The sequence below is a fragment of the Procambarus clarkii genome, chromosome 4 (genome assembly GCF_040958095.1).
Source record: "Procambarus clarkii isolate CNS0578487 chromosome 4, FALCON_Pclarkii_2.0, whole genome shotgun sequence".
NCBI lineage: Eukaryota > Metazoa > Arthropoda > Malacostraca > Decapoda > Cambaridae > Procambarus > Procambarus clarkii.
Window position 1 is genome coordinate 48,960,476 of NC_091153.1, and position 72,089 is coordinate 49,032,564.

The 72,089-nt window shown below is 43.4% G+C and overlaps 1 protein-coding gene across 1 annotated transcript; it reads right to left on the reverse strand.

The window, feature by feature from the left end:
• Window positions 1-4,149: 4,149 nt before the first annotated feature.
• Window positions 4,150-51,685, reverse strand: LOC138371600 (uncharacterized). Its single transcript, XM_069336513.1, has 6 exons — window positions 51,607-51,685; window positions 50,150-50,349; window positions 49,224-49,778; window positions 25,923-26,268; window positions 25,552-25,694; window positions 4,150-4,278 (listed from the first exon to the last, which is right to left on the reverse strand). Exons 1-6 carry the CDS (start codon window positions 51,683-51,685, stop codon window positions 4,150-4,152), a joined length of 1,452 nt encoding a protein of 483 aa, XP_069192614.1.
• Between the last annotated feature and the right edge of the window lie 20,404 nt (window positions 51,686-72,089).

Here is a 72,089-nt window from a genome sequence, read left to right on the forward strand (position 1 = left end):
GGACAAAACCTTAAGGAGGTTAAGGGCCTTAGAGCATTCAACTCGGAGGTAAGAGATATGGGGCGACCAGGACAAACGAGTGTCAAAAAAATAACCCCAAAAGCTTTGTGGAATCTTTGTACACACGGGGATGACCATAAAGCAACAAAGAGGGGCGAAGAACGACCCGCTTCCGAGTAAAAGTCATAGCACAAGTTATGGTTGTAGAGAACTTGAAGCCATGATTGGTGGCTCAAGATGACACGGCATCAATCGCAAGTTGAAACCGCCGTTGAAGGAGAGGTGAATCATCACCTCGACAGTAAAGAGTAAGATCATCAACATAAAGAGTGGAGAAGATGCCAGAAAAGAGGGAGAAAAGAAGACCATTGAGGGCAACCAGAAAAAGAGTAGTGATGAGTATAGTACCTTGGGGCACACCTTCGTACTGCCGAAAAGAGGTAGAGAGAGTGGCACCAAGCCTGAATTAGAATGGAACGACGAGAGAGAAAGCTTTTGAAGGAAGAGAGGGACATTACCACGAAGGCTAAAAGAACGAAGTTGGGACAGAATATGGTATCTCCAAGCCGTGTAATAAGACTTTTCCAGGTCAAAAAGGACAGCAACAACGGTGGTCTTCGTAGCAAAAGCAGTTCGAATATAGACTTCCAAGTTCACCAGAACATCAGTTGTGCTGCATCATTTGCGAAAATCAAATTGAGAAGGAGAGAGGTGGTGATGGTGTTCCAAGAACCACATCAGACGGACATTTACCATACGCTCAAAGAGTTTGCAGACACAACTCGTGAGGGCAATAGAGCAGAAGTCCGCAAGGGAAGTACCGAGAGATCCTGGTTTTCGAATAGGGAGTACAACGATATCGAGCCATTCCTCAGGGATGATGACGACTCCCAGACTTAGTTATACAGACTCGGTAAAGACTGAGACATGCACGGAGGGAGATGGCGAAGCACCTCACAATGAACGTCATCCGAGCCCGCTGCCGTAGATCAGCAGAGGGCCAGGGCAGACTGAAGTTGAGAAAGAGAGAAAGGATCGTTATAGGGAAGACGGAGATGAGTGTGGAAATCTAAGGGATGAGATTCAAGAACAGGCTTTCGAAGAAGGAAGGATTGAGGAAGATGAGAACCAGAGCTAACAGTAGAAAAGTGGGAACCCAGTTTGGTCGTGACCTGCACTGGGTCCGCCACAAGATTGCCATGGAGGTGGATAACCGGCGAGACATTAAAACGAACTGACCGGCAATCTTCCATATTTTCTTCCAGATCTGCGGCAAAGGAGTATCGAACGTAATGGTGGAAACGTAAGATTTCCAACTCTGACGTTTAGCGGTACGGATGATCCTACTGGCCACCTCACTAGCCTCCTGAAACAAAACAAAAGAATCAGCCGTCTGCCGGCATCAGTGTTTCTTCCAGGCTGCACGCTTACAGCGGACAGCCCGAGCACAGTCCGCATTCCAACAGGGAATGCACTTCCGCGTGCCTCGGGAGGTAGAGCGAGGAATAGAGCGGAGGGCAGCGTCGATGACAGTGTCATGAAAAAGGAGGAGGGCGCGAGGAAGAGGTAGAGAGGAGAGGTCAGAGAGAGAGCACGGAGGGTGAATAAGTTGCAGTCAGCCTTGGCAAACTGCAACCTAAGGAAGGAGAGGGAAGGGTGGAAAAAGAAAAAGGAAACGAGGATGGGGAAATGATCACTATTATAGAGGTCATCAAGAACCTGCCACGTGAAATCTAAGTAAAGGGACGACGAGCAGAGAGAACGATCAAGACAGGAAAGGGTGCGAGTCCGAGAGTCCACATGAGTGGGCCCACCAGAATTCAGAAGAGATAGAGAAGAAGCGAGGACGAACGGTTCGAGAAGGCGGCCTCGGGTGTTTGTCAGAACATCACCCCAGAGGAAATGTCGACAGTTGAAATCACCCAAAAGGAGTACCGGCTCTGGCAAGGAGTCCAGGAGGTGCTTAAGATCAGGAAAGGAAAGCAGGACATTTGGGGGAAGATAAATGAAACAGACTGTATACCATTTACCCACAAAAACACGGGCAGCAGAACAATGGATAGGTGACGAAAGAAGTAGGGGGACGAAAAGAATATCAGAACGAATTAAGAGAGCACTAGAGTTATGGGCCTCAGCAAAAGCTGGGGGGGGGGGGGGGGAGAAAGAAAGGAATAACCAGGAAAGTGACCAGGACGAGCACCAAGCATTGGTTCCTGGAGACAAACACAAAGTGGTGTAAACTGTGTAATTAGAAGTTGGAGATCATGGAAGTTGGCATAAAATCCACGAATATTCCACTGAAGAATAGACATTATCAAAGAGAAAGGACAGTAACAGAGAGCAATAAAGAAACAAAGGTAAGGATGAACACAGTTTATTAAAGAATCTCATGATCAGGGTCAGGATCAGGAGCAGGGTCAGCAAAATCAGGGTTAGGGGGCATGGGTAAACTTAGTAAGCATGGAGGGAAGGGAGCGGGAGGACAGACCAGAGGCAGACTGACGGGTCTGGAGGAGAAGGAGACAACTGAGAGGGGCAGTCAAGGACAGCAGGAGGAGGGGGTTAGAAATCAGGGAGTGCACCTCAGCAAGGGTAGCAACCGAGAGGGAATCGGGTGCGAAAGAAACTTTCATATCTGGGATTGGGGGACCAACCACTGAAATGGGAGGGAACGTAGTGATAAAGTCAGAGGGAGGGGGCGAGGGAGAAAGCGATGCCTTCTTACCTGCTGGAGAGGAAGAAGGAGAGGAGCCAGGCTTACGTTTCTGACTCGAAGAGACAGGCATTCCAGTAACAATGTACCGGGCGACAGACTCAATGGTCTCAGCAGGAGAAGAGGACAAGGAGCGAACAACAAGAAGATTGCTGGGAGGATGATGGACATCAGCCTGAACAGATAGGCAGCGTGGAGGGTCAAGAGACTGGGGGGAGGGTTGGGAAGAAAGAGTGGGGGGAGATGGGAAAGAAGACATAGGAGACATGGTGGACAGGGTAGGAAGGGGGAAACGCCAGATGGAGAACCGGGAGGGAGACCTTTCGGGACATGACGCAAAGGAATAGGGGAGGAGGTGGAGTGTGTATTCGGGTCTAAAGCCCGGAAACGGTTGTGAGACTGAGGAAGGAGGGAAAGACGAGGAGAGGTAGAATGCAACACGCAAGCGTTTTATACACCCGCGAAAGGGGTGAGACGATGAACTTGGCATTTCGCTTCAGGAAAAGTCAGACGATCACGGTGTTTCAAGTTGAGGACGGCTTCCTCGAGTTTGTAGTGTATACACGAGCGTGAGAAGGTAGGGTGGGTCTCACCGTAATTGAGGCAGCGAGCCTGGGGAGAAGTGCACTCAGACTTAGAATGATCATCGTCCCCACACATGGGGCATAGATACACATTACTCGTGCACTTGAGGGCACTGTGCCCAAACTTCCAACACTTATTGCAAAGTCTAGGAGAGAGAATGTACTCCTGAATGGAGCATCTGGCACCGGCAAGAATAATAGAGGGCAGAAGGGCCCAACTATCAAAGGTGATTTTTACAAGTCGAAGGAGCTAACGGCGGGTCGAGAAAACGTGTCCACCTGGAGGACAGAATGGCCTTGGGCTTCGAGGATATGTTTAATATCCTCAAGGCAGTCTTTGAGGTCCCTAACACCAGTTGCAACATGGTGTGGGAGGAGAACAGTACCAACACTGGCATTTAACTGAGCGTTTTTGGAGACCCGAACAAGGGTCTCCCCAATGCAGGACAAAGCGACTAAGTGAGTAGCTGCATCCTGAGAAAGACAGCGACGACACCCGTACCGTAACTGGTAGGGGTTAAAAGTAACAGAGGCATCTACTGAATCAACAAGGTGTTTATGGAGGGAGAAATCGTCTGAGGAGTAGAATCCAGATGGTTGAGATCAAAGTATTTAGCCCATGTAGCGGGACCAAACAAGGCGTTGTAAATATTAGTATGGGAAGGGATCGTGCGAGTGTAGCTGTGGTGGGGACGACGTTGAGAACCGCCAGAGTGAGAGGGAATAAAAGGCGAAGTAGTCACAATGAGAGACGGAGCTGTGCCAGGGGACAAGGTGGTCACCACTGGGGGCTGGGAACTCGACCCTACCTCAGAGGAGGGAGGGGAGCTGAGGGGGAGTAGTCAAGAGGGTCTAAGGAAGAGCAAGGTCGGGATCCAATGCAGCGGGGGCTACAGAGCCTGGTCTTCCAACACAGTTCGAGTCGGGGACTTTGTCTGCCACCCACCCCACAAGCCTGAGAAGGTACAAGGGAAACATTATCTGACATAAAAAGAGGAAAGACTTTCATTCACGAATGTGCGCTCAAACCCACCATGGAGCCACAATTAGAGGCAGGACACCCAACAAGAGACATGTTGCCGATCATGTCGGGGCCCTTGAGGGGTGTGTCGTGAGTATACGCCCCACAAACGCCACCTTAAGAACTGTCAGTCCGTCGAGATCGGGTTCAGTGACGAAAAGAGGATTGACAATAAAAGGGTCCCCTCGTTCGAGACGTTGGGTACTACAGCTCTACGGGTGCAAGAGTATGCCTCCCCAAACACCCGAGCGTCAAAATAAAAGAAGGCCAAAAGAAGAATCAAAACAGGCAAAAGGTCGGCAGGGAATGACAATGAGAAAGGAGAAGTGGGGAGAAAAAAGAAACAGAAGGAAAAGGAAAAGTTGTCCAGCACAATTAGAGAAGACAGCAGCAGGAGCACAAGGCTACAAAAGGACAGAGGACCGTCCCAAATAACATCACACTCCCGCAGCCGCCCACCATGCCCCCTCACGGCAGCAACGAGCTGGACAGGGAGGGGGCGCCCCAAGTTGAGTAATGAAATAGGACACGGATTCACCGTGGATTTAACTGCGGGGAAACATCACGCGGGAACACAAGGGCTCGGATATGATGGGTATGTGATGATAGGTAAGCATGAGGATACTTATACACACACCATTATTTTATCTTGAGATTATTTCGGGGCTTAACGACCCTGCGGCCCGGTCCTTGACCAGGCTTCGTTTGTGTTACATGTTCAAGTTCAAGTATGTTTATTGAGATAAGCAATAAATACATCTCAAAGGGATAAAGTAGCTTAGGCTATTTCTACCCCCCCTTTGTGCTACACACCCCCAGGAAGCAGCCCGAAGCAGCTGTCTAACTACCAGGCTCTGCCCATTTGTTTTCGCCTCCACCGGGGGATCGACCCCGGAACCTCAGGACTGCGAATCCGAAGCGCTGTGCACTCAGCTGTCAGGCACTATGTACCATTCCGACCAAGTCAGCACCCAGCAAGACAGCCACCCGATACCACCCAGCTAACCACCTACTGAATACACATTAGTATGTGAACAAATCCAAAAGGGCCGTGACGAGGATTCGAACCTACGTCCGAGAACATCCCTGACGCCGCCTTTATCGACTGAGCTACGACATTGTAAAAAGAATTGAAACCAGAAGTTCTACTGAACTTATTTGGATCCTGCAGTCACATTAGTATGTACTGTAGGTGCTGCCCTGACCGGCACTTGAGTGGTACCAGTCTGGCTCGACCGGGCCAAGCCTGGCTCGACCGGGCCAAGCCGCGGTCGAGCCCACATCCTGCTGATATTATTGGACATGCATGACACACAGCCCACCTGCACCCCGAGCAGATGACACCGTCCCTCACCACCCCCAGGAACACCGGGTGTCAGCACCTCTCCACAATTCCCAGAGTACATGGTCTCAGGTACATATGTGCGTACTCACATGTGCTCGCGAATGTGCACCTCACTTGAACCACCTGAGTTGAGTTGTATTAATTAAGCAAAATTATTAGAGCATACGTAACCTCCTATACAAAACTTAAATTCCTAGAGTATACATAACTTCCTAGATTCCCAGAGTATACATAACTTCCTAAATTCCCAGAGTATACATAACTTCATAAATTCCCAGCATATACAAAACTTCCTAAATTATCAGAGTATACATAACCAAAATTCCCAGAGTATATATAAGTGACCCACGTACAAGAGACAGTTACATGTATTAACGCATAATACATAGTCGACTGCGTTCTCTGAGCACTTTTCCCCCCTTGTGAGAACACCAACAACCGTATAAAGTGCCAGGACCCATACACAAAGCTGTTTACCAGTTGATTGATAGTTGAGAGGCGGGACCAAAGAGCCAAAGTTCAACCCCCACAAGCACAACTAGGCGAGTACAACTAGGTAAGTAAAGGCAGATCAATAAGGCAGATTAATAAGGAAGATCAATAAGGAAGATCAATAAAGCAGATCAATAAGGAAGATCAATAAGACAGATTAATAAGGCAGATCAATAAGGCAGATCAATAAGGCAGATCAATAAGGCAGATCAACAAGGAAGAACAATAAAGCAGATCAATAAGGAAGATCAATAAGGCAGATCAATGAGGAAGATCAATAAAGCAGGTCAATAAGGCAGATTAATAAAGCAGATCAACAAGGAAGAACAATAAAGCAGATCAATAAGGAAGATCAATAAGGCAGATCAATGAGGAAGATCAATAAGGCAGGTCAATAAGGCAGATTAATAAAGCAGATCAATTAGGCAGATCAATAAGAAGATTAGTAAAACAAATCAATAAGGTAGATCAGTAAGGCAAGTCAATAAAACAGGTCAGTAAGGAAGATCAATATGGCAGATTAATAAGGCAGATCAATAAGGCAGATCAATGAGGCAGATCAATAAGACAGATCAATACGGAATCCATCAATACAATGGAAACCTGGAGAAGGTGACCTACTAACCACACGGGGGAGAAAAAGACAAGGTGGAAAAATGGGCAAAGAACAAGACATTGGGAAGAGATTAAAAAAAACAGAAACCATGTAGTAATAAATATGAGAGCCAAAACACAAGCAGATGACACGCAATACCTGCGTCCCGGACAAGCAAAACTGCGTCCAGGACCAGTAAAACTGCGTCCCGGACAAGCAAAACTGCGTCCAGGACCAGTAAAACTGCGTCCCGGACAAGCAAAACTGCGTCCCGGACAAGCAAAACTGCGTCCCGGACAAGCAAAACTGCATCCCGGACAAGCAAAACTGCGTCCAGGACCAGTAAAACTGCGTCCCGGACAAGCAAAACTGCGTCCAGGGCAAGCAAAACTGCGTCCAGGACCAGTAAAACTGCGTCCCGGACAAGCAAAACTGCGTCCCGGACAAGCAAAACTGCCTCCCGGACAAGCAAAACTGCGTCCCGGACAAGCAAAACTGCGTCCAGGGCAAGCAAAACTGCGTTCCGGACAAGCAAAACTGCGTCTCGGACAAGCAAAACTGCGTCTCGGACAAGCAAATCTGAGTACATGAAAAGACACGTCATTTTTCCCCACCATTCGCCACCCAAGGCCACTATTCCCCCTCGCCCTCCCTCCCTACCAGGAGGAAGGTCACGTGTACGTCCGAGGCCAATCACGTCAAAAGGTGACGAATACAACAACAAACACACTGGTGGCAGCCCCGACACCGCCGTCTTCTGCTGCTGCTTCCGGATACCTGAATACACGGGGACGGGAGAGGGATGAGAGAGGGAGGGAGGAACAGAGAGGGAGGGAGGGCTTTGGGAGGGAGGAAGGGAGGGAGGAAGGGAGGGAGAGAGGAGGAGGAGGGAGAGAGAAAGAGAAGTTCAGAACAAAGGATGTGCTACTTATCTGGAAAAAAGGAGGGAGGGAGAGAAAAGCCGAGGTGTTATGGGAGTGGGAAAGGAGGGGAGGAAAGGAAGGAGAGATGAGAGTGAGAGAAGGAGAAAATAGGAAAGACCCAGATAGGAATTTAAAAAAGAGGTAAATAGAGCAAGAGAGAGAGAGAGATAAAGCAAGAGCCAAAGTACAAGAAGAGAACAACAAGAGCTTCCCACGCCCCAAGACAACGTCCCCAAGATGTTCATTGTACTCCTGCAAGTACAACAACCCTCGACCTGTTAACGAGGTCATCCCTCAATGTATAATACCCATTCGAATATGTCTTCCACGGCGCTTTCAACCATCAGCAATAATCTGTCCAAGTCTTGATACATCTTAAAGTATTATGCCCTTAATGACCACGAGTCGTCCAGAACAGTATACACAATGATCCCTTTAATGAATAGGGATCTTAATCAATGCTTAAGATAGTGTTATAGTTACGTCTGTATGCAAATTATAAGATTAAAGGAAAAACGGAAACTATCATAATTATTTTGATGAACGACTGATGTCTTCGTGGATTATAAGGCCTCGTGCCTTGTTCTTTTCTTGTACAGCCGTTAGTGTTGGGGGTGTATAGTGTATTGTACATCAGGGGATATATATAGGCAAGAGGGCAGGTTGGACACACAGTGCAGGCTAACAAGGCCGGCAGGCAAGGCACGGGGTACGACAAGGCAGACAGGCTCAGTAAGGCACGGGGGCACGGCAAGGCTGACAGGCTCAGCAAGGCAGGGGGCACGACAAAGCAGGCAGGCAGGCAGGTCGACCGAACACAAAAACACAGCAGCAGCACATTAAATTCTTTAATGTACAAACACAAGAGCACACAAATTTCCTAAGTGTGTACTAAATAAATTATTAATTTGCGCCTGTACCTCCCCAGTGGTGGGCGACCTTCACTACACGTCAAGCCGGGGTCGGAGCGCTGTCACGCAGACCTCTCAGGAGCAAGCCATTCACATTAACAACAACAAACAATATTAAATTCTTTGGCCAGAATCTCAAACAATAATATTAAAATATTGTGGAAATATTAGCTAGCAATGGTGGTTATAAAGTCAGTTTAACATGAATAAATTTCACGATTTTATTTAAGCGTAGACAGTTTTCCTTTATTGTGATATTGGAATTTGCGTTCCCTATGCAAGAGGACACTGAATACGGTTTAATAATTAATACACCATACTTTTTTGATGACCAAACCACACATCAGACAATGGAGAAACGACAACGTTTCGGTCCGCCCTGGACCATTATCAGGTCGATTACATGACTTGATTCAGGACAGACCAAATTGTCATCGTTTCTCCATTGTCTGATGTGTAGTTTGGTCATTATATCTTCAGCCACGGTATTGTGACTCGTCATCTGCACCATATTTGTCTCTTCGAGTAAACTAGTACTGTGTGCGGTGAGTCTAGTCTACCGGGTACTTAATAGTGACTACGTGGAGTGAGCTCTACCTCTTTATGCTCCGCCTACTATCTCTTAGTTCAAGTACGTTTATTGAGACAATAAAATACACCTCAAAAGGATACAGTAGCTTAGGATATTTCTACGCTACTACTCCCTGTTCCCGTTGCGTTAAACTTTCACTATTCTAATGTTCAAAACTTTTTTCGAACCTGTCTTTAAATTGTGAATGTGGGTGGCTTCCACAACTTCTCTTAAGTTCATTCCTCTTATTGACAACTCGTATATAGAGTACGAGCATTTCCTTACATTTTCTCGACTCATTTGCGGTCATGGCTACCGGGGTGTGGCTATGTAGAGGTGTTGTCATGGGTACCTGGGTGTGACTATGGAGAGGTGTTGTCATGGGTACCGGGGTGTGGCTATGTAGAGGTGTTGTCATGGTTACTGGGGTGTGGCTATGTAGAGGTGTTGTCATGGGTACCGGGGTGTGGCTATGTAGAGGTGTTGTCATGGGTACCGGGGTGAGGCTATGTAGAGGTGTTGTCATGGGTACCCGAGTGTGGCTATGTAGAGGTGTTGTCATGGGTACCCGAGTGTGGCTATGTAGAGGTGTTGTCATGGGTACCAGAGTGTGTGTATGGCAGATGGAGTGGCCAAGGGTACTAGGGTGTGGCAGCGGCATGGTGTGGCAACAGGCGATACTCACCGTCCCAAGACTGATTCCCAACAGCTTTTTGGAAATGTTTGTCTCCCATCAAAACCAAAACTTTTGCCTCAATCCTCTCCATACGATCACGAAACAAATGCAACAAGTAAAAAGCATCATTTACGCGCCGTTAGGGCTGGACTGAAGCCAGGTGGCAATAATGTATAGCTGGAGGAATGACCAATTTAGACGAGGCGTCGTCGTGGCAGTCTCCAGCCGTGAAGATTGATTCATAATCGATAAGGGCCTCAACTTGACGAGAGTGCTGATGGCCTACACCGCCGCTATTGCCTGGTGCTAGTCTCCTTCCTCTAACCTCTCTCACGCTCTCTCTCTCACCCCCTTCCAAATCTCTTTTGCTTTATCCCAATCCCCTGGCTCTCCTTCAGTATCTCTCTTTCCCCTCCTTCCGGAACTTTTCCTCTGGCGCCTCCATAATGCACTGTCGTAGTGTCCCCAGTCTCTTATCGTGTGGCTGGGGACACATGTTAGCACTATCACCGGACACTGTCACGGCGCCTCCGTCTTCATATTGTAGCACTCTCATGGTGCCTCAGCCTCTGGCACCGTCGAGGCCCTGCTATGTTTTCTTCCCCCAAACTTAAGCTTTTCATCAGGGAGTTAGGCGAGTTAGTTTCATTTAAAGCTGTTTACACACATTGAAATACGTCTCGGCTACGTTTTGGTCTTATTCGTTTGGGCCCATAAAATTGCCGCCTTCTTCAGGAACATAACTTTCCTAGTGAATATATATATGTATATATATATATGTATATATATATATATATATATATATATATATATATATATATATATATATATATATATATATATATATATATATTATTAAATATGACCGAAAAAGTAAGATTAATAATTCTAACACGAATTTTCTCAATCTTTCGTACATTACGCTTCACTGTTGGAGGTAAATCAAAAATCACTTCTCCAAAATTCATTTTTATTTCTAGTCTAACGCGACACGGGCGCGTTTCGTAAAACTTATTACATTTTCAAAGACTTCACAAATACACAACTGATTAGAACTTACGTCTCTCTGATATTATATCTACATTTGAGTGAGGTGGAAAGGGTGATGTGGCATTAACACAAGACAGAACAGGATATTAATAGGGTATTAAAAGTATCAACACAAGACAGAACAGAAACAATGGGTATTGAATAGAAGTGTTTGTAGAAAGCCTATTGGTCCATATTTCTTGATGCTTCTATATTGGAGCGGAGTCTTGAGGTGGGTAGAATATAGTTGTGCAATAATTGGCTGTTGATTGCTGGTGTTGACTTCTTGATGTGTAGTGCCTCGCAAACGTTAAGCCGCCTGCTATCGCTGTATCTATCGATGATTTCTGTGTTGTTTACTAGGATTTCTCTGGCGATGGTTTGGTTATGGGAAGAGATTATATGTTCCTTAATGGAGCCCAGTTGCTTATGCATCGTTAAACGCCTAGAAAGAGATGTTGTTGTCTTGCCTATATACTGGGTTTTTTGGAGCTTACAGTCCCCAAGTGGGCATTTGAAGGCATAGACGACGTTAGTCTCTTTTAAAGCGTTCTGTTTTGTGTCTGGAGAGTTTCTCATGAGTAGGCTGGCCGTTTTTCTGGTTTTATAGTAAATCGTCAGTTGTATCCTCTGATTTTTGTCTGTAGGGATAACGTTTCTATTAACAATATCTTTCAGGACCCTTTCCTCCGTTTTATGAGCTGTGGAAAAGAAGTTCCTGTAAAATAGTCTAATAGGGGGTATAGGTGTTGTGTTAGTTGTCTCTTCAGAGGTTGCATGGCTTTTCACTTTCCTTCTTATGATGTCTTCGATGAAACCATTGGAGAAGCCAATGGTTTCAGAGAAGAGAAACTAACAACACCTATACCCCCTATTAGACTATTTTACAGGAACTTCTTTTCCACAGCTCATAAAACGGAGGAAAGGGTCCTGAAAGATATTGTTAATAGAAACGTTATCCCTACAGACAAAAATCAGAGGATACAACTGACAATTTACTATAAAACCAGAAAAACGGCCAGCCTACTCATGAGAAACTCTCCAGACACAAAACAGAACGCTTTAAAAGAGACTAACGTCGTCTATGCCTTCAAATGCCCACTTGGGGACTGTAAGCTCCAAAAAACCCAGTATATAGGCAAGACAATAACATCTCTTTCTAGGCGTTTAACGATGCATAAGCAACAGGGCTCCATTAAGGAACATATAATCTCTTCCCATAACCAAACCATCGCCAGAGAAATCCTAGTAAACAACACAGAAATCATCGATAGATACAGCGATAGCAGGCGGCTTGACGTTTGCGAGGCACTACACATCAAGAAGTCAACACCAGCAATCAACAGCCAATTATTGCACAACTATATTCTACCCACCTCAAGACTCCGCTCCAATATAGAAGCATCAAGAAATATGGACCAATAGGCTTTCTACAAACACTTCTATTCAATACCCATTGTTTCTGTTCTGTCTTGTGTTGATACTTTTAATACCCTATTAATATCCTGTTCTGTCTTGTGTTAATGCCACATCACCCTTTCCACCTCACTCAAATGTAGATATAATATCAGAGAGACGTAAGTTCTAATCAGTTGTGTATTTGTGAAGTCTTTGAAAATGTAATAAGTTTTACGAAACGCGCCCGTGTCGCGTCAGACTAGAAATAAAAATGAATTTTGGAGAAGTGATTTTTGATTTACCTCCAACAGTGAAGCGTAATGTACGAAAGATTGAGAAAATTCGTGTTAGAATTATTAATCTTACTTTTTCGGTCATATTTAATAATATATGTCTACAGGAAAGACTGCTACCAAAATATACTAATATATATATATATATATATATATATATATATATATATATATATATATATATGTATATATATATATATGTATGTCGTACCTAGTAGCCAGAACGCACATCTCAGCCTACTATGCAAGGCTCAATTTGCCTAATAAGCCAAGTTTTCATGAATTTATTGTTTTTCGACTACCTAACTAACCTAACCTAACTTTTTCGGCTACCTAACCGAACCTAACCTACAGAGATAGGTTAGGTTAGGTTAGGTAGGGTTGGTTAGGTTCGGTCATATATCAACGTTAATTTTAACTTCAATAAAAAAAAAATTACCTCATACACAATGAAATGCGTAGCTTTATCATTTCATAAGAAAAAAAATAGAGAAAATATAATAATTCAAGAAAACTTGGCTTATTAGGCAAATCGGGCCTTGCATAGTAGGTCCAGAAGTGCATTCTGGCTACTAGGTACGACTTATATATATATATATATATATATATATATATATATATATGTATATTTCTCTCCAAACGATTTCTCCAAACCCGTTATTGACAGTTTGAATTATATGATTGTAAATGCCTTTTCGCTCAAGTGTTAGCTTAGGAATATTTGATTGCACATACGACAACAGATCACTCATTTTATAAATTTGTTCACGGCGCAATTTTACATCGAACGAAGCAGCAGGAGATCGATTCGGTAATGTCATTTCCAATTGATTTAGAACTTTGCGATTTCTAAGCAAAAATCTTCAATCATTATCAACGCCTCGTTATAGATTTCTGCTGTGAAATCCATGTTCATACATAAATTTTCTTCGTATTCAACGGATAATATCATCAGCCATGTGCGATTTATATTTCTCCCATAAGTCTGTTGGAGATGAAGGAGATCCGGTGGTCAGTATGATTGCAAACAATACACGAATTTGATTTGGTTGTGACGTGTTGGACGCGTCATTAATGCATACATCCCAGTGTCGGTCGTTCTCCAATAAATTCCCAGCTTGACATGCACTACGGAAAGTGGCATGTGTTATGCCGTTGACAAATCTCAATGGCGGGAAAGACGTTGGACCGCGCACATTTACCACCAGCATGCGAAGAAAGAAGCATTCATCTTGATTGGGATGCACGGTGTATAGTCTGCCTATATTAGTTTATTTGAATATGCCAGGTTGTCCGTCGACTCGTTCTCCTCGTTTGCGTCGTTCAAATGATTTTCTACTGGCATTCCATGTGCAATACGTAGGCACTTCCGAATACAGCAGTGTTTTCGCAAACGCGTCATTTTGACATAATGTGAAGAAAGCAGTTAACGTTGTAGCCAGTGGAGTCATAGCTGTTTGTTGTATATTTGCAGCAGTGAAATAAACGTGTTGTTCATTTTCTTGTTTTCAAAACAAAACAAAAAATACTAACGAAATATTTCAATTCAAATGCAGATCAATCGACACAGCTCAATTTCACCACCAATTACACTGAAAAATAAGAAAAAGTTTCAAAAACGAAATGAAAAACAATGAGAAAAGAAAAATAAGCTATACCCACGAAATGAGCGGTATGGTAAACAACACACTGGAATTCCAGCACTAAGTCAAGCAAGGAAATTAAATCAAAATGAAAATAAATCAAAGTCTATGAAAATTCCATTTATCAATACATTGGAAACATTGAAATGGAATCATAACATATTTTGAACATCGGTTGTTGTTCTTACATGCAACAGATGGCGCTTTAAAAAAAAACGCATGTTTTTACCTGTCACAGGAGTGGCATCTAAATAGTAGGTATAAAACCATGCATGTATTCGAATGGAACGTTGTGTCAGAATTTCAAAGCAATCGGTGAAGAATTTTCAGAGCTTATAGCGTGTGTTGCTCTTACGTCCTACAGATTGCACTGTTTTTCAAGGAACGCATGTTTTTTTCCTGTCAGAGGTGAAGCATGTATATAGTAGGCAAATAGAAACACTCGCTTATTCCAATGGAATGTTGTCTCAAAATTTCAAAACAATCGGTAAAGAGGTTTTGAAGATTTCCCTCACACCCGAAAAAAACACAGCTTTAAAAACAAATCATGTTTTTTCCCGTCACAGACGTGATATCTATATAGTATGTATATATAAACCCGCTCGGATGTGAAGGGAACGTTGTGTGAGAATTTCAAGGCAATCGGTGGAGAACTTTCGGAGATTAGCGATTTTGAACAAACGAACATTTTCATTTTTATTTATATATTATTTATTTATATATTATTGCTGAAATTTCGATTCCCTCCTTGAAGTTGAGTACTTTGAAGGATCAGGTAAATGAGCTGGAGGACGGAGTGTTGAATCAGTTTGTCTCTTGACATAACAGAGTGAGAGTGAGGTGAGAGAGTGAGTTTTCAGTCGCATATAGTCCTGGGGACCATTTAGGCTTGTTCGCATTTGTGTTCCTCACGTGTGTCCCAAAGAATGAGGTTATATGATAAAATGCTATGCCCAAGATTACCATCCGAGTGCCGGCGGGGAAGTGGTTCATATAGCTTCGGCTATCACTTTCTTATGTCCAGGCGTGATGGTCAAGCGGATTAAGGCGTCCTGTAGATACCAGTTGCGTTGCTCCTGGGAGTATGGGTTCGAGTCACTTCTGGGGTGTGAGTTTTCAGTCATATATATATATATATATATATATATATATATATATATAGATAGACATATGTCGTACCTAGTAGCCAGAACGCACTTCTGAGCCTACTATGCAAGGCCCGATTTGCCTAATAAGCCAAATTTACCTGAATTAATATATTTTCTCTAATTTTTTTCTCATGAAATGATAAAGCTACCCATTTCATTATGTATGAGGTCAATTTTTTGTTATTGGAATTAATATTAACGTAGATATATGACCGAACCTAACCAACCCTACCTAACCTAACCTAACCTATCTCTATAGGTTAGGTTCGGTTAGGTAGCCGAAAAAGTTAGGTTAGGTAGGTTAGGTAGTCGAAAAACAATTATTTCATGAAAACTTGGTTTATTAGGCAAATCGGGCCTTGCATAGTATGCTGAGAAGTGCGTTCTGGCTACTAGGTACGACATTTTTATATATATATATATATATATATATATATATATATATATATATATATATATATATATATATATATATATATATATATATATATATATATATATATAATATATATATAGTCACGGTAAAATCTCTAGGAAGAGATTCGGCTTGCTCCATTAACACCTATTCTACTCATTACCACGTCTATATATTCAAGTACTGCAGCAACAACTACTACTTCCAGACGTCTAGACACTATACCAGTCTCCTCCCCATACACCACTGCCCGTCACCCCTTCTTCTCCTTCTTCTTCTTGAGAATATGTGCAGTTTGCATGAAGGGTTAACCCTCCCGATGACTGCACCAGGTCAGATGTAAGATGCGTTGACGGTTAGGAGGAGAAGAAAGTCAAAAGCGGTAGATGTGACGGGCCGTAGAGGAGTGGCGACGAAAACAGAGGCGGAAAAAGAGGAAGACAAGCAAAACAGAGGCGGACGTCAGAGGGAGACACCCCGCACCGGGGGGCGGGGCGTCGTTGTCACGGCGGCAGCTGATCCACGCACGCCGTAGCAGTGTGCGCAAGACAGGAACTAATACTTCTCCGGAAACTTGCGTATAGGAAAGCGCAAGCAGTACGCTTCCCAAATTACCCTCAGGTCGGCGGGCAGCCGGCCATCAGGCTGTGCCCTCGGCTGAGACATCCTATCCGGCACCCTATAAACAAACACCTTCTCCGACGATACCCAGATAGTGGACGAGCACCACGTGGTGCTCGTCCACTGTGTACACTGTGTGTACACCACTCGTGGTGTACACACAGTGGTGTGTGTACACCACTGTGTACACCACTCGTGGTGTACGGGATCGGAAGGACCCGGGCGTCCCGATAAGGGCCCAACTCCGGACGCTCACAGGGCACGACCCCAGCAGACGGGACTAGGCAAGCCCCAGACCGGAGCAAGGAAGGAGGGGGAACAGCAGGGGATGCAGGCGCGGCACCGACCCCACCACAGGGCACAGGAGCCGAGGCCCCCTGGCGCACATCTTTCCGCAACATCACGACGAGGTCCCGAGCATCAGGGACAACCCTCCACTGTGGAGATCCAACAGCAGGTGATGCAGGAGGGGGGGGACACAGGTAGCAACTTCAGAGCCCCGCACAGCACCATCATCCTCGGCGGGGGGCGCCAGAGCACCATACTCCCCTACCTCCTCCCAAGGCACACCACGAAGGGGAGACACACTCCGAGCCCGCCGCGAACGCTTCGAGACAGGCCGCATCACACCACGTCCAGCAGGCCCCTCTGCAGGCACAGTCACCATCTTCACATCCACACAGGCCACACCCGCACCGTCCGAAGAGTCCACAGAGGCCACATCACTCACACTTGTAATGATCTGGGGCTCAGATCATTGGTTCTCCCTTCTTCCCTCTTTTCCCTCTCTTTCTCCCCTCCTTTCCTTCTCCCTCTCCCCTCCTTCCTTCTCCCCTCCCCTTGGCCGTCATTCGTCTCCTCTCCTCTTCCCCCCCCCCCCTGTCGCCCATTTGTCAGGGTCAAGAGGTTGACCTGAGGGTAGGGTGGTCGTGGATACCTTGGCTTCTCCCACTCAACTTCCCCCACTCAGATATTTCCCTCTCCACTCAGTGTGTCTTGGGAGTGTATTAGGAACAGGGCCGCAAGCCCGTATCCTCGGGGCTGAGGGCAGCCATCAACATCGTGGTCGTAGTGCGGGTATTTAAGGTATAGTAGCACGTTGAGTTTCGTGCCCTCAATAAATATCCATTGTGCCTCTAGGGAAATAGAATAGGTGATGTGTTCAAATTGTCTTAATTTACATGTTTCATAAAATAAATTGTATAGCTTGTCCAGTGGTATTCACTTAACTCCCCTTTGATATATTTTGCTACTTTGTCATTTTTAGGTGTTGTATTGGAAGCCCCCAGGTTCTCCTAACAATTAATCGATACTAAAGTTGCCCTTGGATTCAAATAAGTAACGTAAATTACACAAACTAATTTTCCAAAATTTATTTCTGAAATTCATATTACCCGGAGTCCCATGGTTACTGATTCCTTGCCTTCCTGGGGGATCGGTGATTGACACATTCAGGTATGGTTGGTCGGGAAGGTGGTGGCAGTGTAAATGTGTTTTGTTATTGTTTTTTTTAACTAATAACCCTTGTCCTTGGTGTATCTTCCTCATTTAATATTCCTCTTACATACGTGGCAGTCCAGTGAGGGGTCATGCTGGACCGTAACAGTGTTAAGCTGGGGTATTGAGTGAAGAAAGACGGAGAATATCAATAGAGAGCGTATAGTACGATTATGAGAGATCACAAGATAACAGGATTAATACTGGGGAACATTGGGTTATTACAATAGAGGCCGCGGTTATTACGACAGGGTAAGCGGTCGTTACAATGACATTGTAACGACCGCTTACCCTATCGTAATAACCGCGGCCTCTATTGTAATAACCCAATGTTCCCCAGTATTAATCCTGTTATCTTGTGATCTCTCATAATCGTACTATACGCTCTCTATTGATATTCTCCGTCTTTCTTCACTCAATACCCCAGCTTAACACTGTTACGGTCCAGCATGACCCCTCACTGGACTGCCACGTATGTAAGAGGAATATTAAATGAGGAAGATACACCAAGGACAAGGGTTATTAGTTAAAAAAAACAATAACAAAACACATTTACACTGCCACCACCTTCCCGACCAACCATACCTGAATGTGTCAATCACCGATCCCCCAGGAAGGCAAGGAATCAGTAACCATGGGACTCCGGGTAATATGAATTTCAGAAATAAATTTTGGAAAATTAGTTTGTGTAATTTACGTTACTTATTTGAATCCAAGGGCAACTTTAGTATCGATTAATTGTTAGGAGAACCTGGGGGCTTCCAATACAACACCTAAAAATGACAAAGTAGCAAAATATATCAAAGGGGAGTTAAGTGAATACCACTGGACAAGCTATACAATTTATTTTATGAAACATGTAAATTAAGACAATTTGAACACATCACCTATTCTATTTCCCTAGAGGCACAATGGATATTTATTGAGGGCACGAAACTCAACGTGCTACTATACCTTAAATACCCGCACTACGACCACGATGTTGATGGCTGCCCTCAGCCCCGAGGATACGGGCTTGCGGCCCTGTTCCTAATACACTCCCAAGACACACTGAGTAGAGAGGGAAATATCTGAGTGGGGGAAGTTGAGTGGGAGAAGCCAAGGTATCCACGACCACCCTACCCTCAGGTCAACCTCTTGACCCTGACAAATGGGCGACAGGGGGGGGGGGGAAGAGGAGAGGAGACGAATGACGGCCAAGGGGAGGGGAGAAGGAAGGAGGGGAGAGGGAGAAGGAAAGGAGGGGAGAAAGAGAGGGAAAAGAGGGAAGAAGGGAGAACCAATGATCTGAGCCCCAGATCATTACACACTGTCTACATCATCCACGGAAACAGTCTCAGAACACCGACGCGCACGCTTCTGCAAAGGGATGGAAAGAACAGAACTACAGTCAACACACACAGACACGGCAGGCACCTCACCATGCTGAAGCACCCCCTCCAAAACAGCAGAACCCGCATCCCCGGGAGCCGGTACCACATCCACAGGCGGGGGCGGGACATGGACCTCAACCGGGACACCCCTCACTACACGCAGTGCAGGCGACGCCCCGTCACCTTCACACACCGGCTCAACAACCCCAGGGGCCACAGCAGTCACCTGACGTATAGCACGGGCCGTAGAATTCGCCTCAACAGGCGGAGCAGCAGACAGGCGCCTCAGGCACAGCACCCACACCGTCCTCAGAACCGTCAGAACGCAACAGGGGCGTAAAATCCTCCGCACGAAGAACATGCACCCGACCAGTTGCTCCCACGTCGCACGCTGCAGACAGATGACCCTCGTGATTACACCGGTCACAGGTGTGCGGCTGACCCCGGTACTGGCAGCGGAGCGTGTAACCCAACAGACATCGACGACGGTACACTACACTTCAACGACATCGTCAGGGTGCAGGAGCCGTCAAGCATACCAACACAGTGCCCGGCAACGACCTTGTTCCAACGAATATTTAACACTGTCCCAAATCGGTCGAAACAGGAGGTTAATAAGTCGTCCTGAAATTCGAAGGGGGCACCATGCACCGCCACAGACGTCAAGGTGACACTAAGATTCACCACCTTAACGGAGCCAGCAGTATCAGGGAGAGGGTAAACACGCCCCTCGGAGAGGGTAAACTCGCCCCTCACACCGCTCGAGAAACGCCTGAAAGGCAGCCTGGAGGCGGAACTTGACCACAGCGCGGTGGCCCTGAAGCAGCTGGATGCCCACCAGGTCCGACAGCTGCACATGCAGCACGTCCACCAGGGCGACACCAACCAATGGATGGTCCACCGGCACCGTAAACGCGAGACCAGCCGACAACGTCATCTTCATTGGGGGGCGAGACGACCCCATTGCGAAGCAAACGTCACCCTGTCAGTGGCTGGGTGACGTCTCGGTGTGATTTAGTCAGACTAGCTCACAGTATCCCTGCACCATATTTTACTTTGCACCTTAACGTAACATAAATTTTATTGTTCATCTTTTTGTTTTGCACACTTTGTATTCGAGGCAAGCCTTCGTATTTTTTGTAATTTGTTTAACTTTTTTTTCTATCAAAGTGAAGTATTTCTAAATGTTTTATCCCTCTGCTTTATCCTACAGTTTACCTCAAAGTGAAAACAACTTAAGAGTTTACTTTTCTTTCTTTAATTTTATTTGCTTTATGTGACTGACATTACAGAGACTGCACAACCACCAACTTTTCCCTTCACAATATATATATATATATATATATATATATATATATATATATATGTATATATATATATATATATATATATATATATATATATATATATATATATATATATATATGCAAACAAGCCTGAATGGTCCCCAGGCATATGTGCAACTGAAAACTCCACACCACAGAAGTGATTCGAACCCATATTGCCAGGAGCACTATGCAACTTGTGTACAGGAGACCTTAACCACTCAACCAACAGTGACCATACAAAAGATGATGGTAGTCGTGGCTATTTGCCCATCATCCCGACGGCAGTTTGATGATAATCTTGGGCAGAGTTATTTTATCAAATCACCTCACTTTCTGGGGACACGTGAGCAACACAAATGCTCTGTTCAGCCACTACGCCGTCACAAACGGGTGAACTGCCTCAGACGTCGCATACGTCACTGCACAGACTTCACTTCTTCTTGCACAGTACCTGTCCTGGAGCACTTGTTGCTCAATAACCGTCGATTCCCTCTCTGGTTCAACACATGAACGAAGGAAGACCTCACAGAGTACTGGCAGACTTCGGGTGACGCGTAAAATCCACGGGAGCGGGAAACAACTGTCAAACTGACCGGACCAATCTTCGCACGTCCAACCTCCTTGACATGTCGTGTCAGACTGATGGCGCCAACGCGGCGCGCTGACCGGACCCCACTTCCTTCGTGACGTCACATTCGCCACGGGAGGTTTTCATTGGCTCCCTGTGCCACATTGCTGTCGGTGACCAATCCGGTGTCACTGACGTCACACAGTTTTGGCGGGGAAACAGGAGAGCCAGCGCGATCTTGGCTTCCTAAAGGGCCTAAACCACAGGCCAGAATACTATTGTTTTATAAATTTCTCGGCACTCCGAGAACACTCCACTCTCCCACATATACCAAACTGATGCCTGCGACGTAGAGAACGCTTGGGTAAAGTGGACATGACTCTTACTGCAGGCGTGGGAGAAATATAAGGGGGGGGGGGGAACACCGTCACATACCCCTCCCCTTAAAATAAGAGTCATGTCTGGTTAGTGTATACGGGACAGGGCATCTGCAACCACGTTGTCCTTCCCCTTGATGTGCTTAATGTCCAGCCGGTACTCTTGCAGTAACAACGCCCACTTCGTCAGACGTTGGTTGGAGTTCTTCATTTTGTACAAAAAGGTGAGAGGGTTGTGATCTGTGAACACCAGAACAGGTCTCGCCCCTCCTCCCACGTACACATCAAAGTGCTTCAGGGCCATAACTAGCGCCAATGCCTCCTTCTCAACGGTACTATAGGCCCGCTGGTATTTCACAAACTTCTTCGAGTAGAACGCTACTGGCCTATGTACCTCACTCCTCTCTTGAGCCAACATGGCCCCTATCCCAACGTCGCTGGCGTCTACGTACAGGATGAATCCGGCTGAGAAATCTGGGGATATTAATACCGGGGCCTCCGTCAACAATTTCTTGGTCTTCTCAAAAGACTCTTGGCAGGCCTCTCCCCATCTCCATCGTACATTCTTGGAGAGTAGCTCGGTCAGGGGATGCGCTACCGTGGAAAAATTCCTGCAGAACCCACGATAGTACCCTATCATCCCGAGATACCTTAGCAACTCTTTACGCATTCTGGGCACGGGGTATTCCTTAATGGCTGATACTTTGTGATCTACAGGGGTGACTTCACCTTGGCCGATGACGAAACCAAGGTACTCTAAGTGGGCCTTCCCAAACTCGCTCTTGGCCAAATTTACAGTCAAGTTAGCCTCCTCTAGCCTTCTAAACAATTCCTTGAGTCTCACCAGGTGCGTCTTCCAATCGTCGGCGTACAAGACGATGTCATCGATGTATACTGTGCAGCCTGCGGCACCCCTCAACAACTCATTCATCATGCGCTGGAAACAGCTACCGCTGTTTTTCATTCCAAAGGGTAACACCTTGTATTGGTACAGCCCGTCAGGAGTTGCGAAAGCTGATATTTTCCTGGCCTCAGGAGTCAAAGAGATCTGGTAGTACCCCTTGAGCAGATCGACTTTGGATACGTACCTTGCACTGCCCACCTGGTCAATGTAATCGCTCACTCTGGGCATAGGGTGAGAATCTGCCACTGTGATGGAGTTCACCCTCCTGTAATCTGTACAAAAGCGGAAGGTACCGTCGCTTTTCCTCACCAACAAGCATGGGGAACTCCACTCACTTTTACTGGGCTCCGCAAGGTCGTTCTCAAGGAGATACCCCACCTCCTTTCTCATCAGCTCTCGCTTCTCCGAGCTCACCCTATATGCGCTCTGCTTGACGGGCCTGGCGTCCCTCACCTCTACTTCGTGCGTTACACTCTTGTGTCGTCGGGGCACGTCGGTAAAGAGGGAGGCATTCTCCCTCAGTAGGTTCGTCAGGTCCGCGCTCTGTTGCCCTTCCAGATGTAGTAGCTTGTCCTCGATCTTCGCCAGACTCTCAGTGTTTGTGAGACGGGTGCCGTCCGCCCTGGACCACTTTCCTTCCTCCTCCGGAAGTTCCTGGTCCACCTGCACGCACAGAACCGTCTTTTGCTGGGGGTCTCGGGTCACCGTTCCGTCCTGCTTGGCGGCTCCTCCTTCCACAGGGAAGAAAGGCTTCAGGCGGTCTACGTGACACACCTGTTTCTTGCGGGGTCTATCCGGCTTCCCGATTTCATACGACACAGGACCCAACCGCCGTAGCACCTGGTATGGTCCCTCAAACCGCGACTCGGTCACCCTACCTTTACCCGGCAGCAAAACCATCACCTGGGACCCGACCTGGAACTCCCTCGGCGTAGCTCTCTTGTCGTACCACTCCGACATCTTACGCTGCGCCTCCTTCAGATGTTTCCCAGCTAGTTCCTTTGCTAGAGTGAGACGCTCTTTGAACTTTTGGACATATTCATTGACCGTTCCCACGGTCACTCCCGGTGTCCATTGTTCCATCAACATGGACAGAGGACTTCGCACCTCATGTCCATACACCAGCTGGAAAGGTGAGAAACCTAACGATTCTACCACCGCGTTACGTATGGCAAATAACGCGGGGTATACTGCCTCATCCCACTCAGCCCCCTGTTCTGCGCAGAACACTCTCAGAACGGTCTTCAAGGTGGAGTGGAATCTTTCGATCGCCCCTTGCGACTGCGGTCGGTAGGGCGACGACCGAATCTGAGTCACTCCCCAACCTGTCACCGTCTGTCGGAACCACTTAGACTGGAATATACTTCCGCAGTCTGTCTGAATTTCTCTGGGCATCCTCACCCAAGAGAAAAATCGTTGTAGTTGCCCGGCTACTCCTTTCGACGTCAAACGTCGCATCGGGACGGCTTCTGGAAATCTGGTGGACGCACACATGATCGTCAGCAGGTATGTATTCCCTCGTCTCGTCCGCGGCAACGGACCCACCCCGTCGACCAACAGACGCTCGAATGCAGGCCCAAACGCCGGAACAGGGATCAATGGGGCCTTCGGTATCGCGGATTGGCTCTTCCCTGCCCTCTGGCACGGTAAGCACGTCTTACAATAACGCCTCACCTCGGCGTCCATACCTGGCCAGTAGAAATGATCCCTGATCCTTCGCAGCGTCTTGGTCACCCCCAGGTGACCTGCAGAGTCCACAGAGTGCGATAGGTCCAACACTGCCACTCTGCACTGGGCCGGCAACACTACCTGGTGCCTCGTACTTAGAGACTCTTCTCCGGCCTCCATCCTCACAGGCCTCCACTGTCTCATCAGCATGCCGTCCTGTATGTAAAAATGAGTAGCCTTCTACTGAGTAGTAGGATGAGTAGTAGGAGGACCAACACGTCCTCCTCTGGCCTCACGAATCAATTCGGGGAACTCCATCTGCTGCAACTCCCCAAGACGAGTGCGGTCTACCCCTAGAGAACTGGTGAGGGTCACCTGCAACTCACCATTCGGGCTGCCTTCGCCCTCCGCTCGTTCTCTGGGTCCCATGAAGAGGTGATCGATTCCCAGGCTGTCGGACGTCTCCTCAGCCCCATCAGATCTACAACCTCCTTGTTCTTCGCGCTGTCTCGGCATCACAGCACAAACTGGGAACGCCACCGGGGCGATTCCCTTCTCGTCCCCACAGGCGTCTAACACTCCGCCCGTCTCCTTATATTGCTCTAGGCACTCCTCGCCTTTCACGAGATTCGGGAAGACATATCCTCCACATGCGTCATTTCCCAAGATGACCTGTGCCTCCATCTTGGGCATTGATGCACAGTCTCCCACCACAAGGGTCTGGCAGCCATAATCAGAATTCAGAGTCACCTGGTGTAGGGGCATCCTCACTGGGCCTCCCACAGTGGTCACACTTGCCACCCCCACACTGGTACTCTCGTAACCCTCGGGGAACAGGGTTTTACTCACCAGGGTAAAATCGGCCCCAGTGTCTCTTAATATCTTCACCGGGATGGGGTCTGCGTCCCCCATCCTTACAGTTCCCTGACACACACATGGGTGAACTCTCTTCTCCCCACTCAGTACGGGTTCATCCCGCACCCTCTCGGCCATCTGGTCCTCGAACCTCACTAAAGCAACGTTCCCCCGCTGCTTAGGGCGTCTGCATTCCCGCGCGACATGTCCGAATATTCCGCACTTGTAGCAGCGGACCCTCGTCGGAGACCATCCGCCACCGCTCGCCTCAGCACTGCCTCCAGAGGCCGTCGCTCCGCGTGTCTTTCTCGCACCATTCGTCGACTCCTTTGTCGCAGCAACAGCTCCTGAGCTCTCAGCTTGGTACTTCTTTGTCGGCTCCACAGCACCCTTCGATCCTCTGTTGTCCCAACTCGAGAGGTGGGACTTGGGGGAACTTGCTCCTGTCCTCCATCTATCCATCCTTCTATAATTTCTACTGTTTCCGGAGTATACGGGTGGTCGGTGCTGTCCCTCTCGGCGTGGGCGTAAGGCTTCTTCCAGCATGTCGGCTCTGTCGGCTGCGGCCCTCAGGTCCTTTATGTCCGCCTCCTTTACTCTCACCCTGATCTCAGGAGAGAGCACGGACATAAACTTTTTCATGACCATTAGCCCCTTGACCTCTTCAACCGTCCTTGCTCCTTCAGAGTCCAGCCACTTAAGGAACTTTCTCTCCATGTCCCTCGCCGTCTCCGCATAAGATTTTCCTGGCGAACGGGTACATTCCCTAAACCTCTTCCTGTAACATTCCGGCGTGAGCTTGAAAGAATGGAGCACAGCTCTTTTTACCGCATCGTAGTTGGTGCATTCTTGGAAGTCGAGCATATTGTATGCTTCACGAGCTTCACCGGTGAGCCTACCTTGAACTAGCTCCGCCCACTCCGCCCTCGGCCACCTCTTCAAAGCAGCAACCCTCTCGAAGTGGTCGAAGAAACCTTCAGGTTCATTTGGTACAAAGACCGGCAGATCTCGCTCCCTCACTCGGCGGTCTTCCTGCTGTGGCGGAGCAGGGGGAGCTATCCCTAGTTCAGCTCGCCTCAGCTCCACATCCTTGTTAGCTTCTATCTCCTGCTGTCTCATTCTAGCTTCTAGCTCGTCTTTGCGCTGCCGTGCTTCTCGCTCTTGTTCTTCCCTGCGCAGCTGTGCTTCTCGCTCCTCACGCTTCATCTGTGCTTCTCGCTCTTCACGCTTCAACTGTGCTTCTCGCTCCTCACACTTCAGCTGTGTTTCTGCTTCTCGCTCTTCTTTGCGCTGCTGTGCCTCTCGCTCCTCACGCTTCAGCTGTGCTTCTCGCTCCTCACGCTTCAGCTGTGCTTCTTCTCTCCTCAGCTGTGCTTCTCGCTCTTCTCTGCGCTGCTGTGCTTCTAGCTGCAGCTTCATTATCTCCAGCTTAACGCTGTGCCTGCTGCCGCTGGATCCCCTGCTGCTCCCACCAATGCTCAGGTGTTCTCCCACACTGGAAGGTGTTTGCGGCCGTTCCTCCCCCAAAGCTTCGTCTCGTGCCCTGAGCTGTGCCATGATCTCCAGTCTTCTTTCTCCCACTCTGGCAGACCTCAGCTTTATCCCAAAATGGTCTGCTATTGCCTGTAACTGTGCCTTGGTGCACTCCTCCAGCACCTGCTCATCTCTAGTGTCAATGAACCTTGTTACTTTATCATCCTACATCTTGTGCTATGAGTGATAACCTGTACCTGATACCTAATACCACTGCCAACTACCACAACTGCAACCTTTATTTCGATCGTTATCCTGGCAAGGTCGCCAATGTCGGGGTTTGTTCCTCGGTGAGCAACCGTATCAGTACTTAATCCTGGCAAGGTCGCCAATGTTAGGGTTGTTCACTCTCTCTCGTGGTGAGCAACAGTTATACCCAAGGTCACTCACCGTAGCCCTGCGGGTCTTCACTCTATCCTCGCGGCGCCACTGTACGCCAGGAGAGTATCCCAGTCAATCCCAACCGGCCTCTGATCGAGAAGGAGTGGGAACACAACTCGTTCACTTAACTGTTATGTGCCCGCCCCAACAATAGGGCTCTACTATTAACCACAAGGTCGCCAACTGGTGTTTTCGGTGTCCAGTAACACGTCAGTGGATTTGTTGAATTGTGGTAACCGTGGCAAGGACACACTCAATAGATCAGGATATCAGGCAGGTATTTACTTCTATCACTCTCTGCTTCTAGGTATTATATAGCCACAAGAAATATGGAGGGGATGATATAAACACAAATGTATTTTGTATTTTACTTAAAATTCATTCAAAGACATCACAAGGTCATATCAATAAACAATCAGCTGATTCAGGCGGGAGTCGTTCGTTCCCACGTATAATATGAACTCACTAAACTGGCAACACTCCCCCTCTCGTCAATGTCATAATCAGCTGGGCAACTTCCCACGCGCGAATGTTTATTGCTTGTTTCTCTGGCGTCACGCGCTCTGTTTCTTTAAGTTCTCAAAGATCACTAGAAGTTCGAACACTCGATATTTGCGACAATAGCACGTATTACTTCGCTACACTGATCTTGGGCTCAAACAAACATTTCTATATTAAATGTGACAATAATTCACTGTCATGGTATTACACACTGCCCTTCGTTTAATGATAACTTACGAAGTATTTAACACTGGAGTTCTCAGTATTTCCTTTCGTGGGCACTAACACAATTAATCACTGCACACATGAATGATTATTCAATGCACGAGCATAGACATATATAATATATATAAATGAATCAGACATCAATAATTGTAATAACATAGTTACTGGGCACATAGCCTAACTCTCAACACTGGCATAATTATATATATTTTATCTCATTATATGATCACACTAAAGTCTCATGAAAGACATTCTCAACACAGTAAATCCATCAATTACTCTGGGCGCCTGTATACACCCATAATAAACATAAATATCGTGAGTACTCTTGATAGTACCACTCTGCACACTGGTGCCTTACTGTGACATAGGTGAGCCTTGCTCACGACATACAAAATCCTCAGGCTAAATAATATAGCTGACTAAAGGGGAATTGGGAGGGAAACTAGAATGACCTACTTCCACCTATCCTCCGATGAGAGTTGAGTTGTAGCTCCTGGTCCTGGCTCCTGCCTTGTGTCGGGAACGCCCCCACACACACACTGTCGTGTCCTCCAGGAACTCAATCAAAGTCCCACCATAAGCGCGTCGTCTCCGTGCCTTCTCCCAGCAGGTCCGTGCTCCTCCTCGTCTTCTTGTAGGGTTGGAGTCGGTTTCCCAGCCGTCGACTTCTCCCAGCTACGGCTGCCCGCCTACTTCTCGGCTGCAGTCGTTCGTATTCCCGAGTAGTTTCTTTCTTCCTCTGCTTCCCAGTGGCTCTGTTCAGCCACTACGCCGTCACAAACGGGTGAACTGCCTCAGACGTCGCATACGTCACTGCACAGACTTCACTTCTTCTTGCACAGTACCTGTCCTGGAGCACCTGTTGCTCAATAACCGTCGATTCCCTCTCTGGTTCAACACATGAACGAAGGAAGACCTCACAGAGTACTGGCAGACTTCGGGTGACGCGTAAAATCCACGGGAGCGGGAAACAACTGTAAAACTGACAGGACCAATCTTCGCACGTCCAACCTCCTTGACGTGTCGTGTCAGACTGATGGCGCCAACGCGGCGCGCTAACAGGAACCCCCTTCCTTCGTGACGTCACATTCGCCACGGGAGGTTTTTCATTGGCTCCCTGTGCCACATTGCTGTCGGTGACCAATCCGGTGTCACTGACGTCACACAGTTTTGGCGGGGAAACAGGAGAGCCAGCGCCATCTTGGCTTCCTAAAGGGCCTAAACCACAGGCCAGAATACTATTGTTTTATAAATTTCTCGGCACTCCGAGAACACTCCACTCTCCCACATATACCAAACTGATGCCTGCGACGTAGAGAACGCTTGGGTAAAGTGGACATGACTCTTACTGCAGGCGTGGCAGAAATATAAGGGGGGGAACACCGTCACAATATATATATATATATATATAATATATATATATATATATATATATATATAATATATATATATATATATATATATATATATATATGTCGTACCTAGTAGCCAGAACGCACTTCTCAGCCTACTATTCAAGTAGTAGGCCGATTTGCCTAATAAGCCAAGTTTTCCTGAATTAATATATTTTCTCTAATTTTTTTCTTATGGAATGATACAGCTACCCATTTCATTATATATGAGGTCAATTTTTTTTTATTGGAGTTAAAATTAACGTAGATATAAGACCGAACCTAACCAACCCTACCTAACCTAACCTAACCTATCTTTATAGGCTAGGTTAGATTAGGTAGCAGAAAAAGTTAGGTTAGGTTAGGTAGTCGACACACAATTAATTCATGAAAACTTGGCTTATTAGGCAAATCGGGCCTTGCATAGTAGGCTGAGAAGTGCGTTCTGGCTACTAGGTACGAACGACATATATATATATATATATATATATATATATATATATATATATATATATATATATATATATATATATATATGTATATAAGGCACAACTCTCCTAAACACGAGAGTGAAGTATACAACTTTAGAACACTTTCCCACCAGGAGACTCGAACCCTAGCCAGCACAGAAGCCTTCCATCAACCGGCATAACAGGTACGCCTTAACCCGCTCCACCACCTGCTCAGACCCTTAAAAGAGATGGTAATTTCAGAGTATTTATATACACCAAAGATCATCACCTCCCAAGAGCACTAGAGCAAGTGAGGGGTAATTTATACGTTTATTTCATCAAGTCCCTGTTAATATGGGAGAACACTGTGTCTATGAACTTAAGGCACAACTCTCCTAAGCACGAGAGTGAAGTATACAACTTTAGAACACTTTCCCACCAGGAGACTCGAACCCTAGCCAGCACAGAAACCTTCCAGCAACCGGCATAACAGGTACGCCTTAACCCGCTCCACCACCTGCTCAGACCGTGCGTGAGCAGGTGGTGGTAATTAAAAGCTTACCTAACTCTCCTAAACACGAGAGTGAAGTATACAACTTTAGAACACTTTCCCACCAGGAGACTCGAACCCTAGCCAGCACAGAAGCCTTCCAGCAACCGGCATAACAGGTACGCCTTAACCCGCTCCACCACCTGCTCAGACCCTTAAAAGAGATGGTAATTTCGGAGTATTTATATACACCAAAGATCATCACCTCCCAAGAGCACTAGAGCAAGTGAGGGGTAATTTATAGCAGGTGGTGGAGCGGGTTAAGGCGTACCTGTTATGCCGGTTGCTGGAAGGCTTCTGTGCTGGCTAGGGTTCGAGTCTCCTGGTGGGAAAGTGTTCTAAAGTTGTATACTTCACTCTCGTGTTTAGGAGAGTTGTGCCTTAAGTTCATAGACACAGTGTTCTCCCATATTAACAGGGACTTGATGAAATAAACGTATAAATTACCCCTCACTTGCTCTAGTGCTCTTGGGAGGTGATGATCTTTGGTGTATATAAATACTCCGAAATTACCATCTCTTTTAAGGGTCTGAGCAGGTGGTGAAGCGGGTTAAGGCGTACCTGCTATGCCGGTTGCTGGAAGGCTTCTGTGCTGGCTAGGGTTCGAGTCTCCTGGTGGGAAAGTGTTCTAAAGTTGTATACTTCACTCTCGTGTTTAGGAGAGTTGTGCCTTAAGTTCATAGACACAGTGTTCTCCCATATTAACAGGGACTTGATGAAATAAACGTATAAATTACCCCTCACTTGCTCTAGTGCTCTAGGGAGGTGATGATCTTTGGTGTATATAAATACTCCGAAATTACCATCTCTTTTAAGGGTCTGAGCAGGTGGTGGAGCGGGTTAAGGCGTACCTGTTATGCCGGTTGCTGGAAGGCTTCTGTGCTGGCTAGGGTTCGAGTCTCCTGGTGGGAAAGTGTTCTAAAGTTATATATATATATATATATTATATATATATATATATATATATATATATATATATATATATATATATATATATATATATATATATATATATATATATATATATATATATTCAAGAACACCACTTGTTCTTGAAAGTGTACCTTATGCGACATGGGGGAATTTGAGCCCAGCACCATAAAGAAGCATTTATTCAGTTCAAATATTAACAAATAACATGTGCCAATCACTATGTTTCCCTGTTGTTCTCCCGGGTACACAGTGTGTGTAAACAAATAAATTAAAATAAATGGAAAGGCCCTTAGCATATTTTTATATAATTTAACTATAATTAAAGTTTCAATCATGATTAGTCATACATATTCGCAATAAAAATAGAAATGTGTATGCTGTGTAATTCACTGTAATACTACTAAGAGGTTTCTGTTTTTTCCATTAAAGGTAAACAAACACTACACAGAGCTAATAAAAACAAAACGCGGAAAAGAAAATAGGTTTTTCTTGCCTCTTAGGACTTCATGTCCAGGTATTAAGGCTATTAAAATTAACAGTACAGATCTGGGCGATGTATTATATACTGTATTGTAAAACTGTATACAACAAAAAGCTGTCAACATGAAGAAATTTTTCAGTCCCTATAAACAAGTTTAATATGAACTGGCTTAGGCCTTAAAAATCACCTCAACAAATACATTTTAATTATGAAAATTAAAATGATAAACAGCGGTAAGTAATAAAATCTAGATCTTTGTCGAGAATGATAATTGTAAAACTAGGAAGGAAGGAAGGAAGGAAGGAAGGAAGGAAGGAAGGAAGGAAGGAAGGAAGGAAGGAAACTAGCAGGAGAAAGCGTCAAGCCATTATGACTATATAGCACTGGGAAGGGGTCAGGATAAGGATCTGGGATGGGACGTGGGGGAAGGAATGATGTCCAACCACTTGCACGGTCAGGGATTGAACGCCGACCTTCATGAAGCGAGACCGACGCTCTACCGTCCAGTCCAAGTGGTTGGTAACTGAAGCATATTCCAGCCCTTTTGAAGGCTAATATTTTATTAACGTTTGCGCTGATTTAAGATTTAAATTCTTCGAATATTAACGAATCAGTGAACATGTATGAAACAGAGGATTATGTCACCTAATTAGGCTACTTTTTGTTCGTTCGCCTACACGTGTAGAAACATTTTAATTTATCACGGCCTTCCAGACAATTAAAAATTTTAATGAGTGGTATATGATTAATCATTAGAGTACGGCAACGATCCTGTAGTTTACGAAATATTGTGAAAATTTGGGTCCCATGAATAAAACAGATTATACCTTTTTGCGTATACTAGGAAATGTACAAGAATATTCGCATATTTTATCACATATTTATCGTCATCATTTTCAAATTTACTTAAATGTCTACTACCGATTTTAGGAAGTAAAATTTCAGTGGGTTTTTAATCTGATGTGCATTGGAGTTACAAGATTTAGTTGTCAAATTTAATCTGCATAGCCTGGTGTGATGCATTAATGAAATTAATTCTCAAAATTGAAATACTTATAAGAAAAATATTTAACCAAAGGAATACTCGTATCTTGACAAAAAGTACTAATTAAAAGCTAGTTACGTTACGTTTTATTTTTGCAAGGTGAGGGATATTGTATATTATTTAATAAAGAAAAAAAAAATAAACTTTCAGTTGCCAGAATTAGTCTGTTAAATGGATTTGCAATAACGAAACAAATTTTACAAATGTCTTGTGTACATCGTCAGTTTTCAACTTGTTTATAACATTAATAAGTTTATAGCTCAAAACTACAATCTACCAACAACGAAAAAGTTACACTGAAGCAAGTCGTCATTGCAGTATAATGGTATAAATGTACGACTATCGTCGGTTTTATGATAAGTCAGTATTTTAGAGATATTCATTATATACCGTCTGATTTAACTAAAAACATCCCAAAAGACCATTTGTCATGATAACTGTGTTGAGCTTTCTTTACGCTGACAGCTAGCTGGAAATTTGACAATAGCAGCTTCGTCCACAATGGTTACGTATAGCACAAACCTTTATCCCCAAACAAAAGGAGTGGATGCTACTTTATATAAAAACTATTTATGATTCAGATCTGTTAATAGTCCCAATTTTCTTTGAACCCTCGCTTTTCAACTTCCTCCCAAACCTCCTTTTGAAGGATCTTTTAAAGCCTATATACATGCAGCTAGTACATTCCAGCCCATCCTCCTGTTTTGGTAGTACTTATAGTAACGATGAGGACCATAGTATATATACCGACATACAACGAAATTAGAAAGTATAAATCTAGCAGTCAACTTGATCACCATTCACCTGTAGACTATGCCGACATGCTGCTTCAACAATATGCAAGCACTGCTAGTATAAGCAGCCTGCCCTTAGATGTACAACACTATCTGACTAGTACCAAAATAAATCGTAACTGCAATACTGAATTTGCCTGTAGTAAGATAGGGCCTGATGATAACTATGGCATAACCCCCTATGAAATTAAAAATACACTCAAGAAAGGTAAGGCTACCTCTCGGAGAGGATGGCATCACATGCAATACCATGAGAGTATTTGCTGAGCTGCCAAATAGCCCTTTGCTAGAATTGTTTACTCAAAGCCTAAGGCAGGGTAGGGTGTCTTACCCCACCGCCGGACAGAGGGACTCATAATACCCATACCCAAGCCTAAATCACAAAAAAATAGACCTATTTCTCTGACGTCGTGCATGTGTAAAGTTCTTGAGAGGATTATCCTCGACAGTCTAATGGTTCAAATCAAGCCCCACCTTGCCCCTAACCTGTATGGTTTCCTTCCTGGTAGAAACACACAAACTTGCTTTGCTGAATATTTTATCAGAGAGACCAAACTCTCAGGCGGCATTTATTGATCTCCAAACTGTTGTTGATACAACAAACAGAGAAATAATATTAGAACAACTAGCCCCTTTTGGAGTTAAGGGAAGACTGCTGACATGGCTCAGGGGTTACCTGAGTAACAGAACCGCCTCAGTCCTTTTCAAGGGGGTCAAAAGTAAACTTTGTGCACCCTTTGAGTTGCGTACACCCCAGGGTGGAGAGCTAAGTCCTACACTGTTCAATATTCTGATGCACAAATTAACAATTGATATTCCCACACTACCTGACGAAGCCGTCATTTGTTATGCCAATGACACATGCATTGTTGCAAATACACAAACTAGACTGCAAGCTCTACTTGATTCACTCGCTGCTAAAAGCATTGAATATGGTCTTGTTATCTCCATAACTAAATCCAGAGTTCTCCATCCCCAAGAGGAAATTCGTGCTCCTATAACTTTCAAGGTCAAAAACCATAACATTGAAACGTGTAGGCAGCACAAATACCTTGGTACCTTGGAGTTGGTATTAACAGTGACATTGTAAACGATCTACACAGTAGGTTAAAAGAAAGACTAAAACCACTGAAAACACTTACTGGTAAGAATATTGGTCTCGATATTAAATATGCTAGACTATTCTATATGATGTTTGTTAGATCTCTCGTTGATTATAATGCTTTGCACTTAATTAATTTCCCCTCCTCTGTGTTGGACAAACTTGAAGAAGTACAGAATGAAGTCATGAGGATAATTCTTGGTGCCCCAAGATGCACAAGAATCATCAACATGCGGGAAGAACTGAAGCTTCCAACCATACTAGAGAGAATCATGCAAGTCAACACCACCTTTTGCCTTAAAGTCATGAGAGACCCCTACATCTCCTGCATTGTTCAGAGACAAATTATTTAGTGCTGTTAACACCCTATTGACTGGTGCCAACATACCAACTCACTCCTTTTATGATAAATGGCTGAGAAAAAATGCCTACAATCTCATCAAACTCAACATTCCTTTTAAGTGCAATCTACCTGTCTCTGATATTCTTCTTTATCTCTATCCCCACCATTCAAGTATCATACACACCTGTCTCCAAGAAAGATAATGAGAATCTTGCGCTTCTCAAAGTTGTCATACTCGAAACAAATGCCTCCTCCATCGAGAATTTAAGATCTCACAAGCACTATGTCAACACCGACGGCTCAGTCCAATCTTCAACTGGACGGACTGCAGCAGCATGTAGGTTTTATAGAAATAATATTTGCACAAAGACTGTCAGTGTCAGGTTAAACAACTGGCTGACCTCCAAACAAGCAGAACTAGCAACCAGTACATTAAAAAACATTGGAGGAGGAATAATATTTTGTGACTCAAGGTCTGCTCTTCAAGCAATCGAAAACTACTGGAAGATCGACAGCAAGAAACATACTACCAATTATAAATGACCTAATTGCTGCACGGAGTAAAGGGTCTCGAATCTCCTTTGTATGGATACCTTCACACATAAATATAACCCATCATAATGAGACAGATATTGCAGCCAAATTGACGTGCAACAAAGATGAAGTTGAATTAGATCTATGTATCCCCATCTCTAATGTCAAAACTGTATTGATCCAAACAGTCAGGTCTGATAAGAAAGAAATTACTGAATCCCAACGACTTGTAAGTACTAATGTAAAAAACTACGATTTGTTCAGATCTGAAACCTATATCTATGGGCAGCACAGAACGTCCACCAGACTGTGTGACAGTGGTTGCAAGGATCAGGTTGGGTTACCGTTGCCTGTGGCAGGTGGCTACAGATGACGGATCTCCCAATCCTGAGCACTCCACGTGTAAACTCTGTGAGCAGGAACTACGGCATGATCTCCAACACTACATCATTCGTGTGTATTATCAATACACACGAATGCCCAGTTATTAGACCTTTCAGACCAGTTGGCATGAGGTTGCTGGTCCAAGCTTTGTAATTACTTTATTCACTCTCGTATTCTTGAAGATATCCTCACAGTGTACCCAAAATTTGCCAGAGCAAGGCTACTAAACATATGGCCCTGTATGACTAACCATGCTGCGAGATGGGGACTTTTATTACCACTGCTGTCTTATTCACTCTTGTGTTGATGATATCCTCAAAATGCTTCCGGAGTCTGCCAGTGCAGACTACCTGTCACATGCCTCTGTATGACTAACCATCCTGTGTGATGGGGATTTTTTAGCATCACGTAGTTAGCTTTTTTGACACACTGTACTCCCCTTCATATAGTCTAGGGTAGCTGCACAACTGCAGATGTACCTCATCTATTAATAAAAAAAAAATATGAACCCATCCCTGCCCTTGTGTGGCAGTACGCAATAGAAAGTTGTTTTTACATATTAGTTCATTAAAACATTGATTGTATTGATTGTAACCATGATATATATGTGCTTCAGCCTACAGCTTAGACCTATTGTCTTGTGTATGACCCTCTATCCTGTGTGACAGTGAATACCAGCATTATTCTCACTTTAATATAACTTAATTGAAATCCTCAGATTAGGAAAAATTGTAATTAAATTTTGTCAACAAAGATGTTAATAATTAAAAAGGCACTATTAAGCTGGATAAACCGGAAAACTATTTTATACTTATGTTGGAAAGACGAACTATACTAACCTTAACGAACCTTCCTAGGCCTAATATATTACATATGTGTGCTATATTAGTCCTAGGAATATTTAAGTTTGTTTTTTTGGCTTCATTTTGTCTTGACACTACAAAGTGAATAGTACAAAGTTCTGCTATCTAATTGCTTAGAACGTTAATCTTTGTACAATGGTGCACAGTTACGAAATTACTATCTAAACAGGAGAATGGTTTGTTATCAGCTATACCACTTTGAAAACCTCGATCACATTGCATGGTCCCTTCCAAGTGCTAGTCGTAATTGCTTAGCGCTCTGTCCTTACTATTTTTTTACTATTATTCGAAATATCCCGTTTCCCTGCATTTTTAACGAGATGACTGTCTATCCACTCAGCAGTTTACAAGATATGAGAGAGTTGTCTCTGCAACGATGTCATAAATGGCTTAATCCACAACAATTCTGGCTTTCTATATCAGTGTTTTAACCATGCAGTATAACTATGCAAACTTAATGTGTGGCATTAAAAACTTATTTCAAGGACAGAAGACATTACGTTTCCTTTCGTCAAGACACCTTCAGAACCTTCAAAATTAAACACACACTCCAAGACGTAAATTCAATCATCTATTTTCCTCTTACTATACGTTGATAATGTTTGCCAAGTCTCGTGAAGCAGAATTTAACTAATGAAGCAACTGAATTTACCTTAATACTTCAAGACTTAATGTGTGATACTGCAAGGACATGAAACAACTTCTCGGATAAGAACTTTATTACTATTCGCACAACTAACTAGTTTCTTGAAATCCTTTAATCTTTCGTATAACTATTGAGGAGCAATTCATTTGAACGCCTCACTTTCTGCTGTCTTCGATACATGTTAGTTCTACTTATAAATAATACATATATAGCCTAAATCTAAGAAATACGAATAACATATTTCACGCGCAGGAGGAGCCATTCAATTTTTACTTTTAAATTCTCATAATCAAAGAATGTGTTTAGGTGTCTTTGTAATTTAATATACTCGTCAAAAATACATACAAAAGAAGATTAAATGGTTGGTATCACCCGAGATCTAACCTCTCTCTCTCTCTCTCTCATTTCTCAAAAGTCCGTTCGTTCATTTCTAGAATTGTCATATAAGAAACTAGTTCCCTCTACCTTGGAAATACAGCATCTTACGTTGCTTGAATACAGCCTTAAACAATGCTTTATACAGTTAGAATATCTCGACGCAACATACCATTATGGATATGTGCCTGCTCTTACATCAACCTGTTATAAACATACTGTTTTACTAGGCATTGCTCTTTCACTAATACCTGATCCGTATTTAACAATATGACCATTCTTTTTTAAGGAGCTGTACTTAGTCCTACTCTCAGGGCGGGGAACAACCTAGGCTGGGCACAATATGGCTTGATTATACTGAACAAAATAATTTTCTAGTGTTCAGAAAACGTTTATGAATCCATTAAATTCGTAGAAACAAATTAGGGAATATTCATGTATGTATTCAACATTTTAATTAAATACATAACTTAACAAAATAGCAAAACAAAGTTTGAAAAACAAGCCTCAATACATCAACAGAAATAATTCATTTCACCTTGTCAAACGTAATTTCACCTTTCAATCACCATGTAATTTCACCTTTCAAGTGTTGTTGTTGTTGAGTTAGGGGCGACGACGATCGTGAGATCGGATGCGCCCCGGCGTACCCGTGAAGGGTGAATCGCAAAGCCAGGAAAGGCGAAATGCCAAGCCAAAACGCGAAACGAGTGACGTCAAGCACTAGAAACTAATATGCCACACGGAAAAGCTACGCACAAAGGGAGAGGCAGAAGCACAGAATAGAACAGGGCAAACAAACAGCCAGAAGGGCACACAGCATGTCAGAGCAAATGCACAGGAAATCAGAGCACATACTTGCCCGGGAACTTGGCCCGCAGGAACCTTACATTAAGCGCCTCCCAGAGCACCCATTGCCAAGGGTCTCGACCATCCACCGGGGACGCCATAACATCCGGAACCGGGGCAACAAACACCTGCAAACTGGGGACCCAGATGGTAGTACTTGTCACTACCCTTGAGACTAAATAAGGTTCTTCCCCCCACAGTGTAAAGAATTATTAAGAAATCGGCCTTGCCAATAGATGTCTAGGGGTATAATTACATCACTGTATAAGAAGGAGAACAATATATTTTGCTAAGGGGAACAACATAACAACAATTAAGTGTATAAATGGTAGCCAGAAATATTTATCAGCATGCAATATCATAAAATGAAATTAAGTACTGAGACATGAGCAATATCACCAGAACATGGATTAATCAATAGTAATTCTCAAATCATCTAACCAGATAATTAACATTTATATGGGCTAAAACAACAGTGACCAAGGACTTAGCTTAAAACACAACTGTTCTCGACCGCAGCCGCCACTCTACTGCCCAGGCTTTGGTCCGAAGGCCAAACGTCGACTAAACGTCTACCAGGAAATCACCTAACAGTCCACGTAAACATGGTGGAAATTCTAATACCACAAATGCAGCACTAATAATTAAACATTGTAAACTAAAGAGTAGTAATTACTGGTATAACATTCCATACAAATATATGGCCACCAAACATGAGAATAAATAAAGATAAAACTATGGACACTCGATTGACAACACTCACACCGGCCATATCCAAATATGGTCACCCGCCCACACGGAGTAACTACAGCGAAATCTAACACCAAAATACTTCACACACACTACACAGCCTACACACACACTACACAGTCTACACACACACTACACAGTCCACACAGCATGCTATGTTATCTATATATATATATACAAATTCTTGAATCATACAACTGGACGCAATATTAATTTGAGAACACGACAATAAAGTAATGTGTAATATCGAGAGTCATGGCAGAATCTTACTAAGATTCGTGACATCCCTCCCGTCCCGTAAGAAAAAAATGAAATTAACAGAAGGTTGATTTCATTTTTTGTGACTGCATGAAATATAACATGGAATAACATGAACAGGAAAATGCATCAACCAAAACCAAAGTACAAAACAATGCAATCTCATACAAAAAAAATATACAAAATTTACATACATCTTATGAACAAAGAACACTACATATTATGGCACAGCAACAGGAAATCCTCTGGATAAGGCATCAGCAATAACATTTTGCCTCCCAGGAATATGACGAATTACAATATTGAATTCTTGCAGAACCAGTGACCATCTAAGTATTCTCTGGTTTTTACACTTCATAGAGTTGACAAATGTTAATGGATTATGGTCTGTATATACTACCACTTGATTTCCTGACAAATATGTCTCAAATTTCTTTACTGCCAGTATTAAACAAAGTGCTTCTTTCTCAACTGCAGAGTAATTAAGTTGTGTCTTGTCAAACTTACGGGAGAAATAATAAACAGGATGTTCTAACTCATCTGGTCCTACTTGGAACAAAACAGCACCTGCTCCTACATCGGAAGCGTCTATGTGAAGAATAAAAGGTTTATCATACTGTGGACTAGCTAGCACAGGTGAAGTAGAGAGAATTCCTTTCAACTTCTGAAAAGAGTTCTGACACTCCTGCGTCCACTTAAATTTTACCCGTTTCCTCAAAAGATTTGTTATGGGTGCAGCAACAATGGAAAAGTTTTTACAATACCTCCTATAATATGCACACATTCCAATGAATCTTTGCACAGACTTCTTATTTGTTAGGACTGGGTACTCCACAATTGCCTGAATCTTGTCGTGCAATGGGACTATCCTTCCTTGTCCGACCTCATGTCCTAAATACACTATAGTTCCTTTAGCCCAACTACATTTCTTCATATTGACAATCAAATTATCATGTTGTAACACATTAAACAATTTCTTTAAACTAGACATATGATCTACCCAATTCTTACTGAAAATCACAATGTCATCCAAATAAGCCCTACAGTCTGGCACATCTTTCAACAAAGAATTCATTAATTTCTGAAAAGTGGCTGGAGTATTCCTTAATCCAAAAGGCATGACATTAAACTCGTAAGCTCCATCAGGAGTGATAAATGCTGTCACTTCCCTTGCAAAATCTGTAAGAGGTATCTGATGATATCCCTTAGATAAGTCCAATTTAGATACAAATTTAGCATGACCTATAGAATCTATACAGTCTTCCAATAATGGTAAAGGATAAACATCAACTACAGTTACCTGGTTGAGTTTTCTATAATCCACTACTAATCTCCATTTATCTTCTGGTTTTGGTACTAATAGACATGGCGAACTCCAGGAACTCTGACTGGGTCTAATGAATCCATGTCGAAGAAGATAATCAACCTCCTCCTGGATGATACGACGTTTCACGGGTGTCACTCGATAAGGGTGCAGCCGAATTGGAGTCACATATGTCAGGGTGATATTGTGAGTAATGAGAGAAGTCTGAGTGGGGACCTCCCCAAACAAGCTAGAAGACACCTCCAAAAGGTCCTGGAACTCTGCTCTCTCCTCGTCCTGCAAATTACTCAACAATTCTTACCCGGAACTACTGGAATTAGATAAACAAATATTACTATCTTCCTCAGCAACACTTGACTCTTCAGGAATTACCTCCTCAGCAACACAACAAGCCACAACACTAGGCCCACAATAAGCCTTCAACCGGTTTACATGTACACTCATGGTCTGTCGTTTCTGCTTGGGATGGCAAACCTTGTAAGTAACTTCCCCAAGACGTTTTAATACTTGATACGGTCCTGCAAATTTATTGGACATAGACGTACTCATACGAGGCTTCAAGACCAATACCAAATCTCCTGGCTCAAAAACTCTGAGTTTGACCTTGAATCTCTGGTCATGTTTCTGCTTCATTACTTCTTGTTGTTCACCTAGATGTCGTAAGGCCAACTCCCTCGTTCTGGACAGCTTGCTCTTGACATCCGTCAGATAACGTTCACTCTGCCTGGCTGTAACATCTCCTAATAATTTCTCATATAATATCTTTAAAGGTCCACTCACCTGATGTCCGAAAATCAGCTCGAATGGAGAACAGCCTAGTGCACTGTGCAATCCATCTCTTGCGGCAAATAAAACAAATGGCAGATTATCATCCCAATGCCTGGATGAATCTTCCCCAGTTGCCTTCAATATCTGCTTGAGAGTTTGGTGGAACCGCTCGATTCCCCCCTGACTCTGAGGATGGTAAGGACTAGAAAAATTGTGCTTTATACCATAAGTATTACAAAATTGTTGAAAGGTGGTGGAACAACATTTACTCCCATTATCAGTTTGAATTATACGGGGCATACCAAATAGTGAGAAAAATCGTTCCAACTGCCTTATAATGGTAGAAGCTCTAATGTTACGTAAAGCATACGCTTCAGGGAACCTGGTGGTCATACATAAAATTGTGAATATGTACATATTTCCGGATTTGGTACGGGGTAAAGGTCCGACACAATCCAGTACCACATGAGTAAAAGGCTCCTCTGGCACTACAATAGGGTATAATGGTGCTCGTGGCACAGTCTGGTTAGGCTTACCAACAGTTTGACACACAACACAATTGTGGCAATATCTGACAACATCTTTTTTAAGTTTTGGCCAATAAAAAAGTTTACAGATCTTATGATACATACTGGTAATGCCTTGATGGCCTCCCATCAGGTCATCATGAGCAGCTTGCAATACCTGCTCCCTATACTCTGTTGGCACAACGAGCTGGGTTTTAGACTCACAATCATCTGATGAGGGAGTTCCTGATGGTCTCCATCTTCTCATCAGACATTGATCCTTGAAATAACAACCCGTACTCTCCTCCAAAGTATCAATGGAGTCGGCTACTTCTGCATAACACTCAGCTAGACTGGGATCAGTACTCTGTAACTTACGCAAGGTCTGGAACTCTACAGCTGGAGCGAGCGGGCAAGGAATTGGTACCTGGGCCACATCTTCCAGACCATCTGGGTCAGAATAAATTAGGGCTTTGGCACCGGCCTCACTCTCGACATCCATGTGAGCTAAAAATGTATCTTCAAGGTCCACCTCCACCTCCCTGTCTGAAGGGATCCTGGCCTCGAGAACATCCACCTTGGTAGTAGCAGGACTTACCACATTCTGCTTACCCATGGATCTGGTCACAACACAGGCTGGATAAATGACACCATCATCCGCATCTGGTTGAGCCAGTACTGCATCAGGTTTAGTATACATAACAGGAAAATCGGTCCCACTAAATTGACACTTATCAAAATCATTACCTACAATGATATCAGTCCCAGGAATGGGCAACTGCTCACTGACTGCTACAGTGCACCAACCTGGTGTAATAGAAGAATTCAGGTTAACCATAATTAATGGTACACGCTGGATATGCTCTCCAAGTCCCTGCGATAACACTACCTCTCCAGTGTCTTCTGTGCTAACATCAGTAAGAACACGGCGAGAAATTAAAGAAAGGGAAGCACCAGTATCCCTTAACAACTGGACTGGTTTCCAGGTTCCATTAGTACATAATAGGGTTCCCGAATGTAGGTATGGATCAAAATTAGTCATCCACTTGGGCATGACTGAAGCAACATTGGCATTAATGGTTTGCAACCCCCTACTCATAATTAGACCAGTTGGTCTCAACTCAGGGTGCAAAGCATAACATGAATTTACCACATGACCTCTTCTCCTGCAATGCGTGCAATATCTGCTAGTGGTCGGAACAGCCGAACCCACTGCAGGCTTAATCACTACATCACTTGAGGTTGACAACCTTGTCTGTTGTTTCTCAGATTTAGGCTTTACAGGAGAAGGGTTAAGGGGAGTAGGTGAAGTAGCTGGTCGAGTCTGGAAAACATGATTGTTAGGAGCATAATAATTAGTTTTAGCCTTAAAATGATTAATTGGTGCTCTAAAAAGCACTTTAGTAAGTAGTTCATGCTCATCAGCTAGCTTGGCTAATTTGATAAGATCAGTGGTTTGTTTATTTTTAGCCATAAATAAAGCTAATTTCTCTGGTAGACATCCCACTACTTCCTCAGTTAATATGAGGTCTCTTAAAGTCTCAAACTCAGTAATATTAAGTGCTTTAATCCATCTGTCAAAGTGATTTAATTTTACTCTTACAAAGTCAGAAATAGTCTGGTCATGTGCTCTTTTTAAACTTCTGAATTTTATTCTATGTGCCTCTGGGATCTGCTGGTAAGCATTCAAAATACTTTGCTGAACAAATTGAAAATCGAAAGAATTCTCAGCAGGCAAAGATGCAAATACCTCTTGAGCTTTACCCTTAAATTGTCCTTGTAATATGCTAACCCATTGATCGACAGGCCAGTTTATGCTGACCGCTAGTTTCTTAAAATGCAAGAAAAATATTTCAGGATCTTCTTCATTAAACTTAGGTAATTCTACATGTTTACTGTACTTAGAAGAACTATTAGTACTCTCTGGATTATTACTAGTGTTACCTAGCCCTGCTGCAATTCTCTGCTGTTCTAACCTGTTATTATTTTCAGCCATACTCTGCTGAATTTCTAATTGTTTAGTTTGTTGCTCTGCTAGTCTTAACTGAGCCTCCAGCTTAGCCATTTCTAATTTAGTCTCCATCTCCAACTTTAAGATTGCCACCTTGTCACTTGACTTTTCATCTAACTCTCCCAAACACTCTTCTTCAAGTCTCTCCTCCTACACCAAGTGTGTGACAATCACTCTCAACACTTGAGCTTTCAACATTTTGCTGGGAATAGCTAGGTTCAATTTATCAGCCAGCAATAACAACCCAGACTTCTTTAAGTCTTTAATTTTACCAAAATTGGGCTGATCCACCAACGCAGCAACCTGATCCTCCATGGTTGGCTCAATCATCACAACTTACACTTGAAACAACTCTGAAAATTATGCTTGGCCCCTGACACAAGCTGAACACTTACCTCAACTCGTGAAGCGTTTAGAAGTTTTCACAGCAGCTCAGATTGAACAGATAATTTCACTGGCTTGATTAGGTGTCACTAGATAATCACAGAGTCACAGAGTACCTAGGAAGGCAAGTGCTATTAACAATTAGCACTGTCAATTGTACAAACATTACAGGGAAAGTTTAACATATCCCGGACAGGCCCCCATTTGTCACGACCCTTGAGACTAAATAAGGTTCTTCTTCCCACAGTGTAAAGAAATGGTAAGAAATCGGCCTTGCCAATAGATGTCTAGGGGTATAATTACATCACTGTATAAGAAGGAGAACAATATATTTTGCTAAGGGGAACAACATAACAACAATTAAGTGTATAAATGGTAGCCAGAAATATTTATCAGCATGCAATATCATAAAATGAAATTAAGTACTGAGACATGAGCAATATCACCAGAACATGGATTAATCAATAGTAATTCTTAAATCATCTAACCAGATAATTAACATTTATATGGGCTAAAACAACAGTGACCAAGGACTTAGCTTAAAACACAACTGTTCTCGACCGCAGCCGCCACTCTACTGCCCAGGCTTTGGTCCGAAGGCCAAACGTCGACTAAACGTCTACCAGGAAATCACCTAACAGTCCACGTAAACATGGTGGAAATTCTAATACCACAAATGCAGCACTAATAATTAAACATTGTAAACTAAAGAGTAGTAATTACTGGTATAACATTCCATACAAATATATGGCCACCAAACATGAGAATAAATAAAGATAAAACTATGGACACTCGATTGACAACAATCACACCGGCCATATCCAAATATGGTCACCCACCCACACGGAGTAACTACAGCGAAATCTAACACCAAAATACTTCACACACACTACACAGCCTACACACACACTACACAGTCCACACAGCATGCTATGTTATCTATATATATATATACAAATTCTTGAATCATACAACTGGACGCAATATTAATTTGAGAACACGACAATAAAGTAATGTGTAATATCGAGAGTCATGGCAGAATCTTAGTAAGATTCGTGACAGTACTCATGAGGCGAGAAGTCGCCACTCGCCCCCACAGGAAGGGAACTTGCCCCCCCACGAAAGCACTCCGGTCCGTCAGACAGCAGTAACTCGGGAATCTTTAACCAGTGACCCGGTGGCATCACAGACGCCGGCAACACGTCCCCTAGGGCCCCAACGCGCACCCGCACCACAGGGGTACCCGCGGCCCCGGGCACACCACCAGACGACAGCAGAAGACCCGGACGGCACACATCCCCATCCCTGGCAGCGGAAGCCACCACCCCCCACTGTGGAGAGTCCCCCGGTAGAGAAAGAGCCGAAGGCACGTCCGAGACACAGGCACCAGCATCAGCAGGCACATGGACCTCCGACACCACGAACCGCGGAGGCATCGACGCATCCGTATCCACACTTTCAACATCCAAAGCCCCACAGTCACTGAAGTCACCATCGTCGGCCCAGGAAGAAGACGAACGCCGGGAACGTTTGGGCACCAGCCGGATATCGTCAGAGCCGGTAAGTGACCCAGAAACACGGGTACCACGAGCCGAAGGAACCAACGCCAGGACGGCAGCAGCCTGTACCACAGGGGGAACCGGGCCACACACAGCAGGAGGCTCCACAGCCACCCCAGCACCAAGCACATCCGGAACCCGAGTCACGGACACAGGGCCAGGCGCAGCATCAGAAGACGAGGGAGAAGACAGTGACGTCACACAGGGAGCTCCAGGAAGGCCCACGGGAGCAGGTGGGACAGCGACATTATCAGGCAGACCAACTGACGGTACCTCAAGAACCGGAGGAGGGACGGCAGGCGCCGCCGGGGAAGCTGCAACAGCAAACGGGACGCACACCTCCTCATCAAGATCACCAGAGACTGCCTCCAGAGGGAGCGGCGGGAAATCCTCGTCGCGGAACAAGTTGACAGGAGCAGCAGGGGCCTCAGAGCACCCGGCAGCCTGATGCCCCAACAGGCCACACCGGAAACAGGTACGAAGCTGCCGGGCATAATACACCCGGACGTAGTACCCCATAAGCCGGACAGAAGAAGGTATATCCGACCGCAGGCGCATCCCCAACGTGCGAATGTTTGTACGCCTCCCAGCATACCGCCCCGAGGAGAGCATGTTCACCCGCACGCTGACAACAGTACCAACCCCCCCGAAGTAACGCCGGAGGAGGTCATCAGGGAATTCCAGGGGTGCACCATGGATACTGACATAAGTCAGGGCACCACTGCGGTCCGAAATCGCCAGAGCCGGCAACGTCTGGCAACGGCAACGTACGCCCCCCGTACCGACGGAGGAAGTCCCGGTACTCGTCCTCCCCCATGAACTTAATAACAACCTGATGGGCCGTAACTAGCTCCACACCGTAAACAGTTTCCACCGGGACATGAAGCATGTCACACATCACCATCTCGATGGTCGGATAACCAGCCTTACAAGTGAACTCCAGGCCCACGGAGTTCACACGCTGAACAGGAGGAAGATGGCCCCCCATGTCACAACTCCCACGTCAACGCAGCCAGGCAGGCAACAACCACCTTTCAAGTGCCACCTTATCCTAACGAGCAAACAATCTTCACACACAAAACAATTAACTACAAAAACAAAATGCAGACACCACTCAACACGAAGTTTTAATGTTGGCTCATGTAAGAACAAAACTGCTAATCCAACATCATCCTTACAGTTACAGAAGATGTAAATAAGAAATGAACTGAACGTAGATCAGGACCACTGGACGTGCCGTCCTGTCTGGACACGTCTCTGGGCGACTACGAGTCAAGACTGAAACAAATCGCCTCGCTAGTTTCAAAGGTTCCGGTTAGTGCTTAGAACATAACACTGCTATCTAACGATAACAAGTTAATATGGATAACTTTAATGCAAACTGTTGTCTAAAATTTAAATCTAATGAGCCACAATTTCCTAAAACTGAAAAAAATCTACATAGCATGTTATTATGAGATGAATGACATGGAACACAATATCCCTGGAAACACAAACCAAAACTGTCTCTATTTTCCGCTTGTTACAACTTGTAATAAAGTTGTTACATCTTGGCTTAACGTGTTTATGACGTATTAGAACGTTGTTACATCTTGCTATATTGGTTTTTATAACTGGTTAGGAGGTGTTAAAACTTGTTCGAACGTTGTACCAACGTCGTAGTTTCGGTGTGTGTTTGGCGGGATGGCAGCACTAAATACTGGAAAGCGGTGAGGGTGGTGTCTGAGTATCGTTATTGTTATCAAAGGGATACGGGGAGGTAAGAGGCCTTTGGCGCCGGGGAGATAGCAAGGTATTGCGCCGGGGATATGGGGAGAGAGCAAGGTATGGCGCCGGGGATATGGGAAGAGAGCAAGGTATGGCGCCGAGGAAGGGCGTGGTGTTTGGAATACGGGGTACTGGGGATATGAGAAGGACGGGGTTTTGGCATCATGGATATAGGGGGGGGGGGAGGGGCGGTGTATGACACCTGGGATATGGTGAGTGAGGTTGGGTATGGCACCTGGGATATGGTGAGTGAGGCTGGGTATGGCACCTAGGATATGGTGAGTGAGGCTGGGTATGGCATCTGGGATATGGTGAGTGAGGCTAGGTATGGCACCTGGGATATGGTGAGTGAGGTTGGGTATGGCACCTTGGATATGGTGAGTGAGGCTGGGTATGGCACCTGGGATATGGTGAGTGAGGCTGGGTATGGCATCTGGGATATGGTGAGTGAGGCTGGGTATGGCACCTGGGATATGGTGAGTGAGGTTGGGTATGGCACCTGGGATATGGTGAGTGAGGTTGGGTATGGCACCTGGGATATGGTGAGTGAGGTTGGGTATGGCACCTGGAATATGGTGAGTGAGGCTGGGTATGGCACCTGGGATATAGAGAGTGAGGTTGGGTATGGCACCTGGGATATAGTGAGTGAGGTTGGGTATGGCACCTGGGATATGGTGAGTGAGGCTGGGTATGGGATATGGTGAGTGAGGTTGAGTATGACACCTGGGATATAGTGAGTGAGGTTGGGTATGGCACCTGGGATATGGCGAGTGAAGTTGGGTATGACACCTGGGATATGGTGAGTGAGGTTGGGTATGGCACCTGGGATATGGTGAATGAGGCTGGGTATGATTATGCAGACGAGGTGTCACAATAGTTATGTATAGTAAAACAAATAAGTTATCAGAGGAAAAATTTTAATATGGGAAACAATAAATTAAATGTATACAACGCTGAATACCTAATTTAGGAAGAACATATGAACAACAATTGAGATTATAACATCACTGCTACATATTGAGAACTGGAGGTAGCTCAACAGTGATCTTGGATGATTATGACTTTAATTTTGTGCAAGAAGCTAAACCAGTTAGTGGATCATGCTGGAGAACAGAGGGTACACTTAATTCCAGGTAGATTTTGGTACAGAGCATCGGATACAAAAATATTGAAAAAAATAATATATGTGACATAAACATTTGTAAATCATGAAGAAATGTTTTCATGAAATTCACCTCTATTTTTTTAACATAATGTTATTATTAATATGAAAAATATAAATTAATTTTAATTGTGAATATATAAATCAATTTAAATTACTGTATAGTGAATATACAAACTTATTTAGGAAATACTATTATACCAATAAAAATTTTATTGGGAGTGTTCGCCTAGCTCTGGGTGGAGGTGGACATGTCGTCTGTGAGCTCCTGGTTTGCTGACCCGTGGTAGTTTGTGTGTGTGAGCGGACTCTTGGGGCCGTGGCGGCTGGAGGGATAGCGGCTCCCCCCTGTGAAGCGAAGGGATACCATTGGCCTAGAATTTACTGGCCCAGCGCCTTACCCGGCAGTTGAGGTGGTGATGATTGACATGTTGCGGGTGGATGTGGCGTCTGTGTGCGACGTTCAACTTGTATCCGGGCATCGAGCTGTTGTCAAATTCTGCTCTACGGCTGTGTATCGTGACTTTGTGGACCGCTATGACGGGAGGACCTTTTCTCTGCCTGAGGGTGGAGGTTCGGTGGAAGTTTCGGACAGGTGCAGTGAGACGACCTATGTGGCAGTTCATGGTGCTCCCTTTGAGTTCCCTGACTCTCTTCTCCAGCGTCACTTTACCCGGTATGGGCGGGTCTTGAGTGTCCGGATGAATGCAGTCTCCTCCGGGCGGTGAAAGGGTATCCCGAATGGGACCCGCACTGTGGCGCTGCGCTTGAAGAACTCCATCCCTTCGTCTCTCCAGCTTCTGGGCTTCATGGTTCGCGTGTTCTATGGGGGTCAGCCCTGGACTTGTTTCCGGTACGGACTCTCGGGTCATCAGGCTGCGGGATGTGATGCGAACCGGGTCGGGCCTGTGAATCTCTTCAGGGAGGAGGACTATCCCCTGTTGGCGGTCCCGGACCTGTCGGAGGGTGCTTCTGTGGTGAGTGATACTTCCCAGTCGTCTGGTGCCCCGTTGCGGGTTTCTGATGCCAGCCTCGATGTGGCTGTGTGTGTCGGAGTGGAAGGTAGTGCATCCCTGGCTCCCGCACCTCCGCCTCCCGTGCCTGCCTCGTCTCCAGTCACGTCTCCAGTTGTGTCTCCTGTGGTATGTGGTCTCGTGACTCCGGACGTCGAGGCTGGGCCTCGGCCTGTACTGTCTCCAGCAGCTGTGTCTTCGGCCCGTGTCGACGTGCACAATGTGATGTCTCCTGCGGTGTGTGGTCCTCTTCCCCGGGTTGTTGGGGCTGCGATGTTGAGTGATAGTGCGCTGCGGGGAGATGCGTGACCGACCAGCGGTTCTGCTACGGTGCTTCCTGACGGTGGTGATAGTTCCGACGACCTGCGACTTGTGTCCAAGCGTTTGCGGTGAGCTTTGAGTCTGTCTCCGCCTCGTGATGAGGCCTGTTCCGACGTCAGGGATTTTGGGGACTCCGGAAGTTCGTCTTCTGTGGATGGTGATGTGTGCGACGCTGTTGGATTGCCAGTGGCTCCTGTGGGCCGTGTTGCAGCGGTGATAGGTCCTATGGTGGGATTGTCGCCTGGGCCTGGTCCGGTGTCTTCTCCGGCTGCCTCTGCATCGCCGGTTGCTGGTTCCCCGGGTAGAGAGGTTGTGGCGCCGGCCGAGATTGCGGGAGAGGGAGGGGACTTGGTGCTAGTTCTTAAGAATGCTTTTGTTCCGCCGGCCCCCGTGCCTCTGGCGTCTATGTCTGTCCCTTCCGCGCATCTGCCTTCTGCTCAGCTGTTCTTTGTTACTCCGCCCCCTGTGGTGTCGGCCCCTGCACCATCGCCCTCTGTGATTGTGTCCCTTGCGACTCCGCCCGCTATGTTGCCGGCCGACTCCTGTGCTTCAGTCCCATGTGGTTCCACCGTCTGTACCGAAGAGCTCTCTGCGGACTCTTCCCGTGACTTCCGCCCCCGTGGTGGAGGGCACCGTGCTGTATGTTCCTGACTTCATGCATCGACCGCGAGGATTACGTAGTCACGTTAACGCGTCTGCGGAATTGTGGGCTCAGTGGGATGCCTACCGGAAGAAGTATCTGCGTCGTTTCTATCCGGACAAATATGAGGATGATTAACTGTGTATGTGGTTCTTGCTCTGTGTTGCTTTATTTATTTATTTGTTTTGATGAGCTATGTGATACGGGTTATTTTTTCAGTGTTTCTTACCTGGTTATTGTTGGGTTATAATGCTCTGGTGTTTTTTTCTTTTCTGACTGTATTTCATTGTTACCTATGTTTAAGATTCCATTTTGTGTTTTGCATGAATTTTGTTTGTGTCTTCCTGTTCTTCTGTTTGTCGGCGTGTTTCTGTTTTGTACATGTAAATGATGCTGTTGATGTTTTTCTGTTTTGTTGTATTTGTTTCCCAAATAAAAAAAAAAAAATTATTCGTGATTTATAAAGTTGATGGAAGCACCAGCTCGGGATAACAAGAACATAACATTAACGCTGCAATGAATATAATTTATATTTTTTATTTCATTTCATTAAGAGGAGTGCGGCTAATTTGGTCTAAAACAAAACTAATTTATAAAAAATAGAGATATGTGTTGAAAGCAAAGTTTAGTTTACTAAAATTAGATTCCAAAATAGCCTAAGACCACAAGTTCATCCCCCCCCCCCCAAGAAAATATATTTGCATAGTATGATACTTTGTATCTTGTTGATTCCAAAAACACGCCTATCCTCGGATGTATTGTCATCAAAGGCAATGATGAACGTGTTTAAATCGAGAACACTCGTCCTACCTTGGTTGAACAGAGTAGGACTGGGATAGTCTCTGTTTACCTCTGGATGCTGGCGATGCTTCGCCTCTAAACTGTTCATTTTACTGTCTAGTAATACACCGTCTGGGTCGTCCTCCTCTGAGATCGGGAGACCATCTTGATATAAGTGTGTACCATGTAACAGTGGTGTCTTAAAACCCTCAACGGTATCGTGAATGTTTTATGAGACGCTGTGTGGAACTCCAGCCGTCGCCAAGCCTCCACTTGGTTGAGGATTGGCTAACCAAGCCTCCACTTGGTTGAGGATTCGCTAACTAAGCCTCCACTTGGTTGAGGCTTGGCTAACCAAGCCTCCACTCGGTTAACCTGTGCAAGAGCCCCCACAGGTTAACTACCTACTCTTGGTTTAAATTTTGTTCCACATTACATTGAAATTCCGTCCTAAAAGAGTGGTACTGGAATGGATTTTCCTAGCATATATATATTAATAAAGTTTGGATTTTTTGGGGGGATTTTTGCATATACAGATTTATTTTATAGGCTATAACGTTAAAATATTAATATTTTAATGAATGACGAATAAAATAAAAAATATGATTTAGGCTATGATATACTCTGATTTTATTTACGAAATAAAAGGATAAGGGAAGGATAGAATTAGAAAGTAATAGCTTTCTTGTATAATGTTATGTGGGTTTAACAAGAACAGTATAATGAAGTCTTAGTAAATTAAATTATTTTGTAGTTTTTTAATATTTGTGTGTTGAGTCCCACAACAGTGGAACGAATAAAGATACTTAAAAAAGATTAATCTATTCATCAGAAAGCTATAGTCATACACTGAACTGTATTACTTTCAAAAGTATTCTTTTAAGCAGATCATAACATATTTTAAGATATAAATATAGAAATACACGATGATATTAAGATCAATACTGTGGACTCAGTGTTCAATGGGAATTAATTTTAAATTGCGTCACTCTCCCTCTTAACATAAGAGGCAAAACTAGCCGACCTCTCACGTTGTTCAAGGGAAAACTTGATAACAAATCTCAAAGTATACCTGATCAACTGGGCTGTGACTCATACGTCAGCCTGCGAACAGCTGTGTGTAACAGCCTACTTGACCAGAAGGCCTGGTCAGAGACCGTGTTGCGGCGACATTGATCCTCGGAACCAACATTAGGTAGACAGCAAGTGCATACACAACATAAGACGTCAAAATACGACGGCAGTAAATGTCAACTTGCGCTGAGCTAAAGCTTTTGATAAAGTTAATAGTTTCCTCCTGAAGGTCAGGGACAAGTTAGGGTAACGAGCAACTTGAGAAGCCTAGTTCAAACTTTATATATATGAAATTATTCTTGTCATTTTTTTTTTAATCTTTTTAAGGCAAAAGTTGAAGTGTATTGAAGCCAATAATATAATGAAAAATATAAGAGCGCGAATTCTATACAAAGGATAATTCCCAGAAATATTCATTTATTAAAATTATTATTTATTAAAAGATTATTTATATTAATTTTATGATCAAGTTATATCATGAAAATTTGAAATAATGATGTGTTTTTAATGGGATGAATTAGGAATAGTGTCATTTCCACATACAACCACAGTGTTACTCAATTTCTACTGAAACCTGTTACAATGTAATTAGCAGTATTTTAGGGGAAACAAAATTGAAATACAATTGCTATTCACTTCTTAATTTTATGTTGATTTGGTTTGGTGTTGGGCTTAACGCCTATCAACCTACGGAAGGTTATAAAGGCAACACAATTGCTTACTGACCAACCAGCAAGCATAGGTTAGCCCCGGACAGTCGCAGGCTAAACTGTGTATATAAACTAAGAAGCTGGATGTACCTGTGTGTAAATACACTAAGAAGCTGGGTGTACTTCTCTATGTATATACACTAAGAAGCTGGGTGTACCTCTCTGTGTATATACACTAAGAAGCTGGGTGTACCTGTGTGTAAATACACTAAGAAGCTGGGTGTACTTCTCTGCGTATATACACTAAGAAGCTGGGTGTACTTCTCTGTGTATATACACTAAGAAGCTGAGTGTACTTCAATGAGTACATATACACTAAGAAGCTGGACGTACCTCTGTGTATATACACTATGAAGCTGTGTGTACCTCTCTGTGTATATACACAAAGAAGCTGGGTGTACCTCTCTGTGTATATACACTAAGAAGTTGGGTGTACCTCTCTGTGTCTATACACTAAGAAGCTGGGTGTACCTCTCTGTGTATATACACTAAGAAGCTGAGTGTACCTCTCTGTGTATATACACTAAGAAGCTGGGCGTACCTGTCTGTGTATATACACTAAGAAGCTGGGTGTACCTCTTTGTGTATATACACTAAGAAGCTTTATATACCTCTCTGTGTATATATCCTAGTGTTCTGTTCGTAAGGGTGATATTGTTAAATGATTTGCAGGAACTCCATCTCATTCCTCAGGTGTTCAAAATATTAAAAATATATAAATAAATAAATAAATAAAATTTTGAAATTTTGGCATGCACACTGCTATCATTACTGTATAACTAATAGCATTGTACATAGAATATAGTTGTGTGTGTGTGTGTATATACACAATTATACATTGTATATAATTGTGCTTAGATTAGCAAAAATGTTATGAATAACTAAAATTTGAATATATTTATGTAAAAATTATATGCAAATAGTACATTTCAAAAATTGATACTGTAAAGGATAATACATCAATATGAATGTAATGGCATAAGCATTATTATATAAATTTTACAATTATTATGCACTTATTAAGAATTTCTCAACATTTCTTTTCATTATGAGGAATTCCAGTAATGACATTAAAGTTCTGGTTTATATTATTATCCAGAATTATAAGATGCTTTATTGCTTCATCAAACAAAAGTGTATCCCCAGTGTTTTTCGAATTCAGTAGTGAAATATACTTTGAAAAATTATTCCAAGATATAAAAATTTTCATATATTTTGAAATATATATTAACTTTATGTGAGGAAATCTTCAAATGAAATTCAGTTCATAATTGATGAGTTTTGTGTTGTATATACATATTTTTTGTAATACTGAAAACAAAAATATGAATGAAACTTATGTGTGTATATATATATATATATATATATATATATATATATATATATATATATATATATATATATATATATATATATATATATATATATATATATATATATATGTCGTACCTAGTAGCCAGAACTCACTTCTCAGCCTACTATGCAAGGCCCGATTTGCCTAATAAGCAAAGTTTTCATTAATTAATTGTTTTTCGACTACCTAACCTACCTAACCTAACCTAACCTAACTTTTGTTGGCTGCCTACCCTAACCTAGCCTATAAAGATAGGTTAGGTTAGGTTAGGTAGGGTTGGTTAGGTTCGGTCATATAACTACGTTAATTTTAACTCCAATAAAAAAAATTGACCTCATACATAATGAAATCGGTAGCTTTATCATTTCATAAGAAAAAAATTAGAGAAAATATATTAATTCAGGAAAACTTAGCTTATTAGGCAAATCGGGCCTTGCATAGTAGGCTGAGAAGTGCGTTCTGGCTACTAGGTACGACATATATATATATATATATATATATATATATATATATATATATATATATATATATATATATATATATATATATATATATGCAGAAAATCCACAGAGAAATATGAAATGAGGTGAACGTTTCGGCTTGTTAAAGCCTTTGTCAATACCAGACTGACTAAGGAGAAGGGAAGGGGAAGGATATATAGGCCGACACCTGACCAACCCATCCCTAGGGAAAGAATTAACCAAAAACAGGTATAGCTTAGCTTAGAATTACCCAACAGCGTTCTTAAATTGTCAGATCAGCCGTTTGATGAGATACCCCGCATAGTGCTTATGAAAAACATCGATTTACTTAAATTTGAAGTTCGTGAATGTTTTAAAGTTGTGAATAACTGTAAGTACGCTTTTCTCCAAGCCATTCCGCCTGAGTGGAACCGTTGTATGATGGATTACTGTTATACTACTTTGAGGTCTGCCTGCAGAAAGGTGAGTACTAAACTTGATTTCAAATTAAAGAAACTTATTCAACAAAGTGACTGGAATAAACACTCCAACCGGGATTTTGTTATAAACCTCTCGGATAGACAGCTTGATAATGACACGATTACTGCATTAGGATATGGCCTGAGCTTTGCCACATCTAACGGAACAGTCAATTATGTAGATATTGCCAAAGGTTTCAGCAATCTTGAAAAGTATAGCAATGTCTCAGTTGAAGATATTAAAGTGTGCAAAGGTATGATGTATGGCGTTTTACTTAACAATTCTGTTCCTAATTGTCCAAGTCGATTTGTTCATGCGTTCAAAAATCTCAAAAAAGATAGTTCACTACATATTACCAAGGCTGATAAGTCAAATGCAGTAGTTATTATGAATAAAGATGACTATGTCCGAAAAATGGAGTTACTCTTGGAAGACAGGGATACTTATCTATTGGTTAACAGAGATCCTACTGAAAAAGTGATTGCACATTTTAACAAAACTCTTAAAACTGTGTGTAAAGGCGATAAAGAGTTGATATCTAGGCTAACAAGTCGATCCCCCTCTCTTCCTTACATGTATGGTCTTATAAAAACTCATAAGCCATATAATCCGGCAAGGCCGATTATTAGTTCAATTGGTTCGGCGGCTTATAAACTCTCTAAGTGGTTAGTCAAAGTTTTGTCCCCTATAGTTGGTACTATTTCCAACTCACACTTGACAAACAATGTGGACTTAGTTAATAAGCTATCCACACTGAATTTAAATTTTGATTTTAAACATATAAGTTTCGATGTGACCTCTTTATTCACTAAAGTTCCTGTTGATGATCTGTTAGAATTTCTACGTGAGGAACTGCCTAAATATAATTTGAGCTTGCAGACCAATAAAGTATTGGAACTTATTAAATTGTGTATAAAAGACAATTATTTTAGTTTTAATGGAAAATTTTTCAAACAAACATTTGGTATGGCGATGGGCAATCCCCTGTCCCCAGTTTTAAGCAATTTGTATATGGAATTCTTTGAAACAAAAATCTTATCCAGGATTATCCCGGCTAATGTAGTTTGGTTTAGGTATGTTGATGATATTTTGTGCTTATGGCCGTGCAACAAAGACCAAATAGTTTTTCTTAATGAACTCAATTCTTTGGTACCTTCAATAAAATTCACTTGTGAGACTGAGGAGAATGGTACTCTTCCGTTTTTGGACATTATGATTCATAGAGTCACTAGAAAGTTCAAATTTAATGTGTATAGGAAACCTACCAACTTGGGGTCGTATGTTCATTTTTATTCGAATCATCATAGTAAAGTTAAACAGGCAGTATTTTCAGGAATGTTTCTACGAGCTTTGAGGGTTTGCAGCCCTGAGTTTTTTGATGAAGAGATTGCTAAAATATATGAAATTGGGAGAGTTTAAAATATCCTAAGAGGTTTTTGGATTTCTCGTTTATACAAGCCAAGCGTACGTTTTATAATCACGTCCCTAAGGCGAAACCAAAAATTATTAACTCATTGGTGGTACCTTATGCGAGTGGACTTGAAAAATTGTCTCTGATTTTTAAGAAACTTAATATAAATTTGGTGTTCACTAATAGTACGATCAAATCCAATTTAATAAAAAACTCCCCTGACACAGCAGGTTGTGTGTATTCGATTCCCTGCAATGATTGTGATTCTGTGTACCTTGGACAAACAGGAAAGTCCTTACAATTGCGGTTGTCACAACATGCTTATAGTATTAGAACTGCCCAAACGTCTAATGCATTGTATCTACATACGAGTTTATGCGATCACAATATTAATTGGAATGGGGCAAAAAGCATTACCAATTGTGGGGATTTCATGGAACGGAATTTGATTGAGTCTGCTCTAATCAGTCAGTGTCCAAATCTTCTTAATGTTAGTACTGGTATGTACAAACTTGATCCATTTTTAAGTTATAATATTGCACAACAGTTTAAGAAACAACTCTGATAGAGAGGCTTACAATGTCTCATTATAATTGTATATTCGTATATTGTGTGTTCATGAGGCTTTTCTTTAATCTTTCATCCTTATTCTCTGACCGCTTAATCCTCTTTGACCATTCTAAGCTAAGCTATACCTGTTTTTGGTTAATTCTTTCCCTAGGGATGGGTTGGTCAGGTGTCGGCCTATATATCCTCCCCCTTCCCTTCTCCTTAGTCAGTCTGGTGTTGACAAAGGCTTTAACAAGCCGAAACGTTCACCTCATTTCATATTTCTCTGTGGATTTTCCGCATAAAATGATCAGTGTTTTGTGATCGTCAATTGTCATGGAAAAGAGCGGAGTTTTCCACACTGCAGTCTACACTAAGGAAACAAACATAGGAATGTGCCTGAATGCCAACAGTGACTGCCCGGACAGGTACAAGAGGAGTGTTGTTAACGCTTATGTCGACCGTGCCCTCAGCCACAGCTCAGAATGGAAGCAAGTCGACGAAGAACTATGTAGGGTAAGGCAGGTCCTAGTCAACAACGGCTTCTCCAATGGTTTCGTGGAAGACATTATAAGAAGGAAAGTGAAATGCCATGCAACCTCTGAAGAGACAACTAACACAACACCTATACCCCCTATTAGACTATTTTACAGGAACTTCTTTTCCACAGCCCATAAAACGGAGGAAAGGGTCCTGAAAGATATTGTCAGTAGAAACGTTATCCCTACAGACAAAAATCAGAAAATACAACTGACGATTTACTATAAAACCAGAAAACGGCCAGCCTACTCATGAGAAACTCTCCAGACACAAAGCAGAACGCTTTAAAAGAGACCAACGTCGTCTATGCCTTCAAATGCCCTCTTGGGGACTGTAAGCCTAAAAAAAAAACAGTATATCGGCAAGACAACAACATCTCTTTCCAGGCGTTTAACGATGCATAAGCAACAGGGCTCCATTAAGGAACATATAATCTCTTCCCACAAACAAACCATTACCAGAGAAATCTTAGCAAACAACACAGAAATCATCGATAGATGCAGCGATAGCAGGCGGCTTGACGTAAGCGAGGCACTACACATCAAGAAGTCAACACCAGCAATCAACAGCCAATTAATGCACAACTATATTCTACCCACTTCAAGACTCTGCTCCAATATAGATGCATCAAGAAATATGGACCAATATGCTTTCTACAATTACTTCCATTCGATACCCATTGTTTCGTGTTCTGTCTTGTGTTTGAATTTAATTCCCATTCAATACCCATTGTTTCGTGTTCTGTCTTGTGTTGGAATTTAATACCCATTGTTGAAAGTTCGTTTTTCACCTCATCCACCTCACCCAAATGTAGATATAAACCTCGAAGATGTGAAAGCTCTATTCAGTTTCAGTTGTGTGTTTGTAAACTAAAGTCTTTGAAAATGTAATAAGTTTTACAAAACACGCTCAAGTGTCGCGTCAGACTAGAAATACAAATGAATTTTGGAGAATTGATCTTTGAATTACCATCCTCAACATACCTATAATAGGTTAAGTAACAATTGTAATTACGAAGCTATAAGATGATTATCTTAAGATACTAACAAGGTTAGGTAAGGTCGGTGTTTTCTATGAAGCTTTTTAAGGGTATCTATTATGTTTAGTATGTCAACTATGCACTTATTTAATAAGTCAATATTGACTTTACGAATTTGCGAGAACGGGTTGGGGAAAGGCAGGTTTCCTCCACACACTAGTGGACCCAACCCATTAACGCTGGCTGTGGAAGGCAGGTTCCCTCCACACACAAGTGGACCCAACCCATTTACGCTAGCTGTGGGAGGCAGGTTTCCTCCACACACACGTGGGCCCAACCCATTTACGCTGGCTGTGGGAGGCAGGTTTCTTCCACACACACGTGGGCCCAACCCATTTATGCTGGCTGTGGGAGGCAGGTTTCCTCCACACCAGGGGTCCATAGAGAGAGAGAGAGGGCTGGGAGACAGACATACCCCGGCACAACCGAATACCCGTTTACTTTATTAAACATTAGTGGAGTGTGGTGGCAACCACCAGCCGAGGCGGACGTTCCTGTGGTCTCTGTGCTGGTGTTTACATTGGACGATTGTCGGTTGCTCTGCCGAGTGTTCGTTTGCTATTGCGGGGTGACTGTTTTTCGGGTGCGGATGTGTCGTTCGTGGCGCTCGCCAGTTCTACCCTAGTGGCTGTGTGAGGAGGGTGACTGTGACGGCTGTGGGGGTGTTGTCCCCTGAGTGGGCATGGTACCCCTGTTGAGGAGACATGGGATCTTACCGGCCTCCATTGAAGAGGACCTCGTCGGCTGGTCTGGCTTTTACGGTGCCAGTGGACCACTTGTTGGTAGGTGTTGCCCTGGTGGATGTTCTCCATGTGCAGTTGTCGGAATTGGTGGGCGTCCAGCTGCTGCAGGGGAACCGCGCCGTTGTCAAGTTTCGCCATCAGGCTGCATTTCAAGCGTTTCTGGGGCGGTGTGAGGGGCGTGTTTACCCTCTCCCTGATACCGCCGGTTCTGTTAAAGTAGTGAACCTCAGCGTCGCCTTGACGTATGTGTCGGTGCGTGGTGCCCCCTTCGAGTTTAACGACGCTCTCCTAACTGCTGTGTTTGGACGGTTTGGTACTGTGCAAAGCATTCGGTGGGACAAGGTACTTGCAGGGCACTGTACTGGGATGCTTGACGGCTCCCGCACCCTGACCATGTCTCTGAAGAGTAGTGTTCCGTCCTCTGTGTCCGTGTTGGGTTACACACTCCGTTGCCAGTATCATAGGCAACCGCGCACCTGTTACAGGTGTGGTAATGTGGGTCATCTCGCTGCATCGTGCGACGTGGGAGCAACTGGCAGGGTGCATGTTTTTCGTGAGGAGGACTTTCCACCCCTGTTGACTTCGGACGCTTCTGAGGATAGAGTGGGTGCTGTGCCTGAGGCGCCTGATTGCTTGTCTGCTGCTTTACCTGTTGAGGCGGTTACTATGCCTTCTACGTGTAGTCTGTTACCTGCTGTGGTCCCGGAGGTAGTTATTGCGCCGTAGTGTAAGACTGTTGGGCCGTCGCCCGCACTGTGTGTGCTGGATGTCCCAGTAGATGTCCATTTAAAATTAATTTTTTTTTAAATTTTACCCCGAGAGGCGAGTTTATTGGGCAGCGCCACTCATCTTGAGTGGACACACCGCTATAGCAGCATGTACAACACTCCCCAATAGGAAGAAAACCCGCTAGGTTGTTCATCCTGTCATTTGTACCCAGACACAGCTGGGACTTGCTTAACTGTCTCAAGTGAACAGCTCCTCAAACAAGAAGAATAACATCCCTTAAACTTACGTTATCTTGTGGGTGCAAAATGGGAAAATCTTTTAAGAACAGTATCAATATTTGACAAAGTGTTTTCCTAACTCAAACAATGTGGAGTTTATTATTCTACACATACTTCTGATTTCTCTCAGGTGTTCACATTCACGTAGATAGTGGTCAAGGCGGTGTCCATCACTCTCACCACAGATTCTGCAACTTCACTGATCAACTGTTGTTTCCATTCCATATCTACATGGATATTTGTTTCCAAGACGGATTCTCGCTATTACTGATTCTCTCCCTCGTCCTCCTCCTCTTCGGCCATAATGATTGGGATTGCCAGCTGCAACCATGTTGTACCAACGTATAGATTCACTGGTTTGTGCTTCTATCCTCCTTTCCTCAGTTACCTTGTCACGGTGATGTTGCCTGACAATACCTCTAATTTGTAGTAGAGTCTTGGGTATGAAGTATTCAATATGGTCTCCTTCATTGCCTTCAGCAGCCAGCACATCTGCTCGTTCATTCGCACATATTCCAACATGGGAGGGGATCCACAGAAACTTGACTCTTGCCTGATTGGTAAGTACTCTCACAGCTCTCTTAATTTCAGCGACTATTGCAGGATTTTCTGCCCGATTTTTACTTAGGCTTTGCAGTGCTGCTTTTGAATCGGTGCAAATCACTGCACCATTAGTGTTACGTTCAAGAAACCTTAACGCCATAACAATGGCAGTTAGCTCTGCTTGCGTTGAAGAGGCATAGTTCTTTAATACGTGTTTTTTCTTCATTTCTGCGTTGGAAAGTATTGTCCTTGATTACCGTGTATGCTGCACCAGCCCTTCCATTGACAGGATTAGATGACCCGTCAGTGTAGATTTGATCTAGTTCATCTCCGGCTTCTTTATAAATTTCCACGAGATACTTGTGCCTCATTTCTTGTGGTATCATGTTGGATTTTCTCATTGCCATTTCATTGATGATGATCTTTCATGAGTCATTCTCCCAGGGAGGTAACCTCTCTACAGGGAGGAGCTCACGGGCTTGCTCAAGCAGGTGAAGCTCTTCGAGGTAGCAGACTGATCTATGATGCCATTTTTTGCTTCTGTTTCCCCCTGAAAGTAGCACAGAGCTCAGTTTTTTCTTAGCAATATCATTGTAATGGGGATCTCTGGCTATCCTAATTGCAAGCTTAGCATTCAGCTCCTGAATTCTGCTTTTAACACTCTGAAGGGACAACTCCTCTCGTAGATAAGACGTTTTGGCAGTTCTTGGAACTCCAAGAATGATTGTCATGGCTTCATTTTGAACGTTTTCAAGCCTTTTCATATCGCTTTGGGAGTAGGTGCACAGAACTGGTGCGGCATAGTCTATGACGGAGCGCACATAGGCTTTACATCATTTTAAGCACGGCAATAGAGGCTCCATGTCCATTCCAGGTCATAGCTTTCAGTGCCCTGAGTCGACTTTTGCATGTTCCTATGAGTTGATTGAGCTCCTCTTTCTTTCCCTTGTTAGAGCCAACAGTGACGCCAAGGTACCGATAGTGGTCAACCCATTCAAGTGTTACACTATTAATTTGCAGTTCTTCATTTGCTCTCCGCTTGTGATGGGAGTATGCCTTCGTCTTGTTTGTGGAGAGAGTGAAACCGAGCTCAATACATTTCCTTCCAAGGAGTTCAATTATTCCCAAGGTGGGAGCTTGTATTAGGACATCATCTGCATATCCCACTTGTTGTGTTCCATCCAGAAAATCAATATTTGCAATGGCGTTCATAAGTACATTGAATAGTGTAGGGCTTCAGACTCCGCCTTGGGGGAGTCCCGAGTTCCATATTCATTGTTCTGGAGACTGCTCCATTGTAGCAAACCTTGGCTTTCCTTCCTGTGAGGTAGTCTTCAACGCATATCATGAGTCTTCTCTTGACACCCATGCATGAAAGCTCGTCTAGGATCGCAATCCCCTGTGCATTGTCGAAGGCTCCTTTGATGTCAACAAATACAGAGTACCTAGCCGTGTCATTAGCCAAGTAATTAACTATACAATTTGCTGAGCTCCGTCCTTTAACAAATCTATTGACCCCCTCCCCTAACCTGCCTATTTTGTGCAACAGTCGGTTTAGGATGATCCTTTCAAGCATCTTGCAAGTGCATGACACGAGACTGATAGGTCTGTAATTACCAGGGTCATTAGGCTTCGGTATGGGAACAATTATTGCGTGTTTCCATTGTGTGGGCAACACTCCACTTAGGAATGACTTATTAAACAGGTGGAGTAGTGGATTCCCAGACACTTCACACAGTGCATTGAGTATGTCGTAGGTGACGCCATCTTCACTTGGCTTGAAACTACTCAGCTTGGAGTAATTTCCTTAGAATATTTTCTAGTATGTCAAGAGGATGACATACCTGTTTCATATATGTGGATGAAACAATCGGGATGATAGCGGACAGAGTGTATCATGATCCAGCGTGTACTTCTCTTGACATACCAGAAAACATTCTAAGGAAACTACTCTAAGCTTGAACTAAAGAGGCACCCTTCTTGAACCCGGATGGGCAAATGTATAAGCAAATAGATGGGGTCGCCATGGGTTCTCCTCTAGGTGATTTGTTTGCGAACTTCTACATGGGTACCAACGAACAAAAGGTCTTAGTCGACATGAACTTGAAACCGGCCATATACTGCAGGTATGTTGACATTTTTACACAGGTACCTGATGTCAGACATCTGCAGGAGCTGAAGGAGGCATTTAAGCGGAATTCTGTGTTGTGTTTCACTTACGAGATGGAGAAGGATGGGAAGCTGCCCTTTCTAGATGTAACAGTCAAGGAAAGGAGCGGAGGTTTCCACACTGCAGTCTACACTAAGGAAACAAACATAGGAATGTGCATCAATGCCAACATTGACTGCCCAGACAGGTACAAGAGGAGTGTTGTTAACGCTTATGTCGACCGTGCTTTCAGCCACAGATCAGGATGGAAGCAAGTCGATGAAGAACTCTGTAGGGTAAGGCCGGTCCTAGTCAACAACGGCTTCTCTAATGGTTTCGTTGAAGACATCATAAGAAGGAAGGTGAAATGCCATGCAACCTCTGAAGAGACAACTAACACAATACCTGTACCCACTATTAGACTATTTTACAGGAACTTCTTTTCCACATCTCATAAAACGGAGGAAAGGGTCCTGAAAGATATTGTTAATAGAAACGTTATCCCTACAGACAAAAATCAGAGGATACAACTGACGATTTACTATAAAACCAGAAAAACGGCCAGCCTTCTCATGAGAAACTCTCCAGACACAAAACAGAATGCTTTAAAAGAGACTAACGTCGTCTATGCCTTCAAATGCCCACTTGGGGACTGTAAGCTCCAAAAAAACCAGTATATAGGCAAGACAACAACATCTCTTTCTAGGCGTTTAACGATGCATGAGCAACAGGGCTCCATTAAGGAACATATAATCTCTTCCCACAACCAAACCATCGCCAGAGAAATCCTAGTAAACAACACAGAAATCATCGATAGATACAGCGATAGCAGGCGGCTTGACGTTTGCGAGGCACTACACATCAAGAAGTCAACACCAGCAATCAACAGCCAATTATTGCACAACTATATTCTACCCACCTCAAGACTCCGCTCCAATATAGAAGCATCAAGAAATATGGACCAATAGGCTTTCTACAAACACTCCTATTCAATACCCATTGTTTGTGTTCTGTCTTGTGTTGATACTTTTAATACCCTATTAATATCCCCTCTTGTTCTGTCTTGTGTTAATGCCACATCACCCTCCCACCTCACTCAAATGTAGATATAAAATCGGAGATACGTAAGTTCTAATCAGTTGTGGATATGTGAACTAAAGTCTTTGAAAATGTAATAAGTTTTACGAAACGCGCCCGTGTCGCGTCAGACTAGAAATAAAAATGAATTTTGGAGAATTGATTTTTGATTTACCTCCAACAGTGAAGCGTAATGTACGAAAGATTGAGAAAATTCGTGTTAGAATTATTAATCTTACTTTTTCGGTCATATTTAATAATATATGTCTACAGGAAAGACTGCTACCAAAATATACTAATATTAAAGCGCACGACCCAGCAGCAAGGAATCAAGCCTTCACGATAAAATATCGCCAGGATCTGATTCGTGATCAGATATACAAGGCAGAGAATGAAATCAAAGACAACAAAACGCAACTACTTCATGCTACAAACGAGTGGAGAAATAGCAACATCGACCATAGTATCCGTACCCGCATTGAACAACACCTCGACATCCTCACAGACCAACATCACCTCAGCACTGAAACAAGGATTATCAAGAAACTAACAACATTATATGGAGGACCTATGGCAATTCCACGACCAAGAGATGGCTTCCTGAACCTTGCAGGAATTAACCTCACTGAGGACCAAGTCACTCTCCTAAATCTGGGCATAAACTGTCATGTTATGTCCAGACCGAGTGAGATGGCCCGGAAAGTAGAGTTGGAAATTCTGTTGGACGACATATTCGACCTCGAGACACAAAAGAAGGTCACTACCAAAGATACCTTACAAGCAGAACTTATTGCAGAAGGAGGAAAGAATCGAGGCAACTACAGAAGCACCATACTGTCCCCCGAGCTTAAAGCGGCAGCTAAAAGCCTTCGTGAGAACAAGGAGATAGTTGTCAGGAGAGGTGACAAGTCGCCAATATATGTCATTCTTAAAAAAGACGAATATCTGGCGAAAATGAACATCATACTCTCTGACCAAACTAAGTTCCAAAGGGTAACGAAGGACACTACAGCCGAATTAAAAGCAAAGGTCAACAAACTGATCGAAACTGTGAACGCCAAGAAATCCGGACTCCACCTGCCAAAGATCATTGGGGAATATAAACCGGATATGCGTATGGAAATGTCAAGACGCACAAGCCTGGAAACCCACTTCGGCCAATCATTAGCCAGATACCCACACCCACGTACAGACTGGCGAAGCGACTCAACGGCCTGCTGACTCCTTATGTTCCTTGCGCCTTCAGCCTGAAGTCTCCAAAGGAATTTGTTGACTTACTGCGGGGCACACGGGCCACAGGGATAAGAGCCTCGTTGGACGTAGAATCGCTGTTTACCAACGTACCTGTGGACGAGACAATCGGAATGATAGCCGACAGAGTGTATCGTGATCCAGCCTGTACTCCTCTTGACATGCCAGAAAATATTCTGAGGAAACTACTCCAAGCTTGTACTAAAGAGGCACCCTTCTTGAGCCCGGATGGGCACATGTATAAGCAAGTAGATGGGGTCGCCATGGGTTCTCCCCTAGGTGTCCTGTTTGCAAACTTCTACATGGGTACCATCGAGCAAAAAGTCTTAGTCGACATGAACTTGAAACCGGCCATATACTGCAGGTATGTTGACGACATTTTTACACAGGTACCTGATGTCAGACATCTGCAGGAGCTGAAGGAGGCATTTGAGCAGAGTTCTGTGCTGCGTTTCACTTACGAGATGGAAAAGGATGGGAAGCTGCCCTTTCTAGATGTAACAGTCATGGAAAAGGGCGGAGGTTTCCACACTGCAGTCTACACTAAGGAAACAAACATAGAAATGTGCCTAAATGCCAACAGCGACTGCCCTGACAGGTACAAGAGGAGTGTTGTTAACGCATATGTCGACCGTGCTCTCAGCCACAGCTCAGAATGGAAGCAAGTCGACGAAGAACTCTGTAGGGTAAGGCAGGTCCTAGTCAATAACGGCTTCTCCAATGGTTTCATCGAAGACATCATAAGAAGGAAAGTGAAAAGCCATGCAACCTCTGAAGAGACAACTAACACAACACCTATACCCCCTATTAGACTATTTTACAGGAACTTCTTTTCCACAGCTCATAAAACGGAGGAAAGGGTCCTGAAAGATATTGGTAATAGAAACGTTATCCCTACAGACAAAAATCAGAGGATACAACTGACGATTTACTATAAAACCAGAAAAACGGCCAGCCTTCTCATGAGAAACTCTCCAGACACAAAACAGAACGCTTTAAAAGAGACTAACGTCGTCTATGCCTTCAAATGCCCACTTGGGGACTGTAAGCTCCAAAAAACCCAGTATATAGGCAAGACAACAACATCTCTTTCTAGGCGTTTAACGATGCATAAGCAACAGGGCTCCATTAAGGAACATATAATCTCTTCCCACAACCAAACCATCGCCAGAGAAATCCTAGTAAACAACACAGAAATCATCGATAGATACAGCGATAGCAGGCGGCTTGACGTTTGCGAGGCACTACACATCAAGAAGTCAACACCAGCAATCAACAGCCAATTATTGCACAACTATATTCTACCCACCTCAAGACTCCGCTCCAATATAGAAGCATCAAGAAATATGGACCAATAGGCTTTCTACAAACACTCCTATTCAATACATATTGTTTGTGTTCTGTCTTGTGTTGATACTTTTAATACCCTATTAATATCCCCTCTTGTTCTGTCTTGTGTTAATGCCACATCACCCCTCCCACCTCACTCAAATGTAGATATAAAATCGGAGATACGTAAGTTCTAATCAGTTGTGTATTTGTGAACTAAAGTCTTTGAAAATGTAATAAGTTTTACGAAACGCGCCCGTGTCGCGTCAGACTAGAAATAAAAATGAATTTTGGAGAATTGATTTTTTATTTACCTCCAACAGTGAAGCGTAATGTACGAAAGATTGAGAAAATTCGTGTTAGAATTATTAATCTTACTTTTTCGGTCATATTTAATAATATATGTCTACAGGAAAGACTGCTACCAAAATATACTAATATAAATATATATAAATATATATATATATATATATATATATATATATATATATATATATATATATATATTATATAGGGGTGTATCACCTCTGGTACAATTATAGGGACCCACAGCCTTAGAGAAGGGAACACAGAGCATTCAGGTAAAAACTTGTCATTTAACTCAGAATACGTAAGAGTGTTCACTTCTCCTACCACCCTTCTTTTTTTATGGTGTACACTTTATTATGCAAGGTTATACAGTTACATATCTGATTTTATACAAAAAATAAACATTAAGAGGACACAAAAAAGTTCGCTTCCTAGAGGCTGTAGATTTCCTCGAACTCCTCCGACGCCGGGCATGAACCGAGGATGCAGCGAGCATTCTCTGGATTGCGACACTGAGACGCTGAAAGAGAAAACTTGCTGCTCTAGGGTCTCTTGTGGTGTCAATGAGCTTGGAACCAAGATCCTTAAGAAACCTTCTTGCACTCTCTCCCCATGGGCCTAGGGTCTCAGACCACATTGGAACGAAGTTGTACCGATGATCTAATTTTCTGTACTTGGCTGACTTGTCTCTTTCTCTGCGTGTCGCCGCGGCTCCTGCTGTGCCGGCAGAGAGGTTGATGTATGTGGTTGCCAGGGTGGATACACAAGTATAGTCCCATGCCAACTGTTTGCCACCCTTCCACGGTCGCAGTGTGATTCCGTCTGGTCGGCCGGCAAAGCTAACAGAGTCACGGTTCAGTAGGTTGGACACTGAGCAGAGGCAAGGCTTCTTTTAATGATGTCATTGGCTTCGTCGTGTCTAGTGTGCCAACCACCAGTTTTTCCACAGTGCAGGCCATGCAATCCATATTCGTCAGCATCTGCCTCGCCGCAAATACACCTATGAACAGTGTGGATAGGGGCAGCAAGACGGAGAGCGACTGCAATACGGAGCTCCTGCGGATCAAGACGTGTGCCTGTCGCAGACATAGGGACTGCCAAAAGGAAGTTCCCTGCATGGGGAGCCTGCACAGCTGTGAGGCGTGCATGATCACTGGGGGTTGTTGCTGCCTCCAGCAAAGCTGTGGCTTCTTTGTCTACAATGGGGCTGTCCCAACTGGATTGTTTCTTGGCTTTCGGCATGGCTGGTCTGAGTGCTGGGTCTGCCATGGCACCCCATTTCGTGTCGCATTCCGTGTAGTGGGGGTCCTGTATCCCCGCAACATCACTCAGGGTGTCAGGTAGAATTTCCTTAACCAGGTCATCTGATGTTGAGGAGGAAGACAAGAAGGCTGGGACAGCAATTTGGGTAGCGGTGTGGACACCCAAGCCACCGAGCCTAACAGGAAGAGTACCTTGTTTCCACTGGCATTCGTTGAGGGAGAGCTTAACAACTTTTTCCAGCATGGTCTTCAGTAAGAGGTCATACTCTTCAAGCTATATAGTTATAGTTATATATAGTTATATAGTTATAGGGTAGAATATAGTTATGCGTTAATTGGCTGTTGATTGCTTGTGTTGACTTTTGATGTGTAGTGTCTGGCTGATGTCGAGTCTCCTGCTATCGCTGTATCAATGATATATATATATATATATATATATATATATATATAATATATATATATATATATATATATATATATATATATATATATATATATATATATATATATATATATATATATATATATATACATATAATATAGATATATATTTATTTATATATATAATATATATATATATATATATATATATATATATATATATATATATATAGATATATATATATATATATATATATATATATATATAATATATATATATATATATATATATATATATAGATATATATATATATATATATATATATATATATATATATATATATATATATATATATATATATAACTGAAAACTCACACCCCAGAAGTGACTCGAACCCATACTCCCAGGAGCAACGCAACTGGTATGTACAAGACGCCTTAATCCACTTGACCATCACGACCGGACAAAATGAGGTGATAGCCGAGGCTATTTGAACCACCCCACCGCCGGCACTCGGATAGTAATCTTGGGCATAGCATTTTACCAAATTACCTCATTCTTTGGGGCACACGTGAGGAACACAAATGCGAACAAGCCTGAATGGTCCCCAGGACAATATGTAACTGTAAACTCACACCCCAGAAGTGACTCGAACCCATACTCCCAGGAGCAACGCAACTGGTATGTACAAGACGCCTTAATCCACTTGACCATCACGACCGGACAAAATGAGGTGATAGCCGAGGCTATTTGAACCACCCCACCGCCGGCACTCGGATAGTAATCTTGGGCATAGCATTTTACCAAATTACCTCATTCTTTGGGGCACACATGAGGAACACAAATGCGAACAAGCCTGAATGGTCCCCAGGACAATATGTAACTGAAAACTCACACCCCAGAAGTGACTCGAACCCATACTCCCAGGAGCAACGCAACTGGTATGTACAAGATGCCTTAATCCACTTGACCATCACGACCGGACAAAATGAGGTGGTTCTATTCAGTTGTGTATGTGTAAACTAAAGTCTTTGAAAATGTAATAAGTTTTACGAAACGCGCTCAAATGTCGCGTCAGACTAGAAATAAAAATAAATTTTGGAGAATTGATTTTTGAATTACCACCAACAGTGAAAAGAAATGTACGAAAGATCGAGAAAATTCGTGTTAGAATTATTAATCTTACTTTTTCGGTCATATTTAATAATATATGTCTACAGGAAAGACTGCTACCAAAATATATATATATATATATATATATATATATATATATATATATATATATATATATATATATATATATATATATATATATATATACATATACATATATATATTTATATATATATATATATATATATATATATATATATATATATATATATATATATATATATATATATATATATATATATATATATATATATATATATTGGTAGCAGTCTTTCCTGCCAACAGCGACTGCCCTGACAGGTACAAGAGGAGTGTTGTTAACGCATATGTCGACCGTGCTCTCAGCCACAGCTCAGAATGGAAGCAAGTCGACGAAGAACTCTGTAGGGTAAGGCAGGTCCTAGTCAATAACGGCTTCTCCAATGGTTTCGTCGAAGACATCATAAGAAAGAAAGTGAAAAGCCATGCAACCTCTGAAGAGACAACTAACACAACACCTATACCCCCTATTAGACTATTTTACAGGAACTTCTTTTCCACAGCTCATAAAACGGAGGAAAGGGTCCTGAAAGATATTGTTAATAGAAACGTTATCCCTACAGACAAAAATCAGAGGATACAACTGACGATTTACTATAAAACCAGAAAAACGGCCAGCCTACTCATGAGAAACTCTCCAGACACAAAACAGAACGCTTTAAAAGAGATTAATGTCGTCTATGCCTTCAAATGCCCACTTGGGGACTGTAAGCTCCAAAAAACCCAGTATATAGGCAAGACAACAACATCTCTTTCTAGGCGTTTAACGATGCATAAGCAACAGGGCTCCATTAAGGAACATATAATCTCTTCCCACAACCAAACCATCGCCAGAGAAATCCTAGTAAGCAACACAGAAATCATCGATAGATACAGCGATAGCAGGCGGCTTGACGTTTGCGAGGCACTACACATCAAGAAGTCAACACCAGCAATCAACAGCCAATTATTGCACAACTATATTCTACCCACCTCAAGACTCCGCTCCAATATAGAAGCATCAAGAAATATGGACCAATAGGCTTTCTACAAACACTTCTATTCAATACCCATTGTTTGTGTTCTGTCTTGTGTTGATACTTTTAATACCCTATTAATATCCCCTTTTGTTCTGTCTTGTGTTAATGCCACATCACCCCTCCCACCTCACTCAAATGTAGATATAAAATCGGAGATACGTAAGTTCTATTCAGTTGTGTATTTGTGAACTAAAAGTCTTTGAAAATGTAATAAGTTTTACGAAACGCGCCCGTGTCGCGTCAGACTAGAAATAAAAATGAATTTTGGAGAATTGATTTTTGATTTACCTCCAACAGTGAAGCGTAATGTACGAAAGATTGAGAAAATTCGTGTTAGAATTATTAATCTTACTTTTTCGGTCATATTAATAATATATATATATATATATATATATATATATATATATATATATATATATATATATATATATATATATATATATATATATATATATATATATATATATATAGTACCTAGTAGCCAGAACGCACTTTTCAGCCTACTATACAAGGCCCGATTTGCCTAATAAGCCAAGTTTTCATGAATTAATTGTTTTTCGACTACCTAACCTAGCCTAACTTTTTTGGCTACCTAACCTAACCTAACCTATA

Excerpts from the sequence above, each read along its gene's own strand:
- LOC138371600 (XM_069336513.1), bottom strand. The coding sequence starts at position 51,685 with ATGAACAGTTTAGAGGCGAAGCATCGCCAGCATCCAGAGGTAAACAGA. Across the intron at positions 26,269-49,223 it reads ATCACCACCTCAACTGCCGG|CTGAAGCGTGAGGAGCGAGA; the intron begins GTAAGGCGCTGG and ends CGAGAAGCACAG. Across the intron at positions 25,695-25,922 it reads TGTACCAAATGAACCTGAAG|GAAAATCTTATGCGGAGACG; the intron begins GTTTCTTCGACC and ends CCCGTTCGCCAG.